The sequence below is a fragment of the Chiroxiphia lanceolata genome, chromosome 2 (genome assembly GCF_009829145.1).
Source record: "Chiroxiphia lanceolata isolate bChiLan1 chromosome 2, bChiLan1.pri, whole genome shotgun sequence".
NCBI classification, from domain to species: Eukaryota; Metazoa; Chordata; class Aves; order Passeriformes; family Pipridae; genus Chiroxiphia; species Chiroxiphia lanceolata.
Window position 1 is genome coordinate 76,742,748 of NC_045638.1, and position 56,333 is coordinate 76,799,080.

The window sequence follows — 56,333 nt, forward strand, 5'->3', positions numbered from 1 at the left end:
AGACTGTGTCCTCTTGTCCTGTCACTTGTTACCTGGGAGAAGAGACCAAACCCCACCTGGCTACAACCTCCTTTCAGGCAGTTGCAGACAGTGGTAACATCCTCCCTGAGCCTCCTTTTCCACAGGCTAAACAACCCCAGCTCCCTGAGACACTCCTCATAAGACTTGTGCTCCAGACCCTTCACCAGCTCTGCTGCCCTTCTCTGGTCACACTTGAGCTCCTCAATGTCTTTCTTGCACTGAGGGCCCCAGAACTGGACACAGTACTCGAGGTGCGGCCTCACCAGTGCCGACTACAGGGGGACAATGACTTCCCTATTCCTGCTGGCCACACTATTGCTGATACAAGCCACTATGCCACTGGCCTTCTTGGCCACCTGGGAACACTGCTGGCTCATGTTCAGCCTCCGTCGACCAGCACCCCCGAAGTCGTTTAACTGCGGGCAGCTTTCCACATACTCTTCTGGCAGCCTGTAGCGCTCCGTAGGGTCAGTGTGACCCAAGTGCAGGACTCCGCACTTGGTCTTGTTAAACCTCAAAGTTCGGCTTCCTCGACCTATAATAAAGGCACAGACGTTTGCATTCTTCGGAGCCCCTCCGCGACCCCGTCACCTCACCGCCGCTGCGAACCCGCCCGCCGCGGGCGGGGCGGTGCCATGACGGCGTTGGAGGGGCGGTGCCATGACGGCGTTGGAGGGGCGGTGCCGACCGGGCTGCCCGCCCCGACATGGCCGCCTGCAGCCAGGTAACGCGACCGCGAGGTCGGGGCCGCCGCGTCCTGCTCCGGCTGGGGACGGCGAGCAGCGGGGCACCACGGGGGCGGCCTCTGCCGCGGGCTCCCTTCCCCGCCGTGCCGCCTTGTGCAGGGAGCCGAGCCCGCGGCGGCCCGGCCCCGGCTCTCTCGCTCTGACCCCGTCTGGACGAGGTGGTGTTAGGGGGATAAGGCCAAGTCAGCCCCCGCGTCTGCCTTGCAGCTTTTACAGCCCCACCCCATGTTTACTCAGGGCAGAGCAGCACGGACACTGCTGTGTGGGTGCTGAGGCACTGGAACAGATTGCCCAGAGAAGTTGTGGATTCCCCATCCCTGGAAGTGTTCAAAGCCAGGCTGGATAAGGCCTTGAACAACCTGGCCTAGTGGGAGGTGCCCCTGCCCATATCAAGGGGGGGTTGGGACTAGATTATCTTTAAGGCCCCTTCCAAGCCTTTAACATTCTGTGATTTTGTGACACGTTCCTGTAGTTATTCGATTATCGTTGTTGTTTATACGAGTGCCCAGGGCCCTCGGGTTTGTGGGCTGTCGGTGGGAGGTTTGTGTGCCGGCTGTCCGTGGCACAGGTGGGGTGGGATAAGCCGCGGGGATGTGCTGGCGCCTTCAGATGCATTTGGCGCATGCTGGAGCTCTTAAAACTCCCCATCGGGGCTGCTGAATTTCGTTGTTTTTTGGTTTTGTTTTGTTGTTTTGTTTTTTTTTTCCCCCGCGAATTTTGATGTCTATGTGTATGCAGCATCCGTATACGTTTATGTTGATGTGTCCACGGCACAAAAACAAGCCAAAACTGAGTAATAAACCCAAACTTATCCCTGATCGTGGCGCTCCCTCTGCCGACGGCCGCCGCTCAGCTCCGCCCAGACACCAGCGTTTTCCTTTTCAGAAACGGCTTCTGCAGCAGAGAAGGTTCCCGCGCTGCATAAAGCTTTACGTTAACCTTTATAGTAGTTTCAGGCCATTTGTGTGACCTGCTGTAACCTGAGCTCGCATTCCGAGGGCAAACTCTTTCGGTGTATTTTCAGGAGCTACTTTTTTAAAATACTTGTGAAAGGGGGTGATAAGAGTAATACATGCAGCAGTGGATTATCCCTTTTTCTTCTGTAGTTTTGTTGGCCTTTGTAAAACAGGTGTGAGATCCTACCAAATGAGTTTCTCACTTCCATGCAGTTTAGTGTGATTCCTTTACTCGGAAATCAAGGCAAACTGTTGGTTTCTGTGCCTGCAGAATTGAGCCTGGGGTAATGATGCAACAGACAAAGCAGAGAATTTAGACCCAGTTCAGAGACCAAGCTGAGGCTGTCTGAGAAGCTTCTGCTGTCTCAGCCATGCAGGTAATACTGTTTGAGATGCCTTCAGGGGCTGGAGGCAATACTGGCAAGCGTGACACAGCACGTTAAGAAGGTCTTCGGCTTCTTGAGCAGCAGCTGAAAGGACGGGCATTGCTGAGCAGGGCATCTCTGCCAGTTTTATGTGCTGTTTAGGCAGCTGAATCACATCTCATCTGTCCCTTGTTCCGTTGTTTAGTTCAGAGGTTATGAGGAAGTAGTCTTTCAGCTTCAGTTTTTGTGCTAGTTTGTTAAATATTGTGGCAATGACTTCTCTCCTTTTGCCTGGAGAATGTGGGAGTTTGAGGACCTGACTAAAGGCCTGCCTAAACTTCAGAACTGCTTCCCCCAGAGATCAGATGAAGTTTTCCAGTAGATGTTATGAGAAAGACCTGAGCCTTTTAGTTTGAAATCCTTTTGTTCTGGCTGAGTCTATTCTGCAGGAGCTTCATGACAGTGGTCTGACTGGTATGAGTGATGTGCATAGTCTCCTCCACGTTTTTCCATCTGAACCAGATTTGCCTGGTTCCAAGGCATTAATCAGACTATAAAATCAGCAAAAAGCCCTTAGCGAGCATTGTTGCTTTGAAGGGAAATGGAAGACATTTGCTATCAAATCTGTAATAAAAATAATTTTACAGAAATGAAGATTGATTCTATAACCCATTGGTCTTTTCAGCCTCTACACTTCATATTTCTGAAGTCACATGAAATAATGATTTCAGTAGTCTCCTCCTTTTTCTGAAACTCTGCCCTTTCCGAGTTTGGTCACTTGTGAGATTTTCTTCTCATACGTTTTGCCTCCACTGCATGTTAGCACGGCTGTGCTTGAATTCACTCCGAGTAAGAAAGCTTAGGAACTGTCAAGTATCTAATGGTGGTAGGATGGATCTTGGTGCTGAGTAATTTATTAGTTTATTTTTTGTCAGACTCAGAGATAAATATGATCTTTATGTGGTCAAATATGTGTGAAACTTTAACAATGCCAGGAGGTCAGGGTTCAAACCTGTTACGGCCATGCATGTGCCGTCTCAAACTTGACAGCAGGCTTCCGAAACCATATCAGGATAGAATTGTTGGAGCCTACCATGCCAGTGACTTGACAGTGTTTTAATTCATTTGAGACCACTGTAAAATTGGGTTTGGGAGTGGAAGAAGAACAGTGGAAGGAGGAACCATCAAATGGAAAGGAGTGGCAAAAGACTGAGTCTTTTTTTGGCAGCATTTATTCTGCTCCTGTTTGGAGAATTAGAATCTGTTATTTCCACAGAGTGCTTTTCTCATTCTGGTTCCCTTAAAGATTTTTCTCTTTCAGTGCAGTTAATAGTTGTGCAGGTTGTTGATGGTAATGCTACAGCAATCACAGGGAATACGTAGTCACAGCTCCTATGCAACACTTGAATGTTTTATAACAATTTTACTAGCATACTGGTGTTTGTTTAAAAGAAAAATTTTGCTAATTCATTCAATGCAAAGTTGCAGCAAATACTAATACAAATCTCATGGCAGTTTCACGCGTATCTTTTTTCTCATGTTGTGCTCTGGAGGGACCGTAGAGAGAAGGAAATAAGTTGAAACTACTGTGTGAAAACAGGAGAGGCAGACAGGTTAAAACCCACAAATGGATGTAGTGATACTGTGAATAAAGGAGTGAGGAGGAAGAGAAACATTGGAAAATAAAATGAAACATCATGACAGTCTTTTTAAAGCTTTATTTTTGGGAGAGATCCTCTTAATAAAGCAGAGTTTAATAGCAGAACTTCAGAGATGGGGAAAACTCTTCAATTGACTAAGGAAGAGCGTACTTTGCAGGCTTGGTTTTGTCAGCCCCAAATAATTCATAAAATCTGGAATTATCTAAACTCCTATTACTGTCCTAGAGATGACATAGGAGACTCTAGAGCACACTGAAGTACTTAATTTTTCAAGCAGGACACTTACTATGTCTTGTTACTTCTGCTTTTCAGATCACCAGCATGGAAGCTAAAACCAGCAGAGATCATTTGAAAGTCCATAAAATGAAGAAGAAAGTATTGAGGAAGCAGGTCAGAGCTCAGCATACATTGATGAGACATGAAGGCATTGAGTGCATCTCCCATGCCACACAGGTGACTGGTAGTTGTGATTTTGATGGTAATGTAAAAATGCTGCTTGTCTGTGTTCTGTTCTCATGTATGCCTTCTTTAAAATGCCATTCTCCAAAATGCACTTCCTGAGACTGAGGGTTTTCTGTGCGTCTTTGATTTCAAAGCAGAACTGTACTTCAGCAGTTCAGTGTCCGTGGAGAGACTTTGATGGGCTTTGGATGAGAGTTTTTTTAGCCTGAAACAGTAGTTCCTTGGGTTGAGGAGAAGGAGGAAGCATGGGAAATGTTATTGAAGTAGATAAACTTTTCTTCTCTTTGTGATTTTTTTTTTCCTCAGGCTTTTAACTTGTGTATCTTTCTTGCCTCTGTACTTTTTTTTTTATCAAGTGTAATTTATCTCATCTAAACTCCCCATTAAAAATATGTCTATTTTAGAAATCTTTTCCACTTTATTTTCTTCACCTCGATAAATTAAGGCTGTGGTTCCGTTGGATTTGCACTGATTGACTGACATACTGCTGTTGAAATGGGGACAGTTTTCTCTTTCCTTGCACAAAAGGGAACAAGATAGGAAGGGATTCTGCTTTCTTGTGATGCTTAATGAACTTTATCATGAGCCACTTTATTCCCTAACCTAACAGAAAACTACTCAGCTTTTTGATTTTCTCCCACAATAGAGTTATAGCAGATCAGGTGACCTCACAGATACTGGTGTAGGGAAAGATGACAGAAACTTGCAGACAGAGAGTGAAGAAGTTAGAGAGTTTCTAATTTCCCTCTGTTATTTGTGGAGGGATACTAATGGCTTGAAACGCTGTAGAGCAGTATCATTTACTCTGTCCTTGTTCATCCTGATCCTGCAAATTCTTCCCATTCATATGTGGAAACATCAGTTACATTTTTATACATTTTTGTAACAAAGTTTGATTTAGTCTTTACTCGGATTTCACACTACACGGACAGATGTTAAAATGACTCAGGAATCTTGTATATATTGTAAACTTTTTGGAAGAAAGACTGTGTTTTTCTAGTGTTGCTTGGAAATGGGTCTGTAATTTGGGACTTGTTCCCCTTCAAACTGTCCAAGGTACCAAATTATCCAAATCTATCCAAAGAGAAGTTTTGTGGTCCAGGAAGATCCTAATTGGTGGCAGAACATTTCAATAAGTGATATATGAAACAAAATCATAGTGCTAGTGGTAAATTTGTGTCAAGAATACAGAAAATTATTTCAGGCTTTGTGCAAAATTCTGATTATCTCCAAATTGCTCAGTCAGAAGAACATGATCAGTTGCTCCATGTGCTGCAGCTGTTGCATAGTGTAGGTCTGTGTAGATGAAGTGAAAGCACTGGTTTGAGCCTCTGCATGTCCTTCACATACATAGGCCTCTCCATTAATAACATTCTAGAAAACAACAATAATTAATAACGAGGTGAACTTTGAAAAAGGTAATCAGTAATGGACAGCCTGATGCAGTGCTTGGAACAGATGTTAACAGAGCCATTGCAATGGGCAACACAGCAGCACTCACTGTATAACTTTTTTTTTAATAATCCTTCTCTTCAGTGCTAAACCTCATTTTGTGGTTTTTTAGAGAAGTGAAATGCTGTAATTTGAAACAGTTGAACACTTTCCCAGCTACCTTCAGAAAAGGTCATAGAACATTTATAGACTTTTAAGGAAAAGATTGTCTGAAATCTTTCTGGAAAGGTATTGCATGGAGTTAATCTGAGCAAATTGTTACTGGCAGTTTGGAGTCACATTTACCCTTGAAAAGGGTCTTAAACTTCTTTCAACCACTATGATTAGATTGAGCATCCAGTTGTGGCATATAGATATACAGATGTCAAAAGAACTTGTTTATTTATTTTGAAAAGGCCTATGTATTTTCAAAAGATATTTCTTGAATAATAGTGCTATTTTGTTGTTTCTTCTAATATTTGGCAAGCCAGCAACAGTGCTCACAAACTACGTGTTCCTTGGTAGTTTTGGACATAAATCACTATGAAAGCATAGAATTAAGCAATTAGGCATTATGCATTAAGTAGCCTGTGTTAGCTAAGGATAGGACGTAAATCCCTTTTGTTTATAAAACAAGAGAGAGAATTTTCAGATAAAAATGCTGGAGCAGAACTAGATGCTATGTTTCTAGAGGTTGCTGCTTATTTTTGGTGAACCTGATGTATGAAGGACTTAGGGTGGGACTGGGAATATCAATCTCTATGCTTGGAGGGACTTCTTGGCAAAGATGAGAAAACCTGTCTTAAGAAAGGAATTAGTCTTTAAAGGATTTTCTGTCTGTTTTTGTTAGTGCTAACAGGTCTCTGGAAAAATTTTGTTTTAGATACCTCCAAAGTTATGTGATCCAAGGTCACTGTTTGCCTGCAGTACACTTGACGCACATGTGCTGATTCAAAGCATGTATTAACTGAGGAGGTATTTCTGATAGAACTTGCAAGCCTTTCTGCCAGAATGTGTACTAGGCGAGCAAAGGTTGCCTGAGCCACACACCAAGGTCATGGAAATGTAAATATCCCATGTGGACTACAAAAAAGAGTGCTAATGGGCTTAATTTTTCTTTATTGTGCTGCTCTCTTGGTAGAGTGTTAGTTTTAAAGGAACCGAGAGTAATCACTAATTCTTAATTTTTTAAAAATTCCTTTTCAATTAGAGCCTGGTTATTGCCAATGCTGGTCTGGGTAATGGGATGAGTAGAAACCAACTGCTCAGGATAGTAGAAGAATATGGAGAGGTGGAAACACTCTTAATGCCACCGAATAAACCATATTCATTTGTGAAATATGAGACAACAGAAGAAGCCAAGAAAGCCTTTGATGCCCTTAATGGAAAAGAAGTAACATTGGAAGACTGTGGCCAAAACATTGTTCTATATATTAATTTTGCGGAAAAAGGTATAGTTTTTTCTGCTCTCCTGTATATCAAACTTCCTGCATATTGCTTTCCTTTGCATTTACTTCCTGGGTTCTAAATGTAGCTAAAAGCCCACTAGTTTTTGTAAGTAGACACAGAGAATGAAAGCTAGAATCTAAGATTCAGGACATAAAATAATCTTTGCTCCTTGTATTTCATGATAGGATACTATAATTTGAACTCTTCTACTTGGAGGCAAAAAAAAAAATTTAAGTAATTTTCTGACCATTCAGTACTGCAAGTGAATGTTTTGCGATTAAGGAGCCTGGAGATCTCTGAACAGTTCATTGGATTTCTTGCGTGACCTTAGTCTTGCAATTTCTATCTCAACTCCAAGAAGAAAAATATGCACAATAAATTTTAGGGCTTTTTTTCCCCTTTCCCCCAAGTTGTGGGGTTTTTTTGGCTGATTATAAGCTATTTACTGTAAGAACTGTTGCTCTTTCTATGAGCTTTTATAATGTCTAGGGAAAGGGGTTCCTGGTGTTGGTCTGTACATTCTGACAGTGAGTAAATTTTTAGCTATTAGGATAGCAAACTGAATGTCCCTACATCATCAGTGCTTGTGTTCGCCTAGGGATTGCATTGTGCTGCTCCATATTTGTGCATATTTGATTACAGAGTATTCTCTGTCTACAGAAGCAATCTGCTGATATGATACATCACCAAAGTTCTACAAAATTAAAATGAAATTCAGGTAGAACCTTGAAGTGACTGGGAAATTCTGCTTACCATTATTTTGACAGGAAAATCACAAGTGGTTTTGTGTTTGGGTAGTGTGGAGTCTTGTTGGTCTTATGCAGTAAAATTTTTAGGAAGTGCTTTGCATGATGCAAAACTTGAGCCTTACCCTGTTTTATCATGACAAAAAGGGATCATTCCTTTTCCAAATAAGACCACAATGAGGGCTATGTTGTGTCGTTAAAGTAAATATTTCTACAGCTGTACTATATTCTCATACAAAATAAATATCCCTTCAGGGAACACATGGTTTTATTTTCTCTAAACAGTGACAGTATTCTCCTTTTTTTCATACACCCTAGTTTCCCTGCAAAATGCTGTTCCTACGAGCTTACCTCCAGGCTTAACGGTAATTGAAAAGATTATTTCTCCAGAGGAGGAAAGCAGGATGTTGGAAAATATCGAGTGGATAGGAGATGAAGATACTCAAAGTGGTGGGTACAACTGTAGGAATCCAGGTCTTTTACGCTGTTTTTTCCTGCAGTTTCAGTTTACAAGAAGTCTGCATCTTGGTAAATGTGTTGTCTGAAATGATTGTGTTCTTGTTCTTAGTGTTTTAGAAATTGGGTCTTATACTGCAAGTGATAGACTCCTTGGGGCAAGTGGTCTGAATTGATGTTCTAGAGTGGATTTACTTGATTAACATACCTGCATCCAAAACTAACTGAAGTCTTTTTTATGTGTTGTGCCAAGCATAAGACAGTTCTGTGGAGGTTCCCCTTGTAATTTGATGGCCGACCGAAGAGCTGTGTGTTCTGTTAAATAAAAAATAATTCAGTGAGACACATATTCTGGATGCTTTTTTTTGCTTTCACTTGAGTTCTGTGGAGTTAAATCCCTTAATAAATGAATTCTTGGCATTTGCTTCAAAGTTTCAGGGTAAATTTTGTTCCTTGGAGCAATGCAAGGGGCTATGTTGACCTTAGCTAACATGTAAAGTGGTGATTGATGAATATGAAGGATCTTGATCTTGTATGAATATCTGTAGGATATTCATCAAGTAAGTGAGTTCAGAGATCAGGACAAGAAAAAAGATGCATTAAGCATGGCTCAAGAAAACTCCCTACTTCTTGCATATACAAACCCACCATCCATTTGGCTTGAAACAGCAGTGAATGTGATGCTTGATGAAATACAAGAGATAATAGGGCAGAAGTGTGTGCCGTGAAGGACAAGGGTAACATATTGTTTTGACTGCTAATTGAAGAATGTTTGGGCTTAACAGGAATAGGGAAGCATAGCAAATTGCCTGTACTGTTTTGTGTAGTCTGATCTTACTTTAAACTTGTGTGTTTTTACAGCCCAGAAGAATTTAAAGCATAGAAGAGTAAAACATTTTGGATATGAGTTTCGCTATGATAACAACAATGTTGATAAAGACAAACCTTTACCTGGAGGTGAGAACTTCCCTATTAAATCATACTTATTTTGCACTGATGTTTGAACCATTATGTGAAGCTTTTAAGCCTCACTGAGGTGTGGATGTGAGATTCTAGTTGGACAGCCTTCACTGTATCTTAAGTACGCATCAAACAGTGCTTTTGAATGAGATCCATTCCAAATTATTGTGAGTGCTTTAAGCTTGTTTTCCAATCACTTGGAGCCAGAGCTTGCTGCCCTTTGTTGAGGTCCAGTCAAGTAAGGCTTTTAGGAGTGTAATTGTCATTCTTTTTTAGCTTTTTGTTTCATAAAACAATTATGTGTTACAAATTGCATATTAATTTGTTTGGGGGATGTGACATATATTGCTGTGTATATTTACCTTGATTAGCTTGAAGCTTGCTGGATGCATACCAAAATAAAATTTCCTTTGGACTGAAAGAAATTTTGAAAAGGTTTTAATAACTCTTGTTTGAAGTTGAAAGCTGTGAGTCAGAGCAAAGCAAGTGAGTCATCTTATAGTCTTAGATTTAAAAATAGTAAAATAGGGGAGTTAAATTCCTGTAAAACTTGAACGTGTTTAAGGTGATGCATGTGTACTGGAATGGCTGTAGCATCTAGCTGAAGGATTCTGATTATATTGAGGTTTTAACAGTGAAGCTGTACCATCATAAAAGCATTGATATTTGAATTGTTTTCTAGTCTCACAGCTAGACTATTTTATGTGTCAGAAAAGCATACACACTTCTTGCATGAAAACAACTAAAAATAAAAATCAATAGATTCATGGAAGGACTGTTAGTAACATTTGTGGGTGTTACCTGCAACAGACTTTTTCAATTAAGTCCTTGGGTAAAACAGGAAACAAAGCTTCGCTGAAGGACTATAACTTTCCTTCCTGTTTCAAGACCAGTTTATCTTGAGCAGGGTTTTTTGGTAATATTCAATCTAATTCAGTAACAAATTTTCAGGAAGTAATTTTTTTAGAGCTCTCTGCACAACTTCTGACTCTGCATAATAATTTTGCTCCTTGACTGAAAATTTTTTACTGTAATTGGTGAAAACTTTACCTCTGATTTAATGTACTTTTATTTATGTGTAGAGATACTGCAATTTCTAATTGTAGGGAGCCTTGGAGAAGTGACCTTTCTAATTTTGAGATCTTTTAAATACATTGGACTTGGACATTAGGCCCCCAATTCTGACATGTATGTTAGTAATCATTATTCAAGTGGACTTGCATGTATATAAAGCTGCTTCTGTGTACTTTTACAGTTATGTAAAAAGAAAGGATAGAAATGTAAAAACTATCCTGTTTTGCTTACAGTTCTGTTTCTATAACCAGGTCTTCCTGAAATTTGCAACCTATTCTTGGAGAAGTGCTTAAAGCAGGGATATATCAAACATAAACCTGATCAACTGACTGTAAATCAGTATGAACCTGGACAAGGTAAGTTTATTTGTCTTTCAAAAATTTTGAGTTCTTTACCAGGTTTAAACCACAATATAAGGTAGGTAACTAAGCGCCACATAGCCACTTGCTCACTCCCCCTGACTGAGATAGAGGAGAAAATTGGAAAGATAAAAGGGTGAATACTCATGGGTTGAGAGCAAGACAGTTTAGTAAGTTAAAAAAAAGGAAATAAAACAAAAAGAAAAACAAGTGATGCAAAAAAAGCCCAAACAGTTACTCACTACCAGCCAGTCAATGCCCAGCCAGTCCCTGCATAGTGACATCCCTGGTAAACTTCACCCGTAGTTTTATTGTTGATCACCGTGTCATATGGTCATATGGAATATTCCTTTGTTTAGTTTGGGTAGGTTGTCCCAGCTGTGCCCCCTCCCAGCTTCTTGTGGCCCCCTGAGCCGACTTGCTGGCAGCAAAGTATAAGAACCATAAAGGACCTTGATGCTGTGTAAGCATTCCTCAGAACTAGCTAGAACATCCACATATTATCTACACTGTTTTCATCACAAATCCAAAACATAGCACCATACAGGCAGCTGTGGAGCAAATGAACTCCATCCCAGCCAAACCAGTACAATTGCACTGAAAATCAGAAGGAGTATAGCATCTAAATGTGACATGGTGTAGGGACAGGATTTAACCGCCTGCTTAGTGTGTTTCCTCTGTGACCAGAGGTACTTTGAATCAAAACTAAAGTCTTAATACTGGTTTCTGAACCTGGAAGCTCGTTTTTAGAAGTGAAGTTTTTGATACCACTGTTAAAGAAAATGATGGTGCTTCAGGGTCCAGGCCCATGACATGAAAATAAAAAGTTACGGGAATAGTCATATTTTGTTTAGTCAAGTGCATTTTTTCACTCCAAACTTGTCTTTCTCCCTGTAATGTGTATACAGTCTCCAGGAAATAAGTGTGATATAATGAGTATATGTGATATATGGACTCTTAAGTATGATGCAAGAAGTGTTCCCTTACCTTAGAAATAAGGAATTACTGTATTTCTGTAACGTTTCCCAAACTGGAGACATCTGAAGAGAAATATGCTTCTAATCTCACGTCTAGGGAATAAATCACATGCTGTGCTTTTTGCTAAACTCAGTCATCAAGGCAAAATATCTGGCATGCTTTCTAGATTGAATATCTCATTTGTCCTTAGGAAGAAAGGACAACGGCTTTACTCTCAGAATTAGTGTCTGACAGCTATTATAGTGTCTGCCCAACAAGGGTCTGAAAAGCTGATCCTATTTGTTTGCGTATCTGACAGTCTGTTAAATTGATACAGTCGTGTACTTCTGCCTGGGACACCAGAGGAGATTATTTAGAATTGTACATTTCTATCAGGGATAGAAGCAGTTTTTTTAAAAAACAAACAAACAGAAAACCAAGCCCAAAGCAAAATACCCTTTCTTAAGTGCAAATTGTTAGGATATGAAAGAGCAGAGAGTGCAGTCAGATTAATGCTTTCATTATTTTTGTTCTGAACCATATTTTCACTGGAAATCACACTTGAAACTTTAGAAAGCGACTCATGGCTTTGGGTTTTTAAGCTGTAGGGGCCACACACAAGACACATTAAAATGAATTCCTTTTTGAGGACACTTTTTCCATTCAGGATCCGAATAACATTTGAAGTTGTAGATTTATGCTTGGATGTTACCATATACTTTTCAGTGCTTACAGAATTATTAGTGTAGAAGTCATCCAGTCCAACCCCCCAGCGAAGGCAGGGTGACCTAGAGCAGGTGACACAGGAATGTCTCCAGAGAGGGAGATTCCACAACCTTCCTGAGCAACCTGTTCCAGTGCTCTGCCACCCTCAGTGTAAAGAAGTTCTTCCACATGTTGAAGTGAAACTCCTTGTGTTCTAGTTTATGGCCATTGCTCCTCATCCTGTCACTGGCACCACCAAGAAGAGTCAGGCACCATCCTCTTGGACCCTGCCTTTGATATATTTATATGCATTGATGAGACCCCCTTTCAGTCCTCTCTTCTCTGGACTGACCAGGCCCAGCTCCTGCAGTCTCTCCTCATAAGACAAATGCTCCAGTCCTGTAATCATCCTTGTGGTCCTCCACTGGACCTTCTCCAGTAGCTCCTTGTCTTTCTTGTACTGAGGAGCCCAGAACTGGACACAGTACTCCAGATGTGGTCTCACTAGGGCCAAGCAGAGGGGCAGGATCACCTCCCTCAGCCTGCTGGCCACACTCTTCCTGATGCACCCCAGGATACTATTGGCCCTCCTGGCCACAAGGGCACACTGCTGGCTTAGGTGACTCTCCTTCTATGTGCTGGAATAATGGAGTATAAACAGCAGGCAGGTAGGTCAGTGTGTTCTTAGTTGAGTTGTGTGAGTAATGATGCAGAGAGCTGTTGATGTTCTGCTGCACAGTGAAGTACACAGACTGCAGTGTGCATCTGAAGGCAGAGCCTCAGTGCTTTATAGAGGCAAAGTTATGAGCCTAACAAACTGTATCTGTCCTTGGTTTTCAAGTCCCACTGATTTTCTATCAGATTAAATGCTGACCTCATAAAACACTTGTATGGCTTTCACTGAAACTAATGGAATTCAGAATATTTACATCTGAAAGTAAAATCTGGCATGTAATAAGGATGCTTTATAGAGCTGACCAACACTGTTAGAAAAAACTGTTTTCAACTCAGGAATTCTTTAGTGTCCAAAGAGGACAGTGGTAAGAGTTTTTAAAAAACAAATAAAACTGTTTTGGTTTGGATCAAATAGGAAATCACTCTATCTGTCTGGGCCTGCTATGGAGTCAGAGGAAGGTGTAGTTGCAGTTCTCCCAAGCTGTCTGCTGGCCTTGCGCCACTGCTGACTGCCATTCCCCACCATGTGGTTAGATTTTGCTGTGGCACACACACTGCTGTTTCAATACTTGATGTTAAAATATGTAGCACAAGCTGCAGGAATTGGCAGTTTCTTTCCAATTAGAAGATCTGAAAGGAAAAAAAAGAATCAAAAAATTACTGTCCTTTTGGCAGTTCTTAACAATGTGTGTTTACTCAGACACACATCAACAGATGTACTACCCAGGGCTTAGCCTAGCAATGATGTGTGCTCTGCCAGGAGCTGCAAAGCAGAGGCAGGGCTTGACCCTGACAGTGCCTGCCTTTGTGGTAGTAGGTCCTAATTCCGAAGCTGAGACCCTTAACACAGCCATTTGCTTAGCAAATAGAGGGATTTGGGATTACTCCTCTGTGAAGAGAGTGGGGGAGAAATACGTGGCTGTGGATGAACTAAAACCCAAAGTTGTCAAATGTCCCATAACTGCTGCTGCTAAGGGCTAAACTGCCTACAAGGAGAGCAAAATCATTTAGCCGCTCCCTGCAGCAGGGAAAGTATTTGGAGTCATCAGGAGGTGAGTGAGGCCTTTAAATGCCTTGAACTGTCTTCTAGATATTTCCACTGATTATACAGGACATTTAGGTTAACTGTGTCAATCTAATCCGGGCATGTAAATCAGACAATTGCTCTCAGTTCTTTTGGAAGGCAACTCTGTTGTTTTATGATAACTTTTGTTTGTTCAACCGTACATCCCAGTTTTCCATATGGACATCCATGGAAATAGAGCTTCCTAGCAGAAATAGCACTCTATTACTGTTGTTGTTGTTGTTGTTATTATTGTACTGATATTTTTGGTTTTTTTCTTGTACAGGAATTCCTCCTCATATTGATACACATTCTGCTTTTGAGGATGAAATAATTTCTCTCAGTTTAGGAGCTGAGGTAAACTTAATGTTTGCATGTGGTTTGATGCTTTACTGAGAAGTTTCATTTTTATATTGTTTAATACTAGTTAATTTGATTTTCCATAGTGTCTGTTCACATTCACCCTAGTTTAATATCAAGTTTGTAAGGTAATGTGATATGCTAATTAAATAAGTAACTGCAGTTCAGTGTTGTCAGTGGAAGATTTGCCAGTGATATCAGTGATTTTTAAATCACTATTTTTAAATCTTAGCATCCATTTCTCCATTGACCTCCCTTCATTTTGTTTTCATCTTAGAAAATGTTTCACTCCTATTTATGTTCTACTTCCATTTTCCCTGCGAGATCCCCTGTTCCCTCTGGTCTTCGTAAGCCTCCCATTATTATTGTATTCAGTACATTTACAGTAGGCTAATGTAGATGTTTGACTTGTAGAAGATCCAGTCAAAGTCTGAGCCCTACTGAGCTAGGTGAGGGCTCTAATTTCATAAGCCCCCAATGTTCGCAGATGATGTAGACAAAGTGTGGAAAGGGAAATGGAAGAACACTGAACTAGCATCTGTATCTGTCTTACAGGTAGTATTCTCCTATTACAAAACAACAACTTTGCTCTATCTTACTCTTTAGGCAGAGAGAGAAACATGAATGGATATTCTGAGCACTGATACTTTTTGAATCTTTAGTCTTATCTTTGGCATCGACTTACTAGTTTCTTGCAAGTTGTGTAGTGGTTGTGGAGCTCCTGGGACTAGGCGTGAGTCTAATGAAGGATAGGTTTTTCAGTATCATGTGTGGCAGTGGCATATCTGTGTTATTTGTCACTTGAAAATGGGGGGTCAGTGTTGCCAGTTCTCTCAGTTTGGCTGTGGGTGTATTTATCCACCATTCACAAAAGCATCCAGTCTAGAGTAGGAATATCATGGATTAGTTGTGAGGGTGGTAGCTGCACAGTGGCAGTAGAGTTCTTACTACTTTTGTTTTGAAATCTCCCAGTCTGGGGGAACTTCCTCATGTGGCTTTGGCACCTAACCTTGTCTCAGAGGTACTACATTCTCCTCAGTTCAATAGTCATGTTGTCTTTAACAGTGCCAACACCTCTTTGCTAGGTGGCACATGGGAGCATCCATTTGTTTCGTGGAGTTTCTCTAGGAGAAGGGTTGTAATTAATCTTCTGTGTAGTTTATCCATCCTAAGTTTAATTTTTTTAATGTGTCTGTGCCGAGCATCCAGAGCAGCACAGCAACAGATGACCCCAATTTACAGCTGTTCCTATGTTGAACTTATAAATAAAAAAAAAGGTTAATTTAGTTTACTTTATAAAAGCTATATTGGTATTCTGTCTCAGTCCAGAGCCCCAAGCTTTCTAATCCTTGCTGTTTCACTTAGAAGGCTGAGGCTGGCACAGATACTCTTGTTTCTGCATTGATGTAACTCCATAGGTAGTGCATTTCTAGATTATTGCATTACAGCATACCTTTGTGATGCTCTCAGAGATGGCCAAAGTCAGAGTGATTTTAATCATGTGAAAAATACAAACCTTTCCGGGGAGTGGACTGCCTGGAGCATTATGATGCTGTAAAAAGTTGGAATGTGTACATTTCAACCATTGAGACAGTCAAACTTGGGCCATTTCTGCATACTTCAGGCATAGGCATTGGATTACAGTCTGTTAGGCATCTCCCAAGTTTCAGTGCCTTTTCCTAATAGACCATAAATGCACTTTTCAGGTGCAGGCAATCAAAACACAGATGTAGTAAAACAAACTAGTGGCCCATGAAATGCTGCATAATTTAATGGCTTTCCTTTCTAGTACTTTAAAACTTTTTATGATTTCTTTATGTGTTTTTCTGCACTTCGCTCTTCATCTGCTTTTAAAATAAAAATATCAGTTGCAGTAATATGTGAGTTAGCTATTTTAGGAGTAAAGCTCCCTTCTCTATTCCCACTAAAGCTTACCATGTACAAAATTTACATACTCTTGTTAGTAAATAATTGGAGCTGCATATACAGCATCAACCTTTGGTGTCTTTCTTTTCTCTTTATTCTTCTCTCTGTAGGATGACTGGTTTCTTTTCTACATGAATAAACTAGGCTACATTTTAGTGGAAAATATACATAAAGTCATATATCTTTTTCCTTCTTTGTATAAAACGTACCATAAAGAAATAACCTTGCAACCCAACTAATTCTGCATTCTATTTTGGAAGTAGGCTAACCAGACCCTTCAAGAGAAAAAGAAATGAAGCAGAATGCCTCGCTATACTAAGTCATGGAAAAAGTATTTCTTTCAATTGCTGGTATGCTTGTCCCTCCAGGATCTGAGTTAGGCAGATTGTGGTAATTAGTAACTAAAATAAAAATGCCCCATCAATCCAGGTCATTAATGAAGATGTTAAACAGTGTTAGTCCCGGTATCAGTCCCTAGGGCACTCCGCCAGTGACATGTCTTCAACTGTGCTTTGTGCCACCACCATCTTCAGTGATACCTTCCAACCTAACTCACATTATTGAGACTCAGTCTTTTCCTCAGTGGTGAATGAGTTTATCCTGTAACAAAGCACTGTGTGCTATTTTGCTAGAGGAATTATTGTAAGTTTGATTTGTTTCTGCAAACCTGATTTAGGTTGAAAAAGGAATAGTTGTTGACATGTATATTCATTTTAAATATGAACAAAAATTCTTGAGAAGAAAATAAGGGCATGATTCTTCACAACACTGTATTTGTCTTGCATTAGATAACCTATAGCAATCCAAGTTCTTAGGTGTGTATGAAATGAGGCAGAAACATAGGTGTGAGGTTCTCTTTCACATCTCAGTCACCTGAAACAGCTTTGTCAAGAGACTCAGTTTTGTCCTGGTTGGTACAATACATTGTGTTTTGAGTAGTTTACAAGACAGATTAAACATGATTCAAAGGAGAAAAATCACATTATTACTTTGTACTTCTGCCTAGCTTATAAAACCTACTAAATAGTTTGAGGGCAAAGCAGTGAGATGTGATTTGTCTTGTCCCATAATACTTTAGGAAAAGTGGGAGATCTCACTCTAATCACTTCTGTTTGTGACCCATTTCTTTGGCATCTCCTAGGAAACTGCAGAATAAAGTGATACTTCTAGAATGTGCTGCGGGATTGTAATGATATTTTATAAATCTCCACATTCACCCTTCCTTTACAGGAGCCAATACACTGAAAATATTAATGAATATCAGTTTCAGTACTGTGTTGTTGAATGCAACTTTCTTTTATTCAAAACTTGTCCTGGCAGAAAAGGAAAAGCAGAGGTGTAAATTTAGTTGAGCAATCTTTTATTAAGCTTAATGGCAAACCACATCGTGTGTCTGTGAATTTGAACAAAGTACTGCAAAACAGGGATCAGTCCTTTCTGTTGAGAATTTTTTATTTCAGTTAGGTGTTATTTTCAGTACCTCCATTTGGTGTCTCTAAAGATATGTAATTGTACAGTGTTTTGTCTTAGAAGCCTGGCCAAGTTTGTAGTTGTCTGAAAAAAATCGAAGTTTTAAAACCTGTGGCAAATTATCTTTTGTGGGTTTACAGCAGAAGCTTGATCAATGTTGAGATTTCTGGTTTTCCACTTTTCCTAATTTGCCATATTACATGCTGTCATGTAAACCTTGATACATTAAAATTTTAGAAATACAGAGGCAGTATTTCTATAATGAGCTAAGTAGTGCTATGAACATATCCAACCCATGAAAGAATTATCCCTTCCTTGCTGCAGGTTTCAACCCCAACCAACACCTACCTGCAGTCCCTCATCAGTTCTGCTTGTTCTGTCCAAGACTGCCATGGGACACCCAGGGCAGCATGGCAGAGAGCAAAGCATTGTCACACTTTGCTTGAAGGGCATGACACTATGGTCTATATTGTTCTGTCCCATTTTCCTTAGATCCAGCCCTGATGTGGAAGCCCCAGGGCTCCTTAGTTTCCGCTTTTCCTTTTAAGCAACCTTAGAATACAGTTGTTCTAGAACTGAGAGAATGAGGTGTGCTGCTGTACTCATCTCTCAGTCTGCTAATTGACCCTTTTTCTGGCACTTTCACTTCTTATCGGTTGATCTATTTCCAGTCTGTCTCGGTTAACAAACAGAAACCTGTAGCTAGCATAGCAGCAGCTGTTTCTGTAATAACTGCTCGAGAGATTTTATGAGAAACCTTTGGAAAGTCTAGACTATACTCAGCCTTTGACAGTTAGCACTTGTTTTGTGTCTTGTATGAGCTTTAACAAGGTAGGCAGACAGTGGATATTGCTGTGCTAATTCTGTGGTCCAGCTCTTATTTTGCTGATCTTGATTAGTTGCTGATTCAGTTTAATTTGCGGTTTACGTATATATCGCTTTCTTTTTCTTTTAAGGGAAGGCAGAAAGCATCCTACCTATTTAAGGAATTACTCTGATAGTGGCTATACCAAGTTTTTTCTCTGTCTATGCTAGCAGGATGATTGTGGTAGGTGAAATTGATGGGTATTTAAAAAGAGATTATATTGACAGAAGCAAAATGTCTCCTAACCCAAATGGAAGACACTAATTTTAATCACTGCGACCCGATGCTGAGTTTAAAAGTTTGTTCAGGTGAGTCTGGCAGGATTCCTAAAGCTCAGTAGTGTGCTTTTCAGATCTGTAAGACACATTTCTTGAGTTGTACCCTTCTTACAGTCATGAATTTCATCAGTTCTTGCAGAATAGTGAGTTGTAGTGGTTTCTGTATCATTTAACTCAAAATCCAAAGGGACTATATTTATAATTATATACCAAGTTTAGTTAGTTTGTTACATTTCAAGTGGTATTTTATTTTTGAAAACTAGTGAAGAACTTCTCCATGTGAAAGATAGCCTGACCACCACAAGTTAAACGCATCAAGCTTCATAAATCTGTTTCTCCCGTTTGCATTTGGTCTGTATAGATAGATAGATAGATATTCTATGTCTTTGTTTCTGTCCATGTCATACCATGGTGTACTGTCACTGAGCTTGGATGAGATACAAGACCCATCCAAACCAAGGGAGAACTTTCTGTTGATGTAATTGAACGTTGAATTATCCCCTCTGAGATGAGCAACAAAACCTGCAGCCCTTCATGGGAATATTTATAACAGTCTTACTGCCCCTTTTCGGAAAGGTGAATATTCAGCAAACATGCTGTTCTGAGTTTTTATTTCTGTGCTGGATATCTCCTTCCCACTTGCCTACAGTATTCTGTTCGCAGATATCAACACATCCTGCTGATATTTCCACCTGATGACTTATTTTAACCTTTGGAAGGATCCTGAAAGCCCAGCTTTCCTGTACGCTATTCAGAGAGAATCTGTCCTGCAATAAAATATTGCCTCCTTGGTTGTTTATAGATTGTTTTAGCCAAAGGTAACAAGAGCAAGGCACCTGTTGTGTGCAAGTAATGCCGATAAGCATTTGTTTCTCAGGTGCTATAGGAATCTGCTAACCAATCTCGATTTGCACTGAGATGCTACAAGAAGAGCATTTGGTCAGAATTGCCCCCAGAACAATGATAGTAGCATTATTTCTCTAGAAGCTGTGTGGCAGTAATTTCTTAATAAACAAGACAGCATGTGGAGGTGTTACTTTCTCTACTACCTCCTCAGGTACTTGGGAAGAACAAAATCAAAGCTAAGTTATGAAAGGGCCTGTATTTCAAAGTTTTATATGTAAAAATGGGCTTTATTTTCTCCCCTTTCATATTGGTGAGACGCTATGGTTTCCAGGTGTCTCTTTCTCTGAGTTCGGGCATTTACTACCAGACCGATACTGGGCAAGTAACTCTGCAGAGATTTGTCTCCTGTCTCACTTTCACTGGATTTATACCAGCCTTCCTTCCTCTCCACAGAAGGAAGTTATCTCCTGTGCCTTTCCATAAAGCTGTTCCCCACTATGCAAAGCCTAGTAAGTCCTAGATTGACTAGAGTCCTAGTTCAGTGCTGAGGAAGGAAGGTGCCCTGTAGTTTGATTGCTGTGGGATGTCTGATCTGCAGAATATGCTGTGACTTGCTGAGGTATTTCTCTTGGGTTTGCTAGAGTGGGAAGTTGCCTTACTTCATTCTCTTTCGTGGTTTTGTTTCCTGCACGTGGTTCATTATTTTGGCTACTGAAAGGGAAGGCAGAGCTGCAGCTCCTCCTGGTTCATACCACTTTGCTTTCTTCCCAGTCAGTTGGTTGCTCTCTTTAGAGTCCTGTGTTTTGTTTGACTCGTTAGTTTTGAGAAAGCATTGTGGGAAGACTGTTTTCTTTGTCTCCTGAACTCCTCTGGGCAGTGCATCCAAAATGAATGTGGAAACAGAGATAAAAAGACCTGCAGTTAGGAGGAATTTGGAGATTAAATCCAGTCAATATCACATGGAAAAATACATAGACAGGCTAGGAAGAATGTCATATAGTTCCAGTTAGTTTTCTCACAATCACACAAAAATCCTACTGTGAATGAAATACTTTCAGAAATGTTTGAAGTCTGCAGCAGGGCTTATGATTTTCTGACTGAGGTCACAACTGCTAAATAATGAAGGAAAACTCCTGCATAATTCCTTTACCAACTTGGTTTGGTTTTAACAGAACCTGTTGTCTCCAGGCTATTTGCTGTTTCTGTAGTGTGGTTATTTTGTATGCTGAGGCAGCATCATTTCATTTCCAATTCTCAGACGTCTCACTGTTAAGGCTTTACTGTGACACACAAATACAGATATTGAATTTTTCAGTGGAGGCAAATATACTCTCTAAAAAGTGTCTTGCTATTGCATAACTATTGCTACATATTTCTAATTGGTTTTCATGTAGTAGGAAAAAGATAGATAAAAATCTTGGAAAAACATTATATTATGGTATACAATGCTGCTTGTTTTAAACTAAAACCTTTTCTTTTTTCTTTTCCACTTCATTCCTCCCATGTACCCTTCACTACAATACATGAACTATTTTTCTATGGTGATGAGATGAATAACTGTTTAAATATGAAGTTTCTGTTTATTTCTGTGAAAAAAATACAGTTATTGTAATAGAAAAGAAAAGAAGAATCAAAGACCATCAAAAGCAGTGTGGGCAGCAGGCCTAGGGAGGTGATTCTCCCCCTCTACTCTGCTCTCATGGAACACTACCTGGGGCACTGCACCCAGCTCTGGGACTGCCAGCATAAGCAGGACAGGGATCTGTTGGATTGAGTCTAGAGAAGGGTCATGAAAATGATTGGAGAGCTGGAGCACCTCTGCTATGAAGACAGGCTGAGAAAGTTGGGATTGTTCAGCCTAGAAGAAGAGAAGAGGGTGCTCTGGGGAGTTTTCCAGTACTAAAAGGGGACCTACAAGAAAGCTGGAGGGGGACTCCTTATCGGGGAGTGTAGTGACAGGATGAGGGGTAACGGTTTGATACATAAAGAGGGTAGATTTAGATTAGATATTAGGAAGAATTTCTTTACTGATAAGACACTGGAAGTTGTGAATGCCCCATTCCTAGAAGTGTTCAAGGCCAGTCTGGATGCGGCTTTGAGCAACCTGGTCTAGTGAAAGGTGCCCCTGCCCAAGGCGGGGGGATTAGAACTAGATGCACTTGAAGGTCCCTTTCAAACCAAGCCATTCTACGAAAACTAACAGAGCATTTAAATTTACATTTCAGTTAGTATTTTTACAGCTGAAATGAGTCAGGTTTTGGATTGGCATTCTTGAAATACAGTTCAATTTTTTTATAGAAAACCCTGTGGTGTTGTTTGAGTAGTTACTAATTTCTTAATTTTTTTAAGAATTTTTAATTTCTTCAAGAGGTTTATCAGTGGAAGTTATTTCTGTTCCCCTTGTTATTTTTAGAAGATCAGTATTTGCTGCATGGAATGGAATCGTGGTGTCTGCCACAAATTAACAGCAAACAGGCTGAAGTGGAGCATTAAAAAGTTATCTTTAGCTGTTGCATTTCAGCTGTACTTCAGTTCTGGAATTCAATAAAGAAATCTAATTTCATTAGCCAGTGATGTCATCTCTATTGTCATAGGAACCCTATTTTAAGACTGTGGCAAATTTCATGTATAAATGACAAGTAGTCAGTCAATAATAATAATCACAAGTAGTCTATAAGCAAAGAAACAAGCTTAACTTGTTAAGCTCCTGCTGTGGTTTCACTTGGCTTTGAACTGGACTTTATAATACCAGTAAGTGTAGTAAATGAGGTCTGAAGTCTGTCTGCCTTTATACTATCTTTACAAATCTGAGTATTTTGCATAATGTGATGTTCTGTTTCTGTTTTTCTTACTAGCTGTGTTTTGTGAGGAGTTTCTCCACGGATCTCTTGTTTCAGTGGAGTTGTCTCTGGAAATTTTCACTGAGGCATTGGCAATTTTGAGCAGTTAAAGTGTACAGTTAAAGAGCTGTTAAACCTGTGATGCTGGTACACTTGACAGAAAGATTCCAGTTCCAGGCAGTGGAGAGTTGTGCTCTTAGCAGAGAAGCAAGTTGGGAGGAAACCTCTTGGTGCAGGGCAGGGACAATGCAGGTGAAGCTCTGGTCTGCTTGCTGGGGCAGCAGAAGAATGGTTGGAAGGAACCAAGGCCGATGGTGCAGTGGGAAGCAATGAAAGCTGGACACTTCACAGTTCCTTGTGAGATGCTCTTGTTCCTCCTTCTCTTCCTGTTACCGCCTGCATCTCTCTGCAGTGCGCGTTCCTGCAATCCATTGTAAATTCAGGGCCAGATGTTGAGGCCCTGGTCGAGCCCTTTTGTATAACTTCAGGCTGCATTATGTGAAGACACTCATTGTGCTAATAAAGCAGATGGAGAGAGAATGATAGTTTGTGATGAAAATCGGCAGCATTGAAATACTGCCTATCCAAACTTCAGAATGTGTTTTTCCTTTATGATTTTTTTCCATGCTTTAAAATAATATATCTATATCAGATGTGTGGCAATTCTTAGGGGTGAAGCATAGCAATTGTGTGAATTGGTAAAACTGTTTTCTTCAAATGATTTTAAAAGTCTTTTTGTGTCATGGAGTGTTTTGAATTATCTTATGACCCTTCATTAACTAAGAAGATGGCTTTTGTTCATTCTTTGGGCTTTGTTTAGTTTTGGTGTAGTTATATGCTTTTGACTGCTAAAAAACGAGTTTGCTTAATGTATTAAAGCAATTTCTGTAAATTCATGCCCAGATCTTCATTCCTCAGTAGATTTCTCTTTTACAGTAAAGATGTAGAGGATTAAGAAACAGGCCATATGGTAGTTTCTATAGCAATGGATTAAAAACCTTGTCTTGTCAGGTCTTATGAGGTATGATGCAAGAATTATTTTGGGAAGGCACAGTTTGCATGTCTTGTATCCTGGCAGTTCTCTGTTACTGTAATGAGCTCTGGGACAGCTGTATGGTGCAGTTATGAGAAGAGCTCGTTGACCTTTGTTTAAAACTCAGATTGAGTGCTTAAAATCATAATTTTATCCCTTTGAATTACAGGTATTGAGCTGTTTCCATACTACTTTCTCAGTATGTAGGGGGCAAGATTTTAGTGGTAGTAGTGCAGGAAGAGGTTTTAATTAAGGCAGAACTGTTTTAAACAGAGTTGAGACATCTGCTGAATCCATACTTGGGTGCCTTATTTAATAACTTGTTGTCAATGGTATTCAATTCAGGATTAAGACACTGAAATTTTAGTGTTTACAAGTAGTGTGTACATGTGCACTGCATGCCTGAGTTCCTCTGTAGTCAATGGGGTTTGAGTCAATCCATCCTACAGGGTCATTCAACTCATGCTGAACTACCTACCTATTGTCTTGTTTCACAGGTTTCACTTCCCGAATGGGTTATTTTAAAATCTAAGTCCAAGTGTAGATATCTTAATCTTGAACCGATTTGACTGTTCCCACCCTATGACTTAAAGTTAGCTTGAACTCTTGTACTACAACATTGCAAGCAGAAAGCTGAGACCTGCAAAGGAGAATAAGGTTTGATGAACAACCCCAACATCTGTAGAGAGTGAGGGAAGATGGTTTTCCACTGTGTAGGATGATGAACATGCAACATGTTTTACCCATGCCTTGGAACACCCTGAACTTGCAAGGACTTGGGCCATTATTCAACAGCTGCTGTGGCTGTGCCACACTAGTATATGGTATGAGTCTATACTCTGAATGTAAGTATTTTCCTGTAGATTGGTCTCCTGTTTTATTCATGTTTGGCAATATTAGTCAGCCACAGCCTGGTTTGTGCTGTATCAATTTTGGTTTATGTTACGCGGAGGCTCTATTCACAGTTCCTTACACCACTGCTGTTGTAGAAAACTGGCAATTAAAGGGTATAATGGATGATGACAGGATGATAAATGTACAGGTAGTGTGGCATGGAAGTAAAATTAAGGTTGAAGGGAGTCCTGCTTACATGTATTTGGAACTTCAGTAATGTGAAAATTTTGTGTGTTTCCACAGATTTTTGTAAACAATCGATGGTTTAAAAATGTGAGATGTGCTTTTTGAATGCTGAAGTGTTTCCTTTTCTACTTAGATAGAAAATATCTTGAGAACTTGCTTTTAATGTGTGAAAGAATTGCAGATATGTCACAGCACCACATAGACAGATGTGCATACCAGAATCCTCTAAATATTTGCATATAAAGTTGCACTTAGTACAGAACAGCTGTGTCTGTGTTGTAAGGACTTTTTCTGGAGTTTCTTGGTAGACGTTTGGTACAGCATTAATCATGTAAGTAAGGATCATTTGTTTTCAGGACATAGAATAATACAGTAAGTGCAAGTCTGAGGAGATGTATTTGAGGACACAGAACTGCTTTCTTGTCACCGGGCATTACATCTTGGAACAGATTGAGTTCTCTGGAGGCCACTAGAGTCAGGATGTGTAAGAGTGCTCTTCTATTCAACTGTACTCCATTAGAGAGCAAGTGATACAAAACGTTGGAAATTTTCTTTCCTTTGGAAAAGAAGATGAATGATTTGATGATGTATTTGGGACATATTCTGCCCTGTTACAGGTGGATGCAATTCCTTGTATGTAGTAGCTCCCATGGATGTGAGAGAAGACTGAAAGAATGGAAAATATTGCAGAGGAGGCTAACTCAAGAAAAGAAATTAAATGAAGACTAACAGCGTTAACCTCTTGCTTTCTGTGTCCTAAAAGAGTTTAAGTTAAGAGCTAGGGAGACAATTTATTAAAGGATGAAGATGAAACATGAGCAAAATTGAATAAATTGGATCTTGTTGAGAACTTGACTGGGTCTTTGTCTCTGGATTCACAAAAGGGACATCAAGGTCCTACATTTGGGTTGGATAGCATTTTCCAGAAAAGGGAGATTTATACCTTTCATGGCAGAGAGAGGGAAGCAGTGGTAATGCAACTATTGCCTTTTAGTGTAGGGGTTGAAAGTCTTTTATGTATAAGTCTTATATTCAACTTTGAGTTTTAACACAGGTAATGATCTGGGAAGATGCAAAGACCACAGGTAATATCCTGACATACAAAAGAAACTTGATACTTTTAGAGATAGTAGGAACCAACATATTTGATGGGTTGTCTTTAATGGATTAGGCTTGTTGTGTTCTTCTAGTCTGGCTATTCAATCATCAAGACTAAACAGTAACCCTGGACTTATGTAGAGACTTTTGAAACAAGGAGTCAGCTTGAGAAGACATATGCATGAAGCATAAAAATTTGTAGCAGCTGTGAGACATCTTGGAGTGGGATCAGCAGCAATTAAAAGTTGGTGTGACAGTGGCAGAAGTACCACCAGCATCCCAGCCTCTACCAAGGCTGGGCAGAGCTCCACCGCAAGGAGCTGGCATCCAGCTAGTGACATGACTGGTCACTTGGAGTTGGTGGACCTCAAGAGATGAGTCCCTGAGTATAAAGGGGGAATGGTATATATTCCAGCTAGCTGTGACAAGGCCTGCAGAGGATTGTAAGCTCCTCCATCCAACAGGGCTTAGATTGAAAATTGCAATAGTTTTTCTCTTCTTGTGCATTACCTGAATCTTGTAAACAGAGACCAGACAGTAATGGAATTTGTGTCATGGAGTTGATGGCATATGTAATAGCTAGGAGAGATACTGGCATACTGTTCAGTGGATGCACTCTACTCCTTGGGCTTATCAAGAAAATCGTAACAAGGTGAGACCTCAGATATAAAAGAGTGAAGTACTGTCCATATATTGAAATATTTTTTAAACTCTCATGTGCTAGACTTCAATTAAGAGGAAAAAATGCATAGATAACTTAAAATGACACAAAAAATTCAGGAAGATAGTAATGCATTGCACAGATGGAAAACTGAATACAATTTTTGAAGAAAGAAAACCTAGAGTAAGTATATTAAGCATCTGACTAACATCACCATAGTGCCTAAGAAGATAAGCAGGCGTAGCAAGAGATAGTATGCTTTGGCATAAATCTAATATGGGGGAGGCCTGCACATGTGTTAAGAGTTTTTTGAGGTAAGCACTACTGAAATATTTCATCTTCACGATTGTCAGTGTTGCACTGATTTTCTGAAGTATGTCCAGAGCAAGGTAAAATTGCTATGATATAGATTATTCAGGAAAGATAATCCCATCCTCTTTCCTTTTAAAATGCAGCGTTTTCTGAATTCCAGATTTTGGAATTTAGCATGGTTTTTGCAGTGATAGGCGCTGTGTATTACCAGTTGATTGCCTCGGTCCTGTGTAAGCCAACAGGCTCTTGTCTCTACATAGAGCCCCACTGTGTTGTTCAAGCTCCATGTGTGGGCTTTAAACTTCTCAGCTGTCTTTGAAGTAGACATTCTTTTTCATCTGTTTTACATGTGGGAAACTGTTATGTAGGCTGATAATCTGTCTTTGCTCTCTGAAAATTCAGTAAATAATGTCAGAGACTTGAGAAGCATTCCACATTGTACTTTTTTTAGCTTTAGAATATGTTTTGTCTAAGGTAGTCTATTAACATCAAATACAAATTGCATCAGAGACAAAGCTTAGAAAAACAATTGTCATTCCTCGCTGTAGCAATGAAATCCTTATTAACATTGTCCTTATAGCCCTATTGCATTATTTCTGTTTTGCCTTTGAATCTTTACTTATTTGACAGATCAGTCATTGACCTTCATCCTCCTGCTCTTTCATGAAGTACAGCACCACTGCACTGAAAGTGGTGCACACTTCTTATTCCCTAAGGAGTTAAGAAAAAGCTCCTTTATTCCCTTTTTCTTTTATGCTGGATTATTTTCTGGTTTTTGCATTTTGCAGTATTTTATGCCACAGGAACAATGCTCATGATGTGGATGTCCCTTTGCTTTGATGTTTAGCCATTCTTGAAGGCTGTTTACTGCTTTGAATGCTTCCTTGTTATGAACACCCTCTCTTAAATCACCTGACAGTGTGACAAGTTATTTAAAACCACAAGTAGATATTATTATTAACTGATTTTTTCTTTTAAGTTTTTTTACTATATTTAGAGGCACACTTTTTTGATAGCACAAAGAAAAATGGTAAAACTTGTATAAGATCAAAGCATCCACTATTTATATTTTTTGAATGTAATCCTTGGATGATGCACCATGGGCTAGCTGGAAATTTGATCCTTATTGACTCTGCTATCTAAGAGAAAAAAGAAAATAGGTAAGAACTAAAATAGTAATTGGAAACGGCTCCTGTGGAGGAAAGCTATCATGAAACAAATTGATTCAGCAGCAGCAGAGTTGCTTTATTGATTGTACGTCCTTAGTAAATTAAAAAGAGGACCAAATACGTTAATCTTCTATGTGCATGTGTGTTTGACCATGACAATTCAGAATGTTCTGCCAGAATAAAGACACATATAGGACTGTGGGAATGTTATCTACTTCAGTCAGTAACAGAATTGTCAGAGATAAGAACAGAGTTCTTCAAAAACCCTTCTAGGTGAAATGTTCTTTCCTGTGCTGTAAACAAAGGATAAAGGAAGTACTCTTGCTTTTAAAGAGCTTTTAAAATGTTTTTTAAAGCATTCGGGTACAGTTAATCTAAATAAAGGAGTGAAGCATAGGAATTGCACTGATTTTCTTCAAAGGTTCACAGTAGGTTCCCTAAATTTGATTCTCTGTCTCAATTGCAATGTCAAATTTATTGTTAATAGAAAAAGTGCAAAACTGTAATATATTCTAGCTGAAGACCTCAGTCTGCTTCATAAGCGAAAGTCAGTTTTGGATTTGGATTTTTGGCTCTTCTAATTACTGCTAATTACTTAATGTTGTTGCCCATTTGCAAGTAAATTAGTCCTTTATTTATATTTTCCTTCCCATGTCATGGGAAACAGCCACACAATGTGAGATTACAGTACAGTACAGAAAAGTAGGGAGCAGGAACAGAGGTGGGATCCTGTGCTAGTGAGGATTAGACTTGCCAGATGTTACAGAGATAATCTCCTGTTTTCAGCCTCAAATTCTGCAGCATCATAAGTTTTGTTTCACGTATTTCTTGTTGGCTTAGAGTAGCTGAAATTCAGCCAGGAGGACATGCTCTTCTCTTCTCTATTTTCCTGCCACTGCTGCCTGAAAATCCAGTTACCAGGGATAGTTCTGTGGCCTGTCATTCCTGATGTGTTATCTATTACAGAGCACTCTGAACCTCTGTTGGTTTGGATGCACAGTTGTTAACAGTACAGGGTTTGTGGAGCATCTTCTGTGAAGAGACTCTGGGGCCATGCAGTTGATGGGGGGAAAGGAATTGGAGATGCACAGAAGCAGGGAGCTGGAGGTACTATTTCCCACTACTTCATATGGAGCCTGGCATGTGGAAGTGAAAGGGAACAAGGTCCTCTTTTGGGCCCTGAAGGGAGGTGGGAACTGGAAGTGTAGGGGACTCGGTACAGGTCTCTTCATTGACTTATGGGTAAAAAGCTCTGCAAAAACCAAGCTTTGTAGCTTGACGGACAGTGGGGTAGCGGAGCCTCCAGGAAGGAATCCGGACATGCTTGTGTTCAGTTTATTTTGCCATACTATCTTGTCCCCTCACACCTGTCCCCAGCAGCAGTGAGCCAGAGAGGCAAAAGACAAACTATCATCTCACCCATTTCATCCTACCGCTTCACTCCCCATTTCTTTTCTTTCCATGCTTTTCCTTTCCTTGTCAGTTGGTCCTGATTAGTTATCTTCTGGTTTATTTGCCTTGCCAAACAGCTACATCTTTTTACAGAAAGCTGGTGCTGCTCATGCTTTATGGGACAGCCTCCCCATCAGATTTGTAAAGCCACTGTGTTTTCTCCTTTTTCACTCCATGCTTCTTTGACGTTACCTAGAAATTGCAAAGTGCAAGGGAAGGAGTACAGTACCAAGTGGCTGCCATTCATCTATTTTGTAGCTATTGAAGTGTTTCATAATCAGAGCTTATAGTTGTGCTTTATTCTTCTTCCCCCATATCTCTCCACCCCTTTCAACCCTGCTGTTTCTCATCCTTGTCACTTCTTGCCTTAAATTTAGATAGCCCAATAGGAGAAGTTGTGTCACTCTATGTGAGTGGTACTACAGCATAAATAATTTTTTCCTAAAAATGTAAATGCCCTTGTCGTTTACTTCAGTGTGCACAACATTAAATAGTAATTGTTGTAAGTGGCAATTTGTAGTGTTTAAAAGTCTTGGTTATTCAGTCTCTGTCTTGCTGTGTTTTTGTGCCGAATGACTGATCATTGCACCACTGTTTTCTCTTTGTTAAATGCATCTGTATGCAGAAGCAGAACTGCTCAATTTGTTTCAATCTGGCATACTGTAGTAAGTCTGCTTTTAAATTGCATACTTAGTAGGTTACAAATCAGGGGGCAGCACTTTCATGGTGCTAATTCTCCAGTGTACCAGGAACTGCTGACTTGAATAGTTTTTGACCACTTTTCTTTCTGTGAAAGTCTTCTGTAACTTGTTTGGCTTGCTTAAATGACCTGCTCCTTATTTTCCACAGCAAGAGTTTCTCTCATTTGGGAAATGTAAAAGGATAACATTCCTAGCCCAAGCAAAAGCAAAATGTACCACTGCCATCTGGGCTGTGAGATTGGAATAAAGCTGAAAGCGTTACCTCAATATATTGCCATGGCTAGAAGCCAGATGGCAAATAATAAAAGGGTGGTCTGGTAGTTGGCATGTTAGTCAGGATCTTTGGAGAATGCATGTGCTTATTGTGCTGCAAACCTCCGAGAATGTGGGCAAGTTGGAAATTATTTCTCTCACCTAATACTTCTTATCTAAATGTTATGTATCTACAGAGTTAATTGTCTCAGCTCAGTCTGCTGGAATGGATAAGCATTTCCAGAGGGCATAGGGCCACTCCACATCACTTAGCTCTACATTTTACTCTAGGATGAATGACCCTGTGGAGAAACTTGTCTCTCTGCATAGATATCACAAAAACAAATGAGCCCTCTCTTCCTCTTATGCAGTTACCTTTGGCTGCGGGGTAGTAATCCTTTCCTCCCTCACAGGTACACGTAGAGATTGAACTGTGCTACCGTGTTCTTACAAAGAAAGTTTTTACTGTGAAAATAAAATTTTATATACATTTATATATATAAAATTTTAATTATATATACATATATTTGTGACTGCCTGAGATTTTTGAACACAGTGCTGAAGGGGAGAGATCTTTACGACAGGAGACCTGGAGACTTTTGCATCCCTAGGAAATATGCAGCTGTTCCGTAGCAATATTTGGTTGAACACGTTAGAGAGGCAAACAAAGCTAGGACTTGAGAATACCTGCTATATATATGAAGCTCTGTAAGTCACGCTCATTCACAGTGAGTGGTTTTGTTTCTTTTTAGATTGTGATGGATTTCAAACACCCTGATGGCCGTACCGTGGCAATTTTGCTGCCCCGATGCAGTTTATTGGTGATGACTGGAGAATCCAGATACCTGTGGACACATGGGTAAAAGTCCCTGCATTGCTGATAATAGAAGAACAATAAATGTTGTTTGTTTGCTTTATTACCGACATTCTGTATTTAAAATTGCTCTGAAAGAAATCAAGTCAAGTTTTATAATTAATGTACAAATTCACTCCTCTGCTCAGTTGCTGCTCAGGTTAAATTATAAAACTTGGGGATTTAGGAAGCTGATTGCTAGTCCCAGAGGTGTAGTTTACTGCTACTGTCACAAGTGAAGTTTCACTGGGAAATCTCTTATATTGGCAGCGTGAAAGTTCTTAATAACTCTGAGCTGGCAAAGAATTGATTTTAGTGCAATTAGCTTCATCTTTTCCTTTCTCTCTTTTCAGCTCACAGCTTTTCCCATTGGATCACATATGCCAAAGGCTTGAGAGAAGGGCTGGTTTAGGAGAGTGACTTCCCTTGCACAGAAGGCATGAGGGTGACAAAGGGTAGTCTTCCTGAGCTATTCCCAGCTGCTTTAGGGACATTTTAGTTGCCGATAAGATTGCATTGTACTGAGCAGGTTTGGAAAGAGATCTCTTGAAATATGTCTTGATGTTTTGCCTATTACAGAATTGAAATACATACTTTTTAAACTGTGACCCACTGGGATATACTTACAATAGGAGTGCTGAAATTGGCAAAAAGGCTGAAACCTTGATGAGATGTGAGACTGACAATAATGTACTTCAGGAGAATATGGAAACCCTCATATTGGACAGAAATGCCCATGGTAAACATTTCTTCCTTTGTTTGACCCAAGCTGTCACTGGTTCAGCAGTCAATTGGAGACACTAATTACATTCTGTGTAAATTAAACATCAAATCCTTTTATTGGCAGAAAATTTTCTGCCTTTTAATTTTACTGGTTAATTTGTATTATGAAGAAGGATGAATATGAACTCCTTGATGACCTTTACATTGTTCATTTTTATAGAGCTCTTATACCACCTGTATTCCCTCATGGAATAAATAGTTGTAGAAAGCACTTGGTACTTCTGATGTGCACCATTATAGAAGCCCAGGGCAGTGAAGTCCCTTGGTTTTCGACATACAGGACTGAACATGGATACCAACGTTATAAGTTTCTTATTCTGTCCTGTCAGGTACTGTCAGTTGTCTTTTGGAAAGGTTATCTATGACGCTGACAGCATAGTGCAGTCAGTGACACTGCTGACCAGGGGAGCCAGTGGGCAGTCCCCAACCCCAGGCATCAGGCAGCACCATGGGGCTGGGCTGAGGCCAGATTGGAATGTTAGCCTGGGGGTCAAGACAGTGGCCATGCACAGGCAGAGCTTGGGATGCATTTGGGGATGTAACTAGAGCAAGGCCCAGTGGGGCAGCTTCCCTTTAAAAGCATTTCCCAGGGGAAGGAGGTCTTGCCCTTGCTGAGGCATCAGCTTTCTCCAAGGCTACCAGCTGTGCTCCTTCCAAGCTGGCCCTGGGCAGCCTCACTCCCAGGAGGCAGAAGGATGCATGCCAAGCACTTGCAGTACATGCCAGCAGGCATTCAAGTGGGGGTAGTGCACCTGCCTGTTAAGAACTGGAATGAGATTATTACTTAACTCACTTGTACCTTCAAGTGATGGTTGTCTTTTGACAACCAATGACAAACTACGTTTGAAATGAAGATCCCAGGTATTTCTACTTACATATAAGTGATTCCTGTCCCAGTGCTTGTCCACCTTTCCTAAGAACAGTTTTCCTGTATATTTTTAAAAGCAGTAGTGGGTCAAGATACTCAACAGGAGTAACGTTTTCATCATGCTAGTGGAACGTAGTATCGCAATCAACAAGATTAATCATCTAGTGAGAAAGTGTAGTTATTTCACTTGCATGCATAATGTGAAAAGGCGGTTAAGGTCAGTTGTGATGGCTTTTATCTATACCACAGAAGTAAAATGAGAGAGCAAAAGAGTCAGTTTTGAAATTATTCTGGAAATGTTTTTGATGTGTATACTTGGATACCAAGGAATTAGAGACTTAGTTTTGATCCCATTAACAAAGTGCACAAAAAAAAAGGATTTTTGTTCAGTTCTCTCTGAAAGAGAAACATATGATTTAGAAATAAGCTATACAGTGTCATCAAGGAGGACAAAAGATGTATGGGTTTTTTGTCTCATAGGTGAAAGTAAAATTCTGACTATTCTGATGAGGTTCATTTGTGATTTTTTTCCCGATGAATTTCATTTTTTGGTTGGGTAGCCTGGCAAAACTCTGTTCCTGACACTGCAATAGTAAAACCCTTCTGTGCCAAGCAAGAGGGTGTGGAGCATTTTATTTTTGGCATTGGGAATCCTGTTTTTAGCCTAACTTTTATCCAGAGTTCTTGCTTGTCATATAGGTAAAAGGAAGTTATTAAGGTTGAAACCACAACCTTGAAAAAGAAGACTTAATGTCTGTAAATATTATGCTTATCTTATTGGTGCAGGTACAAAAGAAAATCAAATAAAAAATCTTCTAACTCAGGATTTGAAGTTCTGCTGTCAAGGGAGTCTTGGGCATCCTCAGCTGATTAATTCATCATAGCTCCATTATCTGCTGTGAGCAAGGCAGTTCCTTATTAGATCCTATCCTTTCCATGGCTACCTTGGGAGATTTCCATTCTTCAGGCTGTTCAATGTCTCCTTTTTGCAACATCTGTATGGAGCATCAATATGCTGCTTCCTGACTTTCAGACAGAAAGGACCTGCACTCTTTTTCCCTGATACTGCATGAGAAATCAGCTTTCCTGCAGCAGGAAAGCTGGCACACAGCAAAGTACAGGAATGCTTATCAGGCTGCAGGCTGTCTTCTCGTCATTTGGATCGTTCTTGGTTAAGTACAGGCACTGGTTGACAGTTTCATGTGACCTGCAAAAAAGATCTGGTACAAATTTGAGGCGAGATTGAATGGCCAGCTTTGTAAAAATGTCAGACACCATTTTTTCCCCCTTTTAGTTCGACCTGTGAGGGTTTAACTCAGCTAACCAATATGGAAGTCAGTTTTATGCTGAGAATTTGTCCTACTGAGAGTCAATTACTTGGAAGTCGGTATTTTTGAAGGGGCTTCGCTGAGAGGGCAATTCCTTAGAGATGATTTGTTTGTTTGGGTTTTTTTTCTTCAAGAAACTTCTGCAGTAATCTTGATGACTAAGTTCAGGAAGCGTTTCAGTGTGACAATAACAGCTTTGAAGTGCTGAGCTATTCCCCTGAAGAGTTTCCATTTTGTTCCAAGAATATCCACTTTTTCCCATTTGCAAGTGACGGAAAGTTACATGTAGATGCAGCTGTTTCTCACATGTTGTGTTTCTCATTTTACTTTCTCATTTTCCACTTCTCAACTTTGAGAGAGATCCATTTGTAGAGCTATTAAAAATTCTTGGGTTTGGTACTTTTTCATAATGTAAACCTCTTCATAAAATTAGAGAGCTCATCATCACTTTAATTTTATTAATTTTGCACATGCAAAAATATTTTTGTGTTCCTCTAAGACCCATGCCAAACCCAGAAGTAGTTTAAGAAGCTCTGTTTCCAGTTTGCTTGCTTACCTGCTTGCTAGGTAGATTTTGCTCAAGAAATATCTACAACAGAAATTCTCCCTTTAAACAGTTTAATAGATCTCCCAAGAGCTTAATTCTTTGCATTTTCTGCTGTCAATAAATGGAAAAGCAATTTTGTTGTAAAGCAGAATTCATTTGAGAGGCCCATTTGCAACAAGAAACTTCAATCTGCTAATGTAGACCTCAGCCAATTCTATGCTTTTATACCCATAGCCACCATTTTTAGTAGCATATTCTATCTTTACCGTACATATTTTTATGTCACGTTGTCATGGTTTAACCTCAGCTGGCAACTAATTGCAATGCAAGCATGCTTACTCCCCCCATCCTGCTGGGGAGAATTGGAGGGGAAAAAGTAAACTCTGTGGGTTGAGATAAGAACAGTTTAATAAATTGAAACAAAATAAAATACAATAATGACACTCACAATGATGATAATAATACCAATGCTAGCAATAGTAGTGAAAGGGAGAGAGAGAGGAATGAAAACCAAGTGAAACAAGTGATGCCCAGTGCAGTTGCTCACCACCCACTGACTGATGCCCAGCCTGTCCCAAGCAGCAATGGGTGCCTCCTGGCCAACTCCCCCCAGTTTGTATACTAAGCAGGACACACTATGGTTTTGGAATATCCCCAGTTTGGGTCAGCCATCCTGGCCAGGCTCCCTCCCAGCTTCTTGTCCACGTGCTCTCTGGCTGAGCACAGGAAACAGAGAAGTCCTCACTTAGATTAAGCACTAGCTCTCTGGCTGAGCACAGGAAACAGAGAAGTCCTCACTTAGATTAAGCACTACTGAGAAATAGCTACACCATCAGTGTTTTTTCAACATTATTCTCATACTAAATCCAAAAGACAACACTGTTGCTGTTAGCACAGATACTAAAAATAAAATTAGCTCTATCCCAGACAAAACCAGGACAAAAATAAATATATTAAAAAAATTAAGTCCTAGACAAATAAACAATCAAACTTTATGGAAGAAAAGGGAGGGAGGGCAGGGAAATGTAATTACTTAAAATTAAACAACACTTTAATTAATGTCATTAGTTTGTGTCAGCTCTTTTGTCTCTAAAATTGAATAAGTAGAAAACCGAGAAGCAGTAGTATGTTAAATAGCATGGTGTAATCACATTTGTCTTAGTGTGTAAGAATTACCTTCTTACAAAGATGCATTGGGTTTTTTTCTGATGCAAATTGAATTATTCCTTTATTTTGTATTACTTTATTTTAGGATCACACCCCGAAAATATGATATCATTCAAGCATCTGAGCTTGGGCAGAAAGTTGGAACAATCACTGCTGATGTTGGAGATATAACATTAAGTCGAAGGGAAACGAGGACATCATTTACATTCAGGAAAGTGAGGAGAAGCCCTTGCAATTGCAGTAAGTGTCTTGAGGCAGTCTTCAAGTCAAAATTGTTATTTATCACCAATACATAAGCTTTTTCTGGTTTGAGGAAATCAGTTTATTCCTTTGGGTAGTTTTGACAGTCCTTGTAGCCATTCCTGGATGGCTCAGGGTTAGGCATACTATATGGCTTGAGTTGGTTGCATTCATATGGTTGCTGGAGTTTCTCTGTGCAAGGAGTCAGTTGGCTTGCTCCAGAGCCAGGCAGGTAATCTGGAATCTTGCATTTCAATGACGCTTCAGGTGCTTAAATAATGTAACAGAATAGAAGTAACTACTATTCTTCAGAAGTAACTACTGTGTCTCAGTTTTGATTGTTTTTTGAGTGGACCTGTAATTTTGTGAAAGTAAGTACATTAGAGAAGGAGAAGCAGACATATCTGCAGTGATAGAACCATGTAAGTGCCTTAGGGCAGTACAGATAATAATAGACAGGTGGCTCAATGATTACATAGAACTGAAGTCCATTCGTGCCCTCAGAACAGAATTTCAGAGGCTGAGTTGCAATGATGTCATGGTCTTTGGCACTGGGGACACTATCTCAGTTCTGAAAACATTAACGTAGGAGGATTAATGATCACTGCAGAAAGCCTCTGGTACATGTGGGCAGGTTGCTTGTTTTCAGGTCATCAAACACTTTTGCAGTTTGACCTGTATTTCAGTTTTTAAAAGGTAAAGGAGGAATGAAGCATTTTTGCATTTTAATATTTCACTTGTAATTTTATTTTGCTAAATACACTTAACCCATAACGAATCACTTAAAAAAATTAATGTTCTTTAACTGTTGCTATATCTAGTTTACTCATCTGTCTGTGACAGCCAGAAAGGACAGCAAAGACTGGTACAACCTTCATTTCCCCACAATGAGATGGAGGCCTCGAAGCTGGAGCAAGAATACGTACACAAGGTGTATGAAGAGATTGCCACGCACTTCAGCAGTACCAGGCATAGCCCATGGCCCCGAATTGTAGAGTTTCTGAGGTCCCTGCCAACAGGATCAATAGTGGCTGATATTGGTTGTGGTAATGGGAAATATCTGGGCATCAGTGAGGATTTGTACATGGTAAGTAGTAGCTACTGTCATTTGCTTTCATTGGTTCTAGTGTTTATTCTGTCTTGTTGTTGTAGCATGTTGGAAGTTCAGTTGTGGGAAGAATGCCAAGAACAGAAAGCTGTTTCCTGGTCCAAGATCAATTGCCAGTTGTGTTAGGTTTCCACATGTGTTCATTATGTGTGTTACCCTTTTCTTTTTTTCAAAACCACTTTTCCTTTGCAATTCAAAATATATTAATAAAAACATAGTAATGGATGCAGTGGATTGAAAAATTGTAACGGATGGTTTAGCCTTTTGTTGTTGAATAAACTTGTTAAAAGAGAAAATGGTTGGGCAATTTGAATGCTTCCAAGAACTTTTTCACTTGGCTCGTGCACAGGTAATGCAATCTACATGTCCCTGAAATCTCCATGGGCAGCACTATTTTTCACATATCCTCTTCAGTTCCTTTTGGCCTGGTGGCATGTCTCATTTGTGAATGATGTCATGTTTGGCTGTCCCACCTCTGGCTCTGTGCATAGGCCCAGTAAATAGGCTAAAAAAAAATTCACAGGGAAGTCTCAACTTTGGTACAGAGTTCTGGTCTTTCTCTCCCTTTTCTTCACTTTTAGACAGTTCTGACATCATTCTTGCTATGTTCTCTCTTTCCCTGTCTCACAGTCTGTACTTAGTCCAGTTTCACTTCTCCCCCTTCCTATCAGGGGGAGATGAAGCACATACAAATATGAATCAAGAGATAATTTTTATTGCAAATATTTCAAAGACTTTTTGGAAAAAAAAAAGACAAACTTCCTGTTGTTTTAACCACCCAAAAATCTCAGAGGAGTATGCATCCTGGTATCTGCTCTCCCCTGTTCCAGATCTGTCTGATTTTTTCACATGCTTGTACTGTGAAACACTTTGAAATCCATCAGTCTTGAAAACTTCTATGTAGAGCAAAGCATTCATTATTGATAATAAAACTTGGAGTTATTTGTCTGTTTCAAGAGTTTCTCTCTTGCTGTTTATATTCAGCTAAAAACATGAGTTGTTATTTACAATCCTGTATTAGTAATGGATTTATTTCCCTTACTGTTCTTATAACCTAGAATAACATCAAGCAGTTTATAAGTAGATATGCTTATGCCTGACTGCTGTAGCCTGCATATAATTATTAACATTCAGTACCTTTCAGTCTTTCACTCCTGACTGCTATAAAAAAAAATCAGCATACCTAACTAGAGAGGAACAACTTTTATCAGGGTACCATGAAGATCAACTGGTCCTAGAATGAATTTGGTAAATTGCACTTGTGGAGGTTTGTGGTAGACTTTTAAGGTGAAATCAATGCAAGGTGCTGTGTTCCAAAATTGGCAGCACCAGTCTGTTTTCTGAAGCCCACAGTTAACCAGCTAAGGGAAAGAAAGATCACATATCAGCTGGCAGTGAAGGGAAAGCTAGCCCCTTTCCTCTGTTACTTTAGGAGTTACCTCATTCCTTATGTGTCTGCAGGAGAAAGACAAAACATGAAAAATACAGTGAAAGGGAGGAAACTTTTAAGGAAGTAGTTCAGACAGTTGAAAAACTGCATTCATTCAGTTGGCCTCCCTCAACATTTTATTTTCCACTGGTGACAAGTAGTTGTTCTTGGTGGAGACAGACTTTAGACTTTGCGTTTGCTTATTTTCATCTGCAAGTCAGCACAGAGTCTCAGGAGGATGGATGTAACTGCTTCCTGAAGGCGAGCAGTGTGCTGTAAAGGTTACTTTATGCTTTTATGTTTTAAGTAGCAGTGCTAATGGTAGATCAAAGCTAAGGTAGCTCTCTTGGTGTTTTTAAGCATCAGGCACTGTCTGAACATATCTCTGCTGTGGCCTATGCTATTGTATTTGCTTCAGTTTCTTTGGATGATTACATGCAGCCTTATCCACTTGAGTATCCTTGTGTGACAATGAAATGCACAAGTCCATCTATGCTCAGCAAAAATGACAGTGCCGTAATGGCTGCATGATTCTGGCACAGTGAGAAAGCAGCAATAAAGAGCAGCAATTTCATGACAAATAAATTCAGATTAAGAATGTTTGAGTTAGAGATGGAATCCATGTCTGATGTAGCTGGGACAAAGACTGGAGAAAGGTTGAATTTAATAGAGTTTCAGATTACTTTTTTTTTTCTGTCTCGCCCAGCTTTTTTATTGTTTGAATGAATGCAAAAGAGACATATGGTTTTAGGGTTGTTTATCCACAATTCTCTCCCCACCCAACCTCATTTGGGGGAATTATTTTAACAGATTTTATTTAAGTGGTTTCAAGCTTTATATTCATATTTGTAAGCAGGGCTTTTATGGAATGCTGTGTCTGAGCCTTAGCCATTCCCCCCTTGCCACAAGGGTTTCATTCTAGAGCCAGTCGACATTATTATAAGGATCTCATCAATTTTTATGAGCTTTAGCTTTGTCTCCTAGTTTCCAGTGTTCAGGTAGGTGTGGTGATGTGTAAATCCCTGAAAGAATGTTCAGCATTCTCACAGGGCTGGTGTGTGAATGAAAGACATTGAAACCTTTCAAATTTGCGGTTTACATTTTTAATTGAACTAATAAACTGGTGGGAAATCCAGTTGCAAACAACTGAAAATGCCATTGGGTAGATATTTTTTCTTTATATATAAAGAAATTGCTCTCCTTGACAGAACAGTGATGCTAGGTAAAAAATTGTGGCTATAGAGGAGCCAAAATTGTTTACTTTAATACAGATGTTCCTATTTCTGTAGTATGTGTCATTCAAAGGTAATTGATAATATAGTTTATATTTCACAAGACCTTGTAAGACACCCTTTTTCTGCGAGATGTTCATCTCTGTTTCCTGCATTATTGTCCCAAACTGGGATTCACTGGAACTTTATAAGAATTTGATTTTTCCAGGGTGTGGGGAAGAGAGAGGATTAATATTTGCTGTGGTATGGTTGCACAATGTTGGGTGGGTTTTAGTTGCACTGGGTTCATACTTATTAAGAACAGATTTCTCTCCCAAGGACTTATTAGTAGAAAGTAAAAGCAGGAAGGACAAAACTAATTAGTAAAGGTATACCTGGAGCAAGTTCATCATATTTTAGCAACTGAAGGGCAAGATGGAGGAACATTTCCTGCCCTTTTCTCTCAATGGATAGCAGTCATTAAATTGATAAGAGATCTGGGAAGAGAGCTCAGAAGGAACTGGGCAACAGCAGCATAAACCTAGAATGAATGCTGAGTCGCTCAGCTTGGTTCTGTTGCTTTGTCATTGAGAAATGAACTGCGTGTCTTAGACATACCGCTTTGTTTCCAGAGACACCCTGGCTGTGTGCAATGGAAAACCAAAACACTACGTGAAAGGAATGCTAAAAGCCTGACTCAGACCAACTGGAGCAGGGAGATTTGTCTGTCTTGCTGTGGTTGTGCTGGCGTCTCTTTTTCTGTGTGTGTGTGTGTGTGTGTGTTTGCTGGAATGTAATTTGGTTCCTTGAGGTTCTCCTGCTATTAGTTATAGCTGAGGTATTTCTCTGGGGAGCCACATAATTCCATTCGGTGGCTGGATTTCAGAATTAGATGTTGTTTTCTTCATTGCTTTCTAATGTGCTGAATAAATCAGGTTTCCAGATACTTAAATGAACTAATCCTACCAGGTTAGTTATAATGAGATAATGTAGAAAGAAAATATATGATGGTGGGCAACCTCGACCTGTCTTTACCTATATTTAAGCTTCCAAGAGAATTTATCTTTTGCAGAATTTGCAACACCATTACAAAGCAAGCGATTTATTTAGTGTGTTTTTCCCCCTAATGATCTGTTCCAAACCATTGTGTTAAGTAGATTTTATAAAATTTACTGTAGCTACTGCTGGCTGAAACGGTGGAGATGAAGGTGCCTAGAAACATGAGAGAGCAGAATGGGACATCTACCTGTGTTATCTGTTCCCAGGAAGGCAGTATGGGGCTGCTGCAAACTCAAACAAATCACAGGTGTTAACATTTTTTTTCTCCCTCCCTTCTCCTCTTTTATCTTGGTCTTTTTTTGTTATTTTTATTTCTCAAGGTTTGTGTTACCCAGCATGCCCAGAGTGGGTGTGGTTTGCCAGAATGACAACATACCTTTGCCTCTTTCCTAGGTTTTGTGTTTACTGGGCTTCTAGTTACAGAGTTACAGGCCTCCATATTAATATTTCCTGGCTTAATGTAAGAGTTGGATGCAGATACAATGAAAATCAATGCCTGAAATCCAAGTGGATTTCAGCCACAGTACATAGGTTTCTGTGGCTATTCTGGTGCTCCTGTGTGCTATTGTCCACATCACAGAAAGCGTGAAGACAAGGGTGGTGGTACTTCCCAAAAAAGCAGGACTATGGGAATGGTTGCCTGGTGAAAAATCCAAGAAGCCTGAGAAGCCAGCCTCCTTTGGGGAAATACTAAAAAGAGTAGAGCAACTTGCTGAGAGGTGGACTCACTAAGAGTAGATACAGCTGAATAGTCAGCCATGCTATTTGAGATATGTGTGAGAAATTGATGGGACTGAGCAAGGAATTTGATTTAGAAAACTGGGAAAACAGGTATAGAAATGATTGAGAAGACTCAGATAATAAGAAATGGAGAACTGTTAAAATGTATACAGCTTGTCTCACCAAGAGATGTACTAGATTTGGTTGGATTTGGACACTGAACTAATAGTAGTTCATCTACCTTTCTCCACTCTTCTGGAAAAGATGTCAGCAAGGACAATAAATATCCTGTGCTGAGCATAAAAATTAGAGATATGAACTGGCAAAAATTAAAGCTTTCCAGTTATATTTTGAGGTTTTTTTAAAAATGTTTGAATACATATTTAATTAGAAAGAGAAAAATAAACCTGTTGTTAATTAAAACAGTCTTTTGAACTCTTTTCTGTAAATGAAGCTTCATCACATCAAAGCTTCTGCATGCTTTAGAATGTAGAAATCAGTTAGTAATGGAATTGGGAAAAGCTGAGTTTGGGATCTCTGGCCCTTGCTATAAATGTTTTCTGTACTCATAAAACCACAGATAGGCTCATTTTCCAGCTGCAAGCTGGCATTGCACCACGAAAGTTATCTGGGTATTGATAGCTTATTGTTTTCTAAGTGACTGAAACCAATGTATTTTGGTTTTTACTGAATTCATGTCTCTTGTAAGCCAGAAAATGCAGGAATGTGTGATTATAATTATTTTAAAATATTATACAGAGATAATACTAGTAAAATAATTCTAAATTTTCCTAGCTTCTGCACTAGGCATCTGTGGTGACTTCCTGTGTTCACCATTTATGCATATATGCATAGCACCTATTATCATGATTACATTTTAAACCACATAAAGTTTTGGCTAAGATACCTATTTTAGAGCAGCTGCGCATTCAAAGTGATCTATTTCAAGGTCTCCATTTTCATTGTGAAACAGCATCTTTTTGCTGTGGGTGAACATTGGCTTTAGTAAGTATGACAATACAAGTAAGCCTGACTTCATAATATTTGATATAATTTAGATGCAAATGAGGACTTTGCATTCTGGCAGTCATGCCTTTGTTCTCATTCTCAGTTCATTGGATTTCATCAACATACATTGTAGTCCTTTTCAAGGTCATTTTGGGAACAGGGGATTGCGTTCCATTATCCAACCTATTTTCTCTGTAGATATGAAGGGCCAAAGCAATTCTTTCTGGGAAAGCTTGCTGTCAGTGGAAGCTGCAAGTATTCTTCTCCCTCCTTCTGCCAGCAGTGAATTTGGTCCTTTGAGTTTTGTTATTAAGTACTGCAAGCTAATGTCTTAATTGCAGAAGTAGTTAAAGGCACCAGTAATGAGGTGTGCAGTTGCCAACATGCAGGTTGCCAGAGTAATTTAAAGACACTTCAGTTGGCTTCCAGTGTGAAGTGATGGGGATTTATATTTACTTTCAAGTAAACACAAATTTCTTTTTTTTATTCATGAACAACTCTATTCACTCAGTGCTTCGGTAAATGTGAGAGGCCAAGAAATACATGGGAAGAAAGCAATGCTAGGATTGATCTTTTCAGGTCTTTTTATTGCTAACTGGCAGGACAATATGTACATACTCATAGTGCTATTTTTTGTGGAGGATTATCTTGTGTTGTCAGGTTGGCATTTTCACAACTGTTTCATTTACGTTGGATCAAAAGTCAGGGACCTGACTAGAAAGCAGCTCATCTGGAAGCTTTCAGGATATATGACTGGAACAGAATTCTAGTTTTCTTCAAAACTGTGATGGTAGGCTAAAAGATAAAATAACTTGAACTGATAAAATGAAAAATTACAATGGAAAATAAATATATTTTAATCATTGCCAAAGAGATTTTTAATTTTAGCAGTACTGTTGTCTCTGCTAGGTTGATTAAGCAGAGCAAGTTGTTTGTTATTCTTCTTGTGTCAAAGATGGTTTAGTATTCTTTCAGTATTGAATGCAATAAATATTGTCATCAGTAATTATTTAGGATCCTGAACCTGTTCTCTGCTATCTACTTGTTGCTGGTCATTGAAAACAAAAATAAATTTAATATTCTTATACAAGCAGAATTTGATATACAACCTGGTAGCAGGGCTTTGGTTAGAGTGTTCAGTGTGCATGGCAGATGTGAAAATGAGGGTGGTGCATGCCTCACTCTATTTCTTTCTTTTAGAAAGGGTATTGATCAGTTTGTGTTTATTGTTTTTTTGCAAGCACGTAAAAAAGCTTCTAGATGCTGATTTTTCAAAGATGGTAAGTCTTGCTGTCTTTGACATGGACACTGGGCAAAGTTTAAAGGGGCAAAACCCAGATGTTTTATGAGGTGTTCTGAAATGGTTTTTAGGGGTCATTTCACCTGGACTGTACAGAACCTTGGAATATGATGTTGTGCTTAAATTTTTTGTGGATCGTGATACTGAGGGGTAAGAAGACTGTATCTGAGCACTTCCTTACTTCCACTGAAGTGAGAAAACCTGGTTGTGATCAGTGACACTATATGACATACTTTAGTGATGCCACCAAAGTCACCAGATGGTCATTTGCACTAGTAGATCAGCTTTTGTTAGTTCAGTACTTAGGTGCTTCAAATGTTGTCAAGTTAACAAATGGCAATTGAAATGGAAAGAAAATACTGAGGTTAGGTCACCTCTCATTTTGCTGATTTCAAGATACTTTGAATTAGTTTTGAAGACAAGTTGGGTGGTGGTATAATGAGCTGTCTACTATCCAGTCTTCCAGCTTTGTTTTAAGTTAGCATCAGGGTTGTTTTCTTCTTGTCTATACCTGGGAACCATATATTCCTCTTAAGGCTATTTTCGCACTCTCGCTCTTGTTTTGATTTCAAACTAAAATGTGTTCCCTCAGTAGGAGACTGTGATGACTCTATTACTGTAAGCATCAAGTGAAAATAATTTTCCACTTTTGTAATTATCCTCTTATGAAAAGCTTAATGAAACACTTTCTGTTCTAGGTTGGCTGTGATCGCAGCAAAAACCTGGTGGATATTTGTGGAGAAAAGCATTTCCAGGCTTTTGTCTGTGATGCCCTGTCGGTGGCAATACGCAGTGGTTCCTGTGACGCCTGCATCTCTATTGCTGTAATACACCATTTCTCAACAGCAGTAAGTCACCCCTCCCTGTACTCCACTGTGCTGCTGTGCTGCTGTGCAGAGCTGCTAATACTACAGTGAAAGCAAAAGGGAAGACCAAAATGGGAAGAAGCTGAAGGTTTGCATTCGGTGTAAGCAGCTGTCAGAGCAGAGTTAAGCTGCTATGCTACTGCTTCTTCTTAGACTTTTCTGTTCATATTCTCTCTCCTTGTCAGATGCCTTGCTCCTCCTGGTGCTTTAGTCTAAATGTTTGTGTTTCCTTTTTGTCTGCTTACAATTAATGACATAGGAGAAGGGGGCTCTGCTTTGGAAGTCAGGAGCTATATTTCTTCCTGGCTTGGATCTTTGGCTCTTGGGCAGATCTTGTAGTTTTGGCTTTTTTCCCTCTGTGCATTCATTTTCCATCTCTGAATGAAAGGGACACTGCTCACTGGTCTGCTTTATCTCTGGGCTATGTAAAGTTCTCCTGGCAGGAACTGTGTGATGGTAACAAGCTTCTAGACCATGATGCCATCTTGGGGCCCCATGGATCTCTCAATACCAGAAATGCAGCAAATGTTTCCAAATCCAGTATAAAAAAGTAGAAAGAAGTCTGTTTTGGAGAAGGCTGATGTGTTTGTTTGGGTGGTCAGAGGACCTGTGTTTAAGCTGTAAATCTGACTCCTTCAACTGCAAACTTAGGGTGTGCATCATCAGATTTGGTAGATTTGAATCTGGGATTTTAAATAATGAATAACCTTTTTGAAGAGACGTGCGTCATTTTCAGATGAACTGTTATGCTCAGCACAGGACTATTTTCAAATGGAAAGAGAATAATAAAATCATTTAGGTTGGAAAAGACCTTTGGATCATCTAGTCCAGCTGTTAACCCAGCACTGCCAAGTCCAGCACTAGACCGTGTCACTAACTGCCACATCTACATGTCTTTTAAATACCTCCGGGGATGGTGACTTCACCACTACCCTGGGCACCCTGTTCCAATGCTTGACCACCCTTGTGGTGAAGATGTGTTTCAGTGAGAACCGTATGTAGAAAAACGTCTTCGCTTGCACATAGTGATGGACTGTATCATGAATGAAAATGAGTAGTGAAAAAATCCCTTACTTTTAATTTTTATTGTATCTTGGGGGGACAGTAAGGAGGAGTTGCTGCCATTCTCCTTACTTTTTGTTTATGTACTAGCTTCACGTTTCTGCTTTTCCTTTCCAGGAGCGGAGACTGGCTACTATCCGTGAACTAGCCCGGCTTCTAAGACCTGGTGGAATGGCACTCATTTATGTCTGGGCAATGGAACAAGAATACAAAAACCGGAAGTCTAAATACCTTAAGGAAAAGAATGGTAGTAAAGGCAAAGAAAAGGAAATCAGTACTGGCACAACCCAGAGACTGCTTACTGATCAAGTGCCTGGAAACAGCAGCCAAGACTCAGCATGTTCTGACCAACTCATTAATGACTTGAAGGACGAAGGCTGCGATGCAAGGCCAGTAGGAGCAGACTCCAAACTGCCTGTTCACACTAACCGAACCTCCTTTCAGTCTCAAGATTTGCTGGTTCCCTGGCACCTGAAAGGTGGTACTAAAAAGAAAGAGGAAAGTGTTGATACAGTGTTGGTTCCAGCTGACTCCAAGGAATCACAAGAAGTCAGCCCTGTTTTCCACCGCTATTACCATGTATTCTGTGAAGGGGAACTGGAAGCTGTGTGCAGATCCCTGGATTGTGTGAGGGTTCAGAAGAGTTACTATGATCAGGGAAACTGGTGTGTGATTCTAGAAAAGTTGTAGCCTGTGGTGTTTCCTCCACTATCTTTGTTTTTTGCAGTGTGAAAGGTATCTTTAATGCAGGCTGCAGCTATTGCCTCTTTAAAAATAGCAGAATAAAGACTGTGTTTGAATTAATAATGGTGGCTAGCACTGTGTGCATATTTTAACAAAATAATGGCCAAATTCAATACTACTGTCTGTAGAGTGTTTACTTCTGTGAATTACAGTGGAGAGGATTAAGTGGGAAAATACTGGCCATGCAAATCAGTGTTGAGCTTTGAAAGACAAAGGGCCTGGTTCTCCCTTCTCTTACACTGGTTTATGGTGGTGTAGCTGTAGTGGTCTCTCTGCAGCCCACAGGTAATTGGAATGGAGCTCTGGGCAGGAAAAGCAGAGCTGTTCGCTGTGTAAAACTGTGGGCCAGGGAGGAGGGAATGAATGGCATGTGAAGTAGTTTGGGTGAAGAGTCAAAACATTGCCTCAGATTTGATCCTGCCTGTTTTGGTATCCATGAGGGGTCACAGATCTCTTTCAGTTTAGAATTTACTCTCTTGATTGTGGTAATAATGGTTTCCTCAAAGGGAAATGGAAAATCAGTGGGGATACCACAACCATTTTTCTCTTCCTTGATTCTCAAACACCCACAATTCATGCTGTCACTCCCCAGATTTCCGTAGCTCTTCATTGTAGTGTTGTTTGAAAGCTCCTCTGAGGTGTGAGTTGCCCAGCTGGAATACCGTGGCCAACTCTGCTAGATGCCTGTGTTCCTGTGAGCACAGGTCTCTGTGCCAGTAGCACCAGGACTGGTGTTATGGGGTGACCCTTAGATCCCCCTGGTGAAAAAACCAGGAAATATATTAAAGTGAAAGCAATATTGGTGCAGATTTTCTGCAGGGTAGTTTCAACCTCTGAAAGTTGGCAGTGGGACAAGTTTTATTTACTGCACTTCAGAAGAGCAAAGAACTGGAGTAGAGAGGAACTGATGCTGGGCTGGCTGACTCAGCAGCCCTTTTGGCTGTGGTCTGCAATGACTAGCACAATTTATTTAACACAACTCTTGTGCTATGCAAGGGGAGTGCCACCTGCAATGCATTTCTAGAATTAAAATATACTGGGCTGGCTTTTGCAGGGTGAGTGGCTATTGGTGCCTCTGGAAACCAGGGCTGCTAAGCTGCTTGTTATATTGCTTTATTACCTATAGTTGTAGCAAGACCTATGGCAGATCATGTTGCTGCAATTGATGGCATCTAAACCGAGGTGTCCACCCTAAATCATGTGGGAGCTTGGAGATCAGCTGCATGCCCTTGGGCTACTCCTGCCTGCCTCACAGTTTAAAGACTGCTGTGCTGGCAATTTGCTCTCGCAGTCACCATTTCTCCTGGGCTCCCATCTTATAACGGAGAAAGCCTGATGGGAATGACAGTGGTAAGAGAGGAATTTGCTGCCACCACAATTCACCTGGTGTGTGTCTTGCTCACTATCTGCTTCCAAAGATCCCTTGGGGAAGATCTCATTCCTGAGCTGCACATATTGTCCATGTAGCCCTCTCCTAACTGATTTCTTTCCTTTGGGCTACATGGAAGCTTGTCTGTGGCTGTGAGCCTGCTTGTGCAGGAGTTGATTTGCATGCATTCAAGGAATATCACATAGCTGGAAGCATGTTTTGCATCAAGGTCTCTGAGCTGGCTTCAGTACTGGGACACTGTGTCTGAGTGCAGCAGTGCACCCAGTTCCCAGCTGGACTGTGGGACCAGAGCTAGGTGTGTCCCTGGTGAGAGAGGGCAGGAACAGCCTCTGCTGGGTGTCTGTGCAGTGACTGACTCACTAAGTTGAGCTCCTGTTATTTCTGGTTATGTGAATTGCATTCATGTACAATAAAGTAGGAGGACCATGGACTACATCTCTCAAAGTCTGTGTCTGCATGGCCCTGTGTTTGCTGGTGCCTTGACTCTTTCTGAGCACGTGGCAGCTGCTGTTTGTACATTTGCCTGTAGGTGCATTTTCTGTAAGAATATACAGTGTGCTGGCAAGAAACACAAGTATTGCTTGAAACAGTCTGAAGCGGTGCCATATCTTGACCTCGTGTGACAAATTAGGAATCAAGTCTGCAGCTGTACTCGATTCCTCAATGTACTCCTGTTCTGCCTGGGGATAGCTCAGAGGTGCTGCCTCCAAATTCACTGCTGGCTCCGAGCTGGGCACAAGGTTAAGCACTGTTCTAACCTGGGGCTTGAATGCATCAAGTTGACATAAACCGTGAACAGTTGAATGCTAAGTCACAGCAGCATTTCTAATTCATTTCACCCTAGCTCAGAGCAGAAAGTGTTGCTCTCTATGTCCCAGACAGCCCGATGGTGATGGGTCTCAGCAGATGTTGGTTCTGGAAGGAGGTTCTGGCATGAAGAACACAAGCTTGGGCAATGCTGGTTGAACAGGCACACTGGGTTGAACATGCAATACATAACTCCTTACCAAAGAGGGTTTTCCTGGCTCTCCTGAGGGCTGTGAGCTGGAGGATGGCCACAGCAGCACGTCAGCTCTTGAAAGACGCTAAAAGAGTTAAAAGTACTCTGACATCCTCTGGAAATGTTATGAAACATTTCTTTGATTAAAGTCAGGCAGCCTCTTCAGATGCTCAAAGAGGAATCAAGTGGTGAGGGAGAAAATGACAAGGGAGGATGGCACATTGATGTTAACAAAATGTATTGCAGACGTTTACTGAGGAGTTCTTCCAACACAGAAATACCTGCCACTGCAGCTGCCCTCTACAGTATTCACTTACCCCTTTTTACCTCGTGTAATGAGGTGAAACTCTTTAAGGTGAACAGTTGGATTTAAATGTTAAAGGTTTCACAGTGCAGTGGTTTTCATAGTACTTATGTTCCTTTTTTGGCCTTATTTAAATAACAAGTGTGCTTAAATGCTTATTCATTTGCAGTCTAGAAGATAAAGGGAAAGCAAAGCTCCATGTGGGTATGACCTGTGCTGTGAATGCAAATGCCCCTCCTTTGGCAGTCCTCCCTGATGTCCCAGTCCCCTGATGTCCCTGATGTCCATCCTCAAAAGTGCCTCAGCACACCCAGAAGTAGGGAGGTGGGAGTTTCTGCTCTGGCCCAAATATGATCCTTGGTTTGGCTCTGGGCACACGCAGACAAATGTCTGGTGTGACCAGAGGTGGCTGTTTTGGGGTACCCTGTCCCCTTTATTCTCAGCTTCCTGTTCCAGAGACCACCAAGGCCACCCCAGATCAGGTATGCCTGACCCTGCATTGAACCAAATATTGCACCATCCAGCCCTGACAAAGCAAGTGCTTCAGAGCATCCCTGGGCTTAAAGCTACGGAGGACTTCTTTTAACTTCATAGAGTTAAAAGAGTGATGTCCTGGTGCAGCCATGCCAGTCACAAAAACTCCTTCACACCTCAGAGAGGCTGGATTTCCCTTGAAGTGCTCATCTTAAGTTTAGCCAAGGAGAGGTTTAGGGCAGCAGATGGCACAGGACAACATGCTGACTGCATTGCTTTGCTCACTGAGAACCACAAAAAGATGCACAGGGACCACAGCTTCTCTTCAGAGAGTTCGAAGGACTGGCCTTGGCACAGTGAGCAGAAGATGAGCTTTTCTACTGCTCCCTAAGGCTATATGAAGGCAGCATAGAGGAGAATGCAGTAGTAAAGGCAATTTGCCCTGTTTTTGAACTTCTCCAGAAGTTTTAATATGATGGAAGTATTCTTGATATAGATTTATATGTCAGTCTTTGATCAAAACATCAAAATCTACTTGAGAACCTATTTCTGGTGAAGCTTCCAAATGATCATTCTAAGAGAATATTTGGGTCTTTTTTGAGCAACAGAAGTCTTAAGTTTGCTATTTGCCTGTTTTGGTGGTATGCTGGTTGTTTTTTTTTTCCTGTTTAGTGTTTGTTAGTATTTCAGAACTGTTTCTCTATTTTTAGTGAAGTTTGTCAAGATCTTTATTTTTCTGTGCACAACAATTTTCAGCATGGTTTTATTGAAATGTGTGGTGAAGAAATTGTGGATGTCTGTAGTGAAGTTCTGTATGTGGAAAAAAAAGACATTTCCGTGTGCACAGAACAATACAAAAAAGCTTTATACTTTAAGTAAAACATAAAAAAAAGCCAATATGGAAAAATTTCAAGTACTCTTCCCTATGGCAAGCCATGCTTCAGCCATTGGACTGGCTGGTTAAGTCCGTTTTTACCTGTTTTATGTCAATCTGGAAGGGGCTTCAGTGCGCAGCCCACAAATTTCCTTTGTCACTGGGTCCATGTTTCTGCAAATTTCAAAATTTGGATTACGTTAGCTTTTCTGCCTTGCCTTCTGTATGGTTAATAGGGTGTACTGTCTTGGCCCCTTATGTCTCTCCTTTACAGTTGTGAGAAATATCTCTAATTAAAATTTAGAAGATGGCCAAATACAGTGAAACAAAGAACTTTATTAACAGCATGCTGGGTGCACAAACTTGGGACCTGGTTCGAGAGCACCCCTGGATGGGAGGGACAAGCCCTTTTAAGACCCTTCGCTTAGCATAACCACTCCCTCACTCCTCCCACGCCAGGCCTCACTCTTTTCTTCCTTAAAAGGCGATCTTTGCTTTCTGTTGCAGTCCCTTGGTTGTCCTCATCCACCTATCAGGTTGTTTCCCTGCCCCTGGCCGCATGGTTCCCTGGCAGTGAGCCCAGGCTGGTCTCAGCACCTTAAGTTCTTCCCGGCTTGCCTTGGCACTGTAATAGTAAGCAAAGAGAACAGTAAGTAACAATAAGTAGCAGTAAGCAGGCAGAACTATAAGCAGAGCAATAGGCAACCCCAAGCAGAACTGTATGTAGCAGCAAGTAAGCAGCAGCAATAAGCAACTTCAAGTAGAACCACAAGCAGTCCACTAGTCCTTGACCACAAATTAGTTCTCCAATCCTTTCAATAAAATGGCTCCCAAGTGCCCCAGCACGAGGCAGCCACGGAAACCCCTGCTTGTAATAAAACCGTCCTATTTATTTCCTGCACAGTGGTGCCTAGAAAATACTGGAGCAGTGTGCTACTAATAGCCTGTCCCACAGCTGTGTGATCCTTGCTCCCCTTCTCTGTATCCCTATCTCTTTCTGCCTTATTTCGTACATTCTCTGAGGCGTGTGCTGTTTCCGTTTGCACAGTGCGAGTGCAGCTGGCTGCTCCTCTTCTGCTGTATTTCACATGGGGTTTGGTTCCATAGGCTTGTTCCTCACCAGCAAAGGCAGATTGACACTTGTCTTAAACTGCAGATCCTGTCTCTTGGCTATGCTGAAAATTCTGTTTGAGATAGCTTCAAGGAAAAAAATTACATTAGACACAATTTGTAGGAGGAAAGAGGCCTGAGACAGGTAAGATCTCCCCAGCTCAGGGTTATTCCATGGACACGTGGGGATATGTACTGAGGGTCCAGGTGGCAGGAGATGGTATTTGAGCCCCTCCTAAGCTTTTGCTTTGCCTAATCTCTCCTAATTTTTGCTGAGTATATTGAAATGTTTATATTAAGCTTTTTTAAGAAGCGACAGCTGAATTATAAACCATCAAGACAGAGAATTCACGCATTGCTGTGCTAGCAAACAGCATTCCAGTTTCTTTCTTCTGGAAAAGCTATTGCATGGTAGGAAATGTTGAAGCAGGATGAAGACAGAACAATATGCTGTTCAGAAGAATCTGCCAGGTATTCAGCCTTGAATCCTGCAGTCCATCAGCCTATTCGTAGCAGACAAAACAGCTAATCTGAAAAAGAGATGCAAATATTTAGGTCACGATCTTTTCTACCAATTTATGTACTCAGAGTAGTTTGAGAGGTACAGGAACAAATCATCTGGAGCTGAGAATAACTCACCCTTGTCTCAGGTACACTGCAGACTTCTTCAAAGGGTCAATGTTTAAGTGAGGATTTGAAGAACACAAGGGTAGTCGGATGGACCTGCAGTAGAAGTGCCAGTCCAAATCAGGCCTGGCTGCTGATACGGTGTGCTTCTCTTTAGCCTAAACAGAGCCAGGTCTTTCACCTGTTCATGCTATGACTAAGTCATAATTTGATGCAGAAAAGCTCAAGACAATCCCTGAGCTTCAAGGAGGCTGAATATACCAGCTTTGGTGTTGGGTTATTTGCCCTTAGCAGGACAGTCGTGCCCTCAGCTCTCTGCATCTCAGGCAAATCATACAAAGTCAGATTCTCCTAAAATTCTTCTGTGCCAAACTTGTAGGTCACTGAGCTCAAGAGCTGAATTTACAGTCCTGCATGTCCTTTTCTGCACCCTCAGACTCAGAGGCATGATTTCAACACAAGGGGCAGAGCACACTTTTAGATGAAGATGAGTCTTTGAGGCCAAAAGCTTTGAGAAGCTCTTGACATAGAAGTGTGGTCTCCTGTCTCCTTGTATATATTTCTGCAGCATCACATGTGGTGAAAACAAAAGTGGACCACACTTCACAGGAGGAGCTTAGTTCTGTGGAGCTGTGTAAGGGGGGTACTTTCAAATTAGATGATCAATGGAGCATAGAGGCATGAGAAAGAAATCATATTAGGATGTGAAACCAGCTAGAGTATGGTACAATGTAACTTCATGGCACAGGTTAATTGTAAGGTCCATTGTGTTTTTTAGCAAGTCAGCTTGATATCCCCTATTATCAGAGCTGAGTTCTTCCTTGGTTTTGCTACATATTGCAAGATAGATACATCTACCCTTGAAACACTATGGTAGAGGTCATGCATAGGGGTGAGAAAGATGATGATGGGAGGAAGATTATGTGGGCAGAGGTTGCTAACCCCTTGCCCTACAGGTAGGGCATGCGCAGACTGTTGCCATTAGGTAATGATTAGGCGGTGTTTGGCTGCCACTCAGGCATCACCTTATACTGCGTACTGGCCCCACATAGTGTAATGTGGAACTGATAAAATGGGGTGTCAGGACTGCTGAGTTGAGCGATGCTCATCCTACCACCGAGACTGTGTTGCTCCGTGGGGACACCCGCTAAAGCATGGGTACTGACCAGCTGCTGCAGGTCCTGACAGCCCTGGCCTGTCTGTGTGGGTAAGCACAGTTTATTGATAGGAAGCAACTGAGAAAGAAAATATTTAATATCTTTAGTGTTCCTTTAATACCCTTTTATTAGTATCCATAATATTGTCCCTTTAATTTTTCCCTTTTACTAACCAATATCGTGTTAAGAGTTATCCATAATATCATGTTAAGATCCTTTTTTGGTATCCCTTTAACTCCCTTTTTACTAAGCTTATTATACTGTATTGAATGCTGTTCTTAGTATTTGTTTTAATGCTACCTGATAAGGTAGTTATTTTGTATCCTTCTTTAGTTTTTGATTCTCTTTGCTAAGTTTATTATTATTATTATTATTCTAACTGTAATAAAAGATATTTTGTGTGTTTGAATGTCTGTGGCACTTGTCTTTATTCCGGGCATGTATCCTAACGAACTGTTACAAGCTGTGATGAGAATGCCTTGAGAAAGGGCTGCCCCCTGAGGCTTGGACACAGCTTTGAAATTTGGATAGGAGGTAGGTGAAGAGCTGCTCAGTAATAGCAATACACAAAGCAGGACTGCAAGTACCTTGTGCAAACATTCAGGCCTACAAGGCTATTGCTCATTGCAATTTTAGATGTGCGCTATTTTTGGATTTCCATCTTCCCTATTTCCATGGTGCTAGGAATCAAGATGTATCATGTACTTGCTAACAGAACAGCCCGTTCCTTTCAGGATCAGGTGCCCTTCCCTAGGACCAGCTTTTGTTTTATTTCAGAGTCAGTAGTGGTCAAATACAAGGCCCCAGGCTCTGGAGGAACTGGGAAGTAAAGATTTGAGAAGAAAGAGCACATCATATTCAAAATTATCATCAGGGAAGGGCATGGGTATGAGGGCTCTGTGGAGTTGCTTTGCTTTGATGTTTTCTGTTTAAGCAGTGACGAGAAGAAGGACCCACAGGAATGTGCATGGAGAGCTGAACTCTTCTGAGCTCACCTGGGAGCTGCCTGGTCTACATGGTGCCATGAGGAAAATCACTTTGCCAGTGCATGCACAGATGGAGATAGAGACACACAGCTGTTATTCTTGCAGTGCTTCTGTTTCTGTTTGGAATTGTGTGGTTGAGAGAGACATTTGCTCTCTCAGCTGTGCAGGGTTGCAATATGACAGTGTGGTGGGTTGACTCTGGCTGGATGCCTAGTGCGCTCCAAAGCTGTTCCATCATGCCCCTCCTCAACTGGACAGGGGAGAGAAAATAAAAAGGGTTATGGGTTAAGATAACATCAGGGAGAAGTCACTCACCAATTACATCATGGGAAAACAGAATAGAAAAATGAAAAGTAAAACTAAATGTTAAAAACACCTTCCCACCACTCCTCCCTTCTTTCTGGGTTTAACTTTATTCCTGATCCTCTGCCTCCTCTCCCCAGTGGCACAGGGGGACAGGGAATGAAGGTGACAGTCAGTTTATCACATGTTGTTTCTGCTGCTTCTTCCTCCTTAGGGGAGGACTCCTCAGAGTCTTTCCATGTTCCAACATGGGGTTCCTCCCACAAGAGACAGTCCTCCACAGACTTCTCTCACTGTGAGTCCTTCTCACAGGCTACAGTTCTTCACAAACTGGTTCAGTGGGGGTCCCCTGCAGGGTCACAAGAAAACCTGTCAGAAAACCTGCTCCAGTGTGTGCTCCTCACTCCATGGAGCCACGGGTCCTGCCAGGAGCCTGCTCCAGCATGAACTTCCCCTGGGGGTAACATTCGGACATCTACCTACTCCAGCATGGGATCCTCTAGAGACTGCAGGTGGATCTCTGCTCCCCTGTGGACCTCCATGGGCTGCAGAGGCACAGCTGCCTCACCATAGGCTGCACATGGACTTCAGGGGAACCTCAGCTCTGGTGCCTGGAGCACCTCCTCCTCCTCCTCCTTCACTGACTTCAGTGTCTGCAGGGCTGTTTCTCACACATATTCTCACTCCTCTCTTCTCTACCTGCAATTTGCTTCTGTGCAATAACTTTTTTTTCCTTCTTGCCTGTGTTACTCCAGAGGCCCTGCTACAATTGCTGAGGGTCCTTCTTGGAGCCAGCGGGCATTGGTTCTGTCGGACATGGGCAGAGCTTCTGACATCTTCTCACAGAAGTCGCCCCTGTAGCCCCCTGCTACCAAAACCTTGCCATGCAAAAGCAATACAGACAGAAGGGGCAGGACTTGCAGAATTCCTTGTAAATGAAACAGCTTGTAGACAGGGGCTCCATACACAGTCTGTTAGCTCAAATGGTCTGAGAGAGAGACTCAGAGTCAGAAGGACTTGCTTGCAGAATTCTCTCTTTGATTTTCCTAGAATATTCTCTGCTCTCATGGCAGGAAATGTTTGCAAGGTTTTCTGCTCTATAGAGACATGTATGTTACTGTGCAGACAGAACCAGCCTGCTCTGCTGGACAAACACATCCCTCTAATCACTTAAGATTTGGACACAAACACACTTTAAAAGCCTGCTTTTACCACAGTCTGCAAACTAGTCTGTATTACACAAGGTAAATGCTGAGTTCTTTGTTGTCTCCTCATTTATTCTGGTAATAGCAGGGAGAGTGTGGGGAACACACCATAGAGATTCTAATCTCTTTGCAAACTGGTTGCATTGTCCTGGCAGCACTACTCTTTATGCAAACAAAACCA

At 40.6% G+C, this 56,333-nt stretch overlaps 1 protein-coding gene across 2 annotated transcripts; it reads left to right on the forward strand.

Annotated features, from left to right (window-relative positions):
* Positions 1-623: 623 nt before the first annotated feature.
* ALKBH8 (alkB homolog 8, tRNA methyltransferase) lies at positions 624-46,787 on the forward strand. 2 transcript variants are annotated; one of them, XM_032678752.1, is made up of 13 exons: positions 717-745; positions 1,506-1,675; positions 4,062-4,202; positions 6,853-7,093; positions 8,156-8,287; positions 9,155-9,250; positions 10,579-10,683; positions 14,373-14,443; positions 31,182-31,288; positions 36,061-36,215; positions 37,037-37,302; positions 44,749-44,898; positions 46,096-46,787. In XM_032678752.1, the coding sequence occupies exons 3-13, from the start codon at positions 4,071-4,073 to the stop codon at positions 46,666-46,668; spliced, it is 2,028 nt and encodes a 675-aa protein (XP_032534643.1). In that variant the 5' UTR covers positions 717-745; positions 1,506-1,675; positions 4,062-4,070; the 3' UTR covers positions 46,669-46,787. The 2 variants fall into 2 exon arrangements, with proteins under 2 accessions (XP_032534642.1, XP_032534643.1); XM_032678751.1 differs by lacking the exon at positions 1,506-1,675 and having other exon boundaries at positions 624-745.
* The last annotated feature ends 9,546 nt before the right edge of the window (positions 46,788-56,333 follow it).

What these genes read in the sequence shown, in the direction of transcription:
- ALKBH8 (XM_032678751.1), top strand. An exon ending in GCATCTCCCATGCCACACAG is followed by an intron (nt 4,203 to 6,852) that starts GTGACTGGTAGT and finishes CTTTTCAATTAG; the next exon opens with AGCCTGGTTATTGCCAATGC. An exon ending in CTCTCAGTTTAGGAGCTGAG is followed by an intron (nt 14,444 to 31,181) that starts GTAAACTTAATG and finishes GTTTCTTTTTAG; the next exon opens with ATTGTGATGGATTTCAAACA.